Genomic DNA, 72,089 nt, shown 5'->3' on the forward strand with positions numbered 1-72,089 from the left:
AACACAAAAACACAAGATGGGGGTATTAGCTGGTGTCTGCTACTGACCACCAAATCACACTAGGGAACAGGATGACCACTTCCTTACATACTTATCTATGATATGTAGGGGAAAAAGTTGCATGATCATGGGGACTTCTATTTGAATGAGATATACTGAACGTCTCATGCAGTAAAACATCCTTGACATTTCTAAACATAATAGATGACAATTTCCTAACTCAAAAGGTGTTGCAAACATCATGGGGGAATTCTATGTTAGACTTTAGCCTAATAGATAAAGAAAAGCTGATCACAGAACTAAAAATTAATGGTAGCTTAGGTAAAAGCAATCATGACTTGGTCAAATTTATAAAGTGCAAGCAGAATAAAATCCAGACCAATAATATATATGTGTGCTTTAAAAGTATCAGTTTCACAAAGCTGAAAATAATTATGAGTCAAATCAGCTGGGAGGAAGAATTTAATTAGAAAAATGTGAATAATAATTTGGAATCATTTAAGAACACTTTACTAAATACCCAAAAAACCACAATCAAGGAAGAAGGCTGTGGTGGTTAAAAAGCCAACCTGGTTTAGAGGGTAAGTGAAGGCAGCTGTAAAAAATAAAAATTATATATAACAAAGGGGTAGTTGATAGTCATGAATATAAATCAGAAGTTAAGAATTGTAGAAAAGGGATAGGAGGAAGCCAAGGGATATAAGATAAAATCTATGCCCAGCAGAGTTAAGGACAATAAGGAGTTTTTAAAATGTATTAGGAATTAAAAGAATCCTGACAATGGCATTGGTTCATGTGACATTCCCTTCTGGTGTTATCTGGACACCAGATCTGCTAGGTCACTCCAATCCTTGACTCTGGGAGCCAGTCTTACCCTGCTGTGCTGTGAGAACCCCCACTCCTGGCCTGTTCATGCACAGCCTCTGGCATGTAAGCTGTTACCAGCTGCTTGCAAGCGAATGACACTAGCCAATATCTCCGGTCCCAGACACAGCCCTAGGAACCTCCGTCTTGCACTGCTCAGTTATACCCGCTGGATGCTGCAAGCTTATATGAGTTTGTCAATTTAACAAAGAAGTTGATATGTAGCAGGCTTGTTATCCCAAGGCGAGTCTCTGACATGCTTCAAACCAAACACACCGCTTTGGGTAGAATAAACAAACAAATGTATTAACTATAAGGGACATTGTACATAGTATTTCTGCACAAACCCAAAGGTGTTGGTGGAGGGAACCTAAAAACAGCACAGTATGGAGATCCAGTTAATGGAGTCTGAGCAGGTTTCTGTCGTGTAAGAAGTCAGGAGTGGACTGTGGAAAAACAGATGTTCTAGTCTCATCACAGGATGATGACATTTTTTATAGTCCACAAGTATCTCGGGAGTATGTGACTGAGGAGTTTGCTGGACTATTGATTTTCAATAAGTCTTAGAGTGCTGGGCAAGTTCCAGAAGACTGGAAGAAAACTAATGTGCCAATTTTAAAAAAGGGTAAATGGGATGATCCAGATAATTATAGGCCAGTCAGCCTGACATCGATCCCAGGCAAGATAATGGAGCAGCTGATATGGGACTCAATTAATAAAGAATTAAAGGAGGGTAATATAATTTATGCCAATCAACCTGGGTTTATGGAAAATAGGTACTGTCAGACTAGCTTGATATCTTTTTTGATGAGATAAGTTTGGTTGATAAAGATAATGGGGTTTTTGTAATGTTCTTAGACTTCTGTAAGGCATTTGACTTGGTACTGCATGGCATTTTCATTTAAAAAAGATCAAATCAGTATGGCAAGCTTTAAATAAATTAAAACTGGCTAACTGTTTACTCAAAATGTAATTGTAAATGGGGAATCATCATTAAGTGGGTATGTTTCTACCAGGTCCCCTCAGGGACTGATTCTTAGCCCTATACTATTTAACATTTGTTATCAATGAATCTGGAAGAAAACATAAAATCATCACGGATAAAGTTTGCGGATGACACAAAAATTGGGGGAATAGTAAATAATGAAGAGGACAGGTCACTGATTGAGAGCAATGTAGAGCACTTGATATAAACTAGGCACAAGCAAACAATATGCATTTTAATATGGCTAAAAGTATACATCTAGGAACAAATAATGTAGGTCATACTTATACGATAGGAACCTCTATCCTGGGAAGCAGTGACTCTGAAAAAGATTTTTGGAGTAGTGGGGGACAATCAGCTGAACATGAGCTCCCAGTGCGATGCTGGGGCCAAAAGAGCTAATGCAAACCCAGGATCCATAAACAGGGGAATCTCAAGTAGGAGTTGAGAGGTTATTTTATCTCTGTTTGCGGCACTGCTGCTGGAATACTGTGTCCAGTTCTGGCGCTCACAGTTCAAGAAGGATGTTGATAAGTTGGAGAGGGTTCAGAGAAGAACCACGAGAATGATTAAAGGGTTAGAAAACGTGCCTTATAGTGATAGACAAAAGGAGCTCAATCTATTTAGCTTAACAAAGAGAAGGTTAAGGGGTTACTTGATTACTGTTTATAAGTACTTACATGTGGAAAAATATTTAATAATGGGCTTTTTAAGCTAGCAGAGAAAGGTATAACATAATCCAATGGCTGGAAGTTGAACCTAGACAAATTCAGACTGGAAATGCAGCATAAGTTTTTAATGGTGAGAATAATTAACCATTCGAACAATTTACCAGGTGTCATGGTCAGGGCCAGCCTTAGGATTTATGGGGCCCTATGCAGTATTATTAAACTGGTGCCCCTATGCTCCACCAAAGGTGGTCCCCAGCCAGCGCTGCTGACCCCAGTGTGTCGAGGGGGAACAGCCACCACCTCTGGCCACGGACCTCCAGAATCCCCCCACATTGCTGACACACACCGAGCTTCGTACACAGCAGATGCTGTGGCAGTGGCTCAAGGCAGGCTTCACACTGTCACATGGGGGCTGCATCTTGCTAGACCCCACGGCCCTCCTGCAGTGCCTAGCCATGCCTGGCTCACCACGAGCATTTTGACAGGAAATACCAAGCAGTAATAACAACAACAATAATACAAGTGTGTATGTGTGTGTGAGAGAGAGCGAGAGCCTGTGTGTGTGTGTGTGTATGTGACTGTGTTGGGGGACTGTGTGACAGAGTGTTTGTTGGGGAGTGTGAGACTGTGTGTACGCGACAATCTGTAGTGGGGAACTGTGACTTATGGGAGGCAGAGTGTATGTGGATGTGAGAGTCTGTGTGTGAGAGAGACAGTATGTGTGAGTGTTAGGGAAGTGTGAGATACAGTGAGTGCACTGTCACTTTAAGTCCCCCTTCCCTTCCCCGCTTGCCCCATCTCTTCCCCTCTCTCCTCCTCTCCCTCCCTCCCCCCCACTCATGTGGAAGTTTCTCTCCTCATATCCCGGCCCGGCCCCCACCGGAGACAGAGTGTCACAGGCAGGCAGGATCCTTCGCAGCCATGTATATTGTGTATCCCCTAAGGATGGCCCCGGTCATGGTTTTTTGAGAAGATCTGCTCCAGGAATTATTTTGGGGAAGTTCTATGGCCTGTGTTATACAGGTCAGACTAGATGATCACAATAGTCCCTTCTGGCCTTGGAATCTATGAATGTTTTCAGTTTGCTTTTTTAAAACCTAGGAAATTACACACACAGACTATGTTAAAAGAACATTAATGTAGCAAAGTCAAGCACTTAAAAGTTAGGGAATACCAGATTTAAGGTTGTGCAACTGTCATTTAGCCGCATTGTGTGTATGAGTCTTTAATTCCATGATCACATAGTGTTTTTTCTACAGCACCCCTGTCTCATTCAGTGCACAGGATGGACGGCACTCACTGAATAATCAGCTAATCAATATTTTATTTTATCATCATTAATGTGGCCCCAGACCTTATTTACTGCACAGTATTTGGACCCTGCTCTGAACGCAGAATTATTAATTTCCTCGTGGGTTTTTCTGTGGTGCTCATCACTACAATATCCGAATGCTTCATAAACATGGATTTATTTTCACAACATGCTGTGAGATGAGGGAGTGCGCTTATCTTCATTTTACAGATGGGGAACTGAGGCACAAAGACATTCAGGTCAAAAGTGTTTGCTAATTTTAGGTGCCCAATTTGAACTCCTGGGGTCTGATTTTTCAGAGCATTTAATGGCACTTCATATGTCCAAAGCACGGCAGCCATTGACTTTAGTTGCAGCTGTGAATGCTCAGCACTTCCGCGAACCAGACCGCACCCAAAAAATGAGGAATACACAATTAGTGACCATCTGGGAGAAGTTTGGTTTAAGTGACTTGCCCAGCATCACGCAGGAACTCTGTGGCAAAGGCAGGGATGGATTCAAGTTCACCAGAACAGCATTCAACTGCCTTAGCCATGAGACTGTCCTTTCTTTTCCTGCAGGCCCCTGCCTCAATCTTTTAAACATATTTTTAATGTAATCTAAGATTAGAGCAGTAAGGCGTCTGGGTGGAAGACAAAGGGAGTTCCCCATGTTGCAACTTTACTGCACTGTTCCCCCTTTTTCACCTTTGGATAGTTTTCTTTTGATTTTATAACATAGTTCTCGTTGCATGTAATAAGCTGAGGAACTGTTGGGTTTTTTTCCCCTTCTACTTTCCTCTCTTTCTGGGCTCAGAGCAACTCCATTTTCTAGTTAAGCTATTCCTCGTCCACCCATTCCTGCTCTATCGATGAGACATGAGAAGTCCAGGTATTGGAGACTGATGGTTCTGGAAACAGCAAGTACTGATGGGCCAAATTTCATTTTTGTGCAAAAGATTCCCATTAACATCAGTGGGAATTGCACATGTTTTGAGAATTTGTTTTGGGTTGAGAGGGGAGCTATAGTAGAAGGAGAAGAAAGCAGGCATGGAGGAGATGGAGCGTCTTCTTTATTCTGTGGGAAGCTAAGAATGAAAATCCACTGTATTTTTGGAAGTAGTTAGTGATAATGCTCTTTCTTTTGTAGAGCACCTTCTGGAGGATCATAAAGTGCTTAACAAACTGATTTACAAACTCTGGCCCCAATCATAGACTTTAAGGCCAGAAGGAACCATCATGATCATCTAGTCTAACCTCCTGCACATCACAGGCCACAGACCTTCACCCACTCCTGTAACAGACCGCTGGCTGAGTTACTGAAGTGCTTAAATGATTATTTAAAGGACTTCAAGTTACAGAGAATCCATCATTTACTCTAGTTTAATCCAGCAAGTGACCTGTGCTCCATGGTTCAGAGGAAGGTGAAAATCCCCCCAAGGTCTCTGCCAGTCTGACCCCAAATATGGTGATCAGTTGAACCATGAGTACATGGGCAAGACCCAACAGCTGGACACCTGGGAAAGAATTCTCTGTAGTAACTCAGAGTCCTCCCCATGTAGTATCCGATCGCTAGCCATTGGGGATTTTTTTGCCATTAGCAGTTGCGGATGGACCACATGCCATTGTAGACAGTCTCATTATATCATCCTCTCCATAAACTTATCAAGCTCAGTCTTGAAGCCAGTTAGGTTTGTTGCTCCCCACTGCTCCCCTTGGAAGATTGTTCCAGAACTTCACTTCTCTGATGGTTAGAAACCTTTGTATATTTCAAGCCTAAACTTGTTGATGGCTAGTTTCTATCCTTTTGTTCATGTGTCCACATTGACCCTTAACTTAAATAACTCCTCTCCCTCCCAGGCATTTAACCCTCTGATGTGTTTAGAGAGAGCAATCATATCTCCCATGGGCCTGTGTTTGGTTAGGCTAAACAAACCAAGCTCCTTGAGTCTTCTTTCGTAAAATAGGTTTTTCATTCCTCTGATCATCCTAGTAGCCCTTCTCTGCACCTGTTTCAGTTTGAATTTATCTTTCTTAAAAATGGGAGACCAGAATTGCACAAAGTATTCCAGTTAAGGTCTCACTAATGCCTTGTATAATGGTAATAACACTTCCCTATCTCTACTGGAAATACCTCGCCTGATGTATCCTAGGATTGCATTAGCCTTTTTCATGGCTGCATCACATTGGCGGCTCATAGTCATGCTGTGATCAAAAAATACATCCAAGTCTTTTTCCTCCTCTGTCACTTCTAATCCTGCAAACACTTAAGCTTGTGGGTAGTTTATCCACCTGGAGTCACTAGTACTACTTACATGAGTAAAGTTACCCATGTGCTTAAGTGTTTACATGATTGAGGCCTATATAACATACAGTATAGAAAGGGGTCACTTCATCTACCACTGAAATGCAGTCAGCTCTGAGGTAGAACAGGGCAGATGGCATGTAGCAGCACTACACAACTGCAGACAGGAAGCAAAAAAAGAAAAATATATTGCAGCCTTTCAGATTTCTACGTTCCCTCAGTGAGGTTTTTTTTTTAACTACAAGCACAATATCATTGTTTTTATTATTTTTATGGGAAGTGCTTCTACATCAGGGGTCGGCAACCTTCATCACGCGGCCCATCAGGGTAATCCGCTGGCAGGCCGCGAGACATTTTGTTTATATTTATTCCCAGCCAATGGGAGCTGTGGGAAGCAACGCAGGCCGCAGGGAGCTCTCATCAAACTAGCCGAGAGAGCAGGGGTGCTGTGTTCCCCTTAATTTGATCCTTCCATGTGAGTCTTAGGTAGATTTAGGGGATTCCTGGCCACTGTCTGAACTAGTAATTAGAGCTGAGTAAATAATTTGCAACTAATAATTTGTTAAATGTAGCTACTTTTCTGCAAGTAGAATATCTGCAAGCACATCACGAGTCCCTCAAAAGTATTTGCTATTCCAGTTTAATCAACAGCTGTCTTTTAAAATAGGTTATTGTTGGATTTATTGCAGATATTCAAAATTTGAGCTATGGTGTTTAGTTGTGATTGGTCAGATAAGTCACATAGTGGTGTTTCTGTTTCCTGAATGGATGAACACCTCTAGTGTGAATATTTGCATATATGAATTTAAAATTTGGCTTCAGTGAATGCTCACATGTGTTTGAAATTCCCTTTTCATGCAAGTTTTTGACAGTCAAATCCTATTTCTCAAACATTCCTGGGTAGAAAAGAAAGGGGTGTGCATGAGGTCAAATCAAATTAATCTAAAAATGTGAACAAATATTCGTTGGAGAAAAAAGATATATTTTTACATCAATTTCCCAGATCTACTAATGAGAGATGTAAATTCATTTTACCTGTTTCCTTTCACCCCATTCACCATGGAGATGCTGAAACTATGGTGTTTAGAGGAAAGTTTAAACACAACCAGTCATTGAAATTCCCATGGACTCACAAAGAACTTCAATCATCGTGGCAGTACAAGTTGTCAGATAGTTAAGGCTAAGCAGGGCCGGCTCTAACTTTTTTGCTGCCCTAAGCAGCAAAAAAAAGCACCGCCCCGCCAAGCCCCCCCCCCCCGAGTGCCGCATCGCTGGAACCCCCACCCCCCCCGAGCGCCGTGCCCTGCGCTGCCCCCCCGCTGAGCGCCGCGCCGCCAGAGCCCCCCCGAGCGCTGTGCCCCGCACCGCCAGAACGCCCCCCCCGCCACACTGCACGCCCCCCCCCGCCACACCACACCGCGCTGCCCCCCGCCACCCCAAAATTGGCCGCCCCTTACCAGGAGCCGCCCCAAGCATGTGCTTGGTTGCCTGGTGCCTGGAGCCAGCCCTGAGGCTAAGATATTACCTTAGAAAACTCCAACCACTATGACCTGCTGCATCCAATGCCTGCTTGAAGCCCAGCAAGAACATAGGAGTCACCTTTCTGGATCAGGGCAGTGGCCCACTGTGATGTTTCACTCCATATTATTTATGAAAATAGGCTTATGATATGAATATGACATAACTGAGATGTACTTTATGCAAGATAGGTCTTGTAAGATATCATTGGAAAGGTTATCATTTACTGAATGTGATTATCCAATTTGTATGCCAGTGTCATTTCTGTATCTGAAGTTAGGAATATTGACTATGTATCTGTATTTCAACTATGCTACTCTGAGTGACGCCCACTGCTAACACTTCGGGTACAACAACAGAAAAGCCAGACAGGGCTGATGGCCCATCAGTGAGCACAATGGACTGTGGAAAGGCTTGGCCTTCCTGCCAACCCATGCTGCCACTGACTCATGGACACTGTAATACTACAGAGTCAGGTGGTCTTGTCACCTGATACTGAACATTACCTGGGACTTCTTGTAACTTTCCACTGGAAGGGGGTCAAGTTTGGGAAGCAAAGGATTTCCACCTTATGTAAATCCTGTTTAAGGGTGGGGAGGAAGACAAGCGGACTCCTCCTCTCCATGGCCTGTCTGCCCAAGAAGAAAGACTGCTAAAGCCACCTGAAGGGAAGGCAGGGAGAGTGTCCAAACTGAGACAGGGGTCTAGTCTGAAAAGGAATATAACTGGAACTCTGAACCACAGAAACTTTGCAATCTGCCTAAAATAACATTTAGGGTGAGAATTTACATTTTGTAACCTGTTTCTTAAGCATTTTGAGCTTAGCTTGTGTGTTTTGCTTTATTTGGTCAGTAATCTGCTGTGTTCTGTCTGTTATCTCTTATATTCACTTAAAATCCACCTTTTGTAGTTAATAAACTTATTTCTTGTTTATAATATAACCCAGTTTATGTAATTTCTAACTGGGGCGGGGGGCAAGATGTTGTGCATATCTCTTTCCACATTTAGGGAGGGGGCAAATTTCATAAAACCTTTGGGTTTGTACCCCTCAAAGGGAGTAGGCACCAGAATGTTGGGGAGAGCCACTAAGGACAAATCTTTCCAGAGCGGATCTCTGTCTCTCTGTGCAGCTGGGTGTGGCCCTGCCTGTATGCTTGGCTGGAAGAAGCTTGTGAGCCTAACCCAGCAAGGCCAGGAAAAGGGGACCCAGACTGGCAAAATAGGCTGACTCAGTGGCATCCCAGAATATCAGGTGACGGCCCAAAGGGCCCAAACCCATCACACCCACCTAATCTGATACCCTGTCTCCAACACTGGCCAGCACCAGGAACTTCAGAGAAAGGTGCAATTATGGAATGACCTAAAGTGGAAGCGTCTTCCTAATCGTAGGCTTCAGAGATACTGAGCACTCACAGCTCCCACTGACTTTAGCTGACATTGTGAGTTCTCAGCAACTTAGAAAATCCGGGCCTTAGTGGTTGGCTAATGCCTTGAAGCATGAGGTTTATTTTCCTTGTATGTGTCCTATGCAACTGTAATGTTCTCATCTAGATAGATGTCTGCTCCTTTTTTGATTCTACTAAACTCTTGGCAATGAGTTCCATGGGAAACAGTGTTTTGTTTCCAGTTTATCACTTTGAAATGTGTCGTCTTTCAATTTCATTGCCTAAGAACATAAGAACGGCCATACTGGGTCAGACCAAAGGTCCATCCAGCTCAGTATCCTGTCTACCGATAGTGGCCAGTGCCAGGTGCCCCAGAGGGAGTGAACCTAACAGGTAATGATCAAGTGATCTCTCTCCTGCCATCCATCTCCACCCTCAGACAAACAGAGGCTAGGGACACCATTCCTTACCCTAGACTCTTGTTCTCATATTATGAGAGGGGAAAGCGGAATTCTCAACTTGCCTTCTCCAGGCCATTCATTATTTTGTGTACCTCTCTTGGGTCCTCTCTCATTTGTCTCCCATTCTCTGCTGTTTGGATGGAGGCAGGGGAGCATCCTGGTATCACTGTCTTGTTTTGTTAGTTTTGGCATTAGAAACGTTTTAAATAGTTTTTAAATATAGATTTTCTTTTTATAGAATTAAGTACTTTTGCTTTACGAGCCTAACGGCACAGAGCTCAGAGTCAGCAATTCAGACCTCAAGCAGCTGAGCAGCAAAAGCCTGTAGAATGAGGTTGACTGCTGGATTGTTGAGACAGCCCCTTTATTTGACATGCTGTGTCAGAGAGGAGGAGATGCTGATTTGGTTGAAGTGCAACAGGAGAAGACATCACGGAGCTGGTACATTCTAATTAAATTAACCAGGAACTCTAGCTGATGCTCCAGGAAACTGAGTTATTGATAACAGAAAACTAGAATATGGAGAAGGCCCCAGTAAATTAGCACTGATGCAGAATGAAAATCTATATCCTATTGTTCTTTTATTCGGAATGCTTTGTAAAGTAAATGACAACTGTACTTTGATTTATGCTATGAGGAAGACAAAGATTGAGTGCCAACTCCAATGCTGAATTTTGTAAGTATTATCGACTTAGCTCCCACCCTTAATGCCATCTGCCCATCCTTCCAATCCAATACAATGTGCAAGAAATCTGCCTGAAAAGACAGCTCTTGCTCCCCTGCTCACTGGCAGTTAGAACTAAATACTCCCTTTGTGATATGATTTGACAGGCAGTCTTGACAATGGATTTCAAGCATCATAAGCATATGAACTGTCAGCAAATGCAAACATCCATCCATCACACCTCCTCCATCTGTGATATCCTGGAGACAGCCAGAGAGGTGTGCAGAAGAGAATGGGAGCAGGAGAATATATGCTCAGTACTTGGCTTTAATGCATGTTTTCTAGGGAATGGTTGGGGTGTGATCTTGTCAAAGAGATGGGCATGAACCATGTCCTCAGGTGTGAACATCCCTGAATTTAGGAGGGTTGCACTCTTAGCACGTATCCATATCTTAATTTCCCAGCTCTACCCCATATTTATAATGAGTAGGATCAAATATCCTTGCGTGTTTGGGGATTCATTTGATTAGAGTGGGGCTTTTACACTTTGGACTCATTCCCTCTCATAAATTTAAGATTAGTCAGGCCTGGTTTAATGCTTGGATGGAAGATCTCCAGAGAAAACTGAGGGCATGGTGTGATAACTCAGTGGTCCAATTTTCAAAGAGGTGACTGTTCAAGTGCATGTGTGCACTTTTGCATTAGCCTGACTTAGGCACACAAAGCTCCTGCTGCATATGCATAATGGCAGTGTGCATGCATCGGACGGGCACACTCAGAAATGCCTGTGCACTGCTTTGAAAATGTGGAGCACTAGAACTCATCCTTCCTGCATGGTGCTGGGGGACACTGTGCTGAAGGTGCAGTCTTTCAGATGAGATGCCAAATCAAGGTTCTGACCACTTGTGGTCTTAAAGACACCGTAAAACTTTCCCCAAGAGTGGAGGTCCTAGTCCTGGTGTCCTCACCTAATTCCAGCTTGGGTAATTATGTTCTCCCTAAATTTTCCCTTCATTTTCAACAGGATACAATGATCCCCCTTATTTCTGCTTTCCAGCCTTCTAGGTCCCATGGGTTGGGAGGTGAAGTTGGGATGGCGGTAGGAGGGGAGACCCCTTGAGTTTGACAGATGGAGCAGGGGAGAAAAGAACCTTGTGGGCTGAGAGGTGGCAGCAAGGGAAGGAAAGAGCCTCTGAGTTCAGTTTGGGAAGGAGAGAAGTCAGCGGTTTGGACAGGGGAGAGAAGGGGAGTTTGTAGGTCGGACAGCCTAACTTCTGAGAGATGAGTGCCCCAAACTGCTCTTTGAAGACAGCGATGAGTGTGAGTGGTCAATTCCTCTCAGGATCAGGTGCCTAGAGGAGCCTCCTAAGGCCCTCTTCCTGATTGACTGATTTTGATGGAAGCACAATTGAACTCTTCAGGCTGCATTTTGCTACCCTTGATCCCTTTGAGAACGCCTTGCACAGCTACAACCAGTGCTGTTTGTTGCTAGCTGGCTTCCTGTGTTCCTTCCCTTCTCTGATAAACCAAAAGGTGTGGGGTGTTCCCTTGACTCCACCATCTGGTAAAACAATAGTTTTTCAACATTTATAGTTGACCATATATTTCCTCCCACCTCCACCCTTCAAACACACAGAATTCCAAGCAATGGCTCACGTTTGTTTTGGGGATCTCTGTGATAGTTGACTGGCAGAAGTTGGGATGGAAACCCATAGATGTTAGCAGCTCACTCTTTCATTCTTGGACACATAAGAGAAGAGACATGAACAAGAGGAGATGGAATCAGAACTTTATTAGGACAAACTAGGCACAGTTGTTTAAAATCTCTCATTCAGGAGAGCACACGTCTTTTCCTGATTCAAAAATACATGTACATAAATCGCTTACAAACTAAAATGTTTTCCTCCTGGTTCGTGTGCAGGCAATTGTACCAAACCACGCACTGCATCAGACTCAAGGAGTGACAATCACTTTCGACAGCAGGTATCAGAGGGAATAGATCAGTCCTGTTTTAAATCACTCCAAACCCAAACACACACAATTCAACGATTTATAAGCAGCTGTACATGTTCAAAAGGGCAAGGTAAATGAAAGGGAGTAGGTTGGACTAGGCTAGTTTATCCTCCAAAGATGGAAAGATAAACTTAATCCCCTTGTTTCAGTTCTGCAATGACCAAATGAATGGAGGTCAAGGTTGGGTTTGGGGACTAGGAACCATCCTAAGTGCTGCATGAACAGCCTTGTTTTGGGATCCTCATTTATCTCATTACCAGTGTTGTCATCTGATGAGGGCTCAGGGTGACCTGCATGGAGAAAAGAATCAGTGTGTTTGTCGATTTCTTAATGAATAGTTGCCTGTCATAAGAACTGGCAGTCTCAGCAGAGCGGCCAAGGACTGATTGAGTCATGGAGGCCGGACAGTACTCTCACTCTAGAATAAAGTTGGGGTTCATTGGCCGGGCAGGGTGGAGGAAGCTGGCACAACCACTGCCTGTGCTGTAACTCTTCTGAGGATGAACAGAGGACGTCACTCTCCAGGGCTGTCAGTCTAACACCCTTTCGAAAGAACTAAATGTATTTAAAACATTTGTAAAAGAGAAAAAAAAATCATGTCTTTCCGCACCATAGTCCCTCCTTTTTCCAGTGACATATTTGCATCCATGGGGAAATCTATTTTGGTTAAGTGGACATTTCTCTTGAAACTAGTCTAATAAGTATCTTGGGAAAATTCCTTAGGCCCCTTCAACAGGTAGCCTGGGTAATATCCCGGGGATGCCAGGGTCTATCTGCTGGCCTGACCCTGGGATGAAGGTATTTCCATAGCTGGACACTAAGGCACTTTATTTTTTTGAGGAAAACAGACAATTCTTAACTACTAGTCAAATCTTGAAGGAGCTACATACATAGTGTCAAAAATTCAAGTAGAATTCATTGCACATTTACATGGTATAGGTAAGGCAAGGTGGTATAATGTGTCTGGGCCCAGGCAGAGAAAAGGGAAGAGAGAGAGCAAAATATAAAGCATTTTATTCAAAGGCCTAGTGTTTTATTTCTGTTTTTCTCAGGAGAGAAAAGTTGTAACTTGATGTGCTTGCAAAGTGGAGGTTGCGCCATGTTAAAGTAATTCCAAAGCAACAGTGAGGTGGCTAGTGTATGGCTTGGTGAGTTCAATATTGCAACTCATGGCCAGCCTCATTTTTAAGGAGGAGATGCAATCTCTGGAGATTACAGGTCCTGCTAGCCAACGGTTCCATCTCTATCTGAATGACTAGGAATGGCAGGTCCTGTGGTCCCTGTAGGTGGCGCCTCTCCATTAAATATGAGGTTGGCTACCATCTGCTGTATTTTCTGCAATTTAAGTGGTGTGTTCAGGCTCCTGGCAAGTTGCCAGTCTGCTTTCTATTGGGAAAGTTTGCCCCTCCCTGTTCTAAGGTTTAAGAAGTGCTGTCTGAAGTAGGGCAGTGCCATTCACTAAAAAGGAGCAGAGGGCCATAAAACAGAGAGCAGAATGGCAGAAGTTCAAAGGCCACACTGCAGAAGTTTTGCTTAGCATTGAGGCTTTCCCTCCCTCCTTGCCCCACCTGGCAACAGGTCACACAGACAGGTCATCTGACCTAGCCTTACTGCTGGTACGGCTGGTCTTGCTGAGCCTGCGTTTCTCATTGAGATAGCCATTGGAGACCTGGTGGGGGGCAGAGTCATTGGGTGCCTCAGGACTCTGTGCATAGTTGATCTGGATAAATTGGCCTTCTCCAGCTGCATTCTCTTGACTGTGGACCCTCTCAGTGGCAAAGTTGTCCGTGTTCTGCTGAGAGGCCATTTTATTGCTGAAAGGGCTGATGAATTTCCCATTGGGATTGACCAAACACTGATTAAAATCTGGAGGGGGAGTGCAACTTTGAGCCATCTCCACTTGGGGTGCAGGCTCCAGTTTGCCAGCAGCCATAGTGGGGCTGGGTTTGTAAGATTTAGCACACTTCTGCTTGGCTTTTTTCCACCCCAGGTGGTACAGCTCAGCCAGGCTCAACAAGAGCGACAACACCGCCACGGACAGCATGAAGATGATGAAGACGTTCTTCTCGGTGGGCCGTGAGACATAGCAATTCACGGGATGAGGGCAGGGGTCCCGGTGACAGGTGTACAGGGTCTTCAGGAAGATCCCGTAGAGGATGTATTGTCCAACAATGAAGGCCACTTCCATAGTGATGCGGATCAAAATGCTGTAGACATAGGTGTTCAGCAAGCTACCCTTGAGTATTATTTTCCCACTTGATTCCTCCCCACAGGAGAGCTCTGCCTTCTCTGCCACCAGGTACTCCTGTTGGTGGTAAGAGTCGCCACTGCTTCTAATCCCCTTTGGCCTCATTTCTGCCTCCTTCATTTTTCTCTTCTCCTCTATGCGCACTGTGTGCATTGCATGCCCCATGTACACCAGGGATGGGGTGGAGACGAAGATGACCTGAAGGACCCAGTACCTGATGTGGGAGATGGGGAAAGCCTTATCATAGCAAACGTTCTCGCAGCCAGGCTGCCGGGTGTCACACATGAAGTCAGACTGCTCATCTCCCCAGGAGGACTCCGCCGCTGTGCCCAGCACCAGCATCCGGAAGATGAAAAGCACGGTCAGCCAGACTTTCCCCACCACGGTGGAATGCTTGTGGACCTCTTCAAGGAACTCTCCCAGGAAGGTCCAGTTATCCATCTCTGCTCAGTGGAGCCACAGCCTCTGTGGAGAAAGGATGGCGAGAGAGAGGTTCTGAGACAGATGAAGGGAACTCGTTCTTAAATCAGAAAATACTGCATTTGAAAGGCACTGAGTGTCCGTCAGGAATCTGCTGTGAATGTGTGTACCGAAACACCCTTCTGAAAGAAACCCTCCCTACCCGCACTTCAGTGCATTATAGCGTGTGAGTTCAGCATCTGGCTTTGAGCCTCACTGCTGAAGACAGGACACAAAATTAGATGGTTCATTGATCTGTTCTGGTTGTGGTAGCTTCTATAAAGTGTAAATTAGTATAAAGATTACAGAGGCCTGGTCTACACTACGACTTTAATTCGGATTTATCAGCTTTAATTCGAATTTACCCGTCCACACAACGACGCTATTTATTTCGATGTAAAGGGCCCTTTAAATCGATTTCTGTACTCCACCCCGACGAGCGGAGTAGCGCCAAAATCGATTTTAACATTTCGAATTAGGGATAGTGTGGCCGCAATTCGATGGTATTGGCCTCCGGGAGCTATCCCACAGTGCATCATTGTGACCGCTCTGGACAGCAATCTAAACTCGGATGCACTGGCCAGGTAGACAGGAAAAGCCCCGCGAACATTTGAATTTCATTTCCTGTTTGCCCAGCGTGGAGAGCACAGGTGACCACAGATAGCTCATCAGCACAGGTAACCATGCAGGCTGATAACTGAAAAAGAGCACCAGCATGGACCGTGAGGGAGGTACTGGATCTGATCGCTGTATGGGGAGAGGATTCAGTGCTTGCAGAACTTCGTTCTAAAAGACGAAATGCAAAAACTTTTGAAAAAATCTCCAAGGGCATGATGGAGAGAGGCCACAATAGGGACTCTGAGCAGTGCTGCGTGAAAGTCAAGGAGCTCAGACAAGCGTATCAAAAAACAAAGGAGGCAAACGGTCGCTCCGGGTCAGAGCCGTGGACATGCCGCTTCTACGCCGAGCTGCATGCAATTCTAGGGGGGGCTGCCACCACTACCCCACCTGTGATCGTGGATTCTGGGTCGGGGATAGTCTCATCAGCGACGCCTGAGGATTCTGCAGATGGGGGAGAGGAGGAGGATGAGGATGAGCTTGCAGAGAGCACACAGCACTCTGTTCTCCCCAACAGCCAGGATCTTTTTCTCACCCTGACTGAAGTACCCTCCCAAGCCTCCCAAGCCAGTACCCAAGACTCTGACCCCATGGAAGGGACCTCAGGTGAGTTTACCTTTTAAAATATAAAACTTGTTGTAAAAGCAAATGGTTTTTAATGATTACTTTGCCCTGAGGACTTGGGATGCATTCGCGGCCAGTACAGCTACTGGAAAAGTCTGTTAACGTGTCTGGGGATGGAGCAGAAATCTTCCAGGGACATCTCCATGAAGCTCTCCTGGAGGTACTCCGAAAGCCTTGCCAGAAGGTTTCTGGGCAGTGCATCCTTATTCCCTCCTCCATGGTAGGACACTTGACCACGCCATGCTTGCAGCAAGTAATCTGGTATCATTGCCTGACAAAGCCTGGCAGCGTATGGTCCCGGTGTTTGCTGGCATTCAAGCAACATCCGTTCTTTATCTTGTTGTGTAATCCTCAGGAGAGTGATATCACTCCTGGTAACCTGGTTGAAATACGGGAACTTAGTTAAGGGGACAGAGGTGGCCGTTCCTACTGGGCTGTTTGCCTGTGGCGGAAAATAAATCCTTCCCTGCAGTTAGCCAAGCGCAGATGGGAAATTGGCCCTGAGTTTTTCGCGTTTGGCTAGCAGGGATCTTCCCTGTTACCAGCCACACGGTGGGGGGGGGGGTACCGTGATCATCCCAGAGAATTCATGGCGGGAGGGGGGCGGCGGCGGGGGGGGTGGTTAGTTTGGTGCCTGCAGGGATCTTCCCTGATACCAGCCACGCGGTGGGGGGGAGGGGTACAGCGATCATCCCAGAGAATTCATGGCGAGAGGGGGGGTGGTTAGTTTGTTTTCTGCTGCTGCTGCTGAAGGTTAACAGGAAAACCGCAGCACTCTACAGGCTATGCTTGGTATGTGGGAAAGGAGGGCGCAGAAGCTGTAAGACAATGGTTTACCATGGCCGCATGCAAGCCGAATTCTGTTGCCCAGACCTGTGATCTCTAGCAGCAAAGCCACAGGCACTCAGCATTAAGAGGCAAAATGCGACCTTGCACAGAAATCACATGTGCTATGTAATGTGAATAGTGTTGGTCACCGTGAAAGAGTATAAGCATTGTTCTGCAAAATGTAGCTTTTTAAACAATTCTCTCTTTTTTCCCCTCCCTACAGCAGCTGCAAATTCCTCAAGCCTCCCTCCTCCATCCTGAAGGTTATCACAGATAAGGCGTCGTAAGAAGAGAACGCGAGACGAGATGTTTTCTGAAATTATGGAATCCAGCCGCAGTGACAGAGCTCATCTGAATGAGTGGAAGGAAACAGTTTCAAAGTATAGGAAAGAAGCCAGTGAACGTGAGGACAGGAGGGACCAACGTGAGGACATGAGGGACCAACGTGAGGACAGGAGGGACCAACGTGAGGAGAGGAGGGACCAACGTGAGGAGAGGAGAGACGCTCGAGATGAGAGGTGGCGGCAGGAAGACCAGAGGAGGCAGGATGCAACGCTGGGGCTGCTGCGTGAGCAAACAGACATGCTCCGGCGTCTGGTGGAGCTTCAGGAACGGCTGCTGGAAAACAGACTGCCGCTTCAGCCCCTGTTCCACCCTCCCCCCTCCCCATGTTCCGTATCCTCCTCACCCAGACGTGTAAGAACACGGGGGGGGGGAGGCTCCGTACACCTTCCCATTCCACCCCAGTAGACAGCCCAAGCAAAAGGCTGTCATTTTTTTAACATTTTCTTTGTGGCTTTTTCCTTCCCAGCAATCCTCCTCCCAAATACCACCCGGGTTCCCTCCCTCTTTTGCTAATCTATTAATAAAGAATAAATGATTTTTAAATGATAGTGACTTTATTTGGTTTGAAAGAAAGCTGGGGGAAGGGGGAGGGTGGGTTCCTTACAGAAAATGAGTCAATAAAGGGGGAGGGTTTTCATGAAGGAGAAACAAACAGATATTTCACACTGTAGCCTGGCCAGTCATGAAACTGGTTTTCAAAGCTTCTCTGATGCACAGCGCTTCCTGGTGTGCTCTTCTAATCGCCCTGGTATCTGGCTGCACGTAATCAGCAGCCAGGCGATTTGCCTCAGCCTCCCACCCCACCATAAAGGTCTCCCCCTTACTTTCACAGAGATTGTGGAGCACACAGCAAGCAGAAATAACAATGGGGAGATTTCTTTGGCTGAGGTCAGAGCGAGTCAATAATGATCGCCAGCGACCTTTTAAATGGCCAAATGCACATTCTACCACCATTCTGCACTTGCTTAGCCTGTAGTTAAACAGCTCCTGACTCCTGTCCAGGCTGCCTGTGTACGGCTTCATGAGCCATGGCATTAAGGGGTAGGCGGGGTCCCCAAGAATAACTATTGGCATTTCAACATCCCCAACGGTTATTTTCTGGTCCGGAAAGTAAGTCCCTTGCTGCAGCCCTTTAAACAGAGTAGTGTTCCTGAAAACGCGAGCGTCATGAACCCTTCCCGCCCAGCCCGCGTTGATGTTAGTGAAACGTCCCTTGTTATCCACAAGTGCTTGCAGCACCATTGAAAAGTACCCCTTGCGGTTTATGTACTCGGTGGCTTGGTGCTCCGGTGCCAAGATAGGGATATGGGTTCCGTCTATCGCCCCACCACAGTTAGGGAATCCCATTGCAGCAAAACCATCCACTATAGCCTGCACATTTCCCAGAGTCACTAACTTTCGTAGCAGCACCTGAGTGATTGCTTTGGCTACTTGCATCACAGCAGCCCCCACCGTAGATTTGCCCACTCCAAATTGATTCCCGACTGACCGGTAGCTGTCTGGCGTTGCAAGCTTCCACAGGGCTATCGCCACGCGCTTCTCAACTGTGAGGGCTGCTCTCATCTTGGTATTCTGGCGTTTCAGGGCAGGGGACAGCAAGTCACAAAGTTCCATGAAAGTGCCCTTACGCATGCGAAAGTTCCGCAGCCACTGGGAATCGTCCCAGACCTGCAACACTATGCGGTCCCACCAGTCTGTGCTTGTTTCCCTTGCCCAGAATCGGCGTTCCATGGATAGACTCTGCCCCATTAACAACATGATCTCCAAAGCACCGGGGCCTGTGGTTTCACAGAATTCTGTATCCGTGTCCGTGTCCATGTCCATGTCAATGTCCTCATCATGCTTGTCGCTGCGTTGCCGCCGCCGCTGCCTCCTCGCCTCGTTTTTCTGGTCCTGGCTGAGCATAAACTCCACGAGAACGCGCGAGGTGTTTACAATGTTCATGACTGCTGTCTTGAGCTCAGCGGGCTCCATGCTTGCCGTGGTATGGAGTCTGCAGTGTTCACTCACCCAGGAAAAAAGGCGCGAAAATGGTTGTCTGCCGTCCGTTGCTTTCATGCAGGGAGGGAGGAGGGAGGGAGGAGGTGAGGCTGTACCCAGAACCACCTGCGACAATGTTTTTTGTCCCATCAGGCACTGGGATCTTAACCCACAATCCCAATGGGCGCGGGAGACTGCGGGAACTATGGGATAGCTATGGGATAGCTACCCACAGTGCAACGGTGCAGAAATCGACACTAGCCCCGGTACTTGGACGCACACCACCGAATTAATGTGCTTAGTGTGGCCGCATACATTTCGACTTTATACAACCTGTTTTTCAAATCCGAATTATATAAATTCGGATTAATCCCGTAGTGTAGACATACCCAGAGTGTTAACTGGGCTGCTAAACTATTTGAGATGTACCAGACTTTATTCTTGGTTCAGGAAATATTTACTCTGTGGTCTGAGCTTAAATTTATCCTCTGTGGAATCTGCATCTAAGGTGGTTCTCCTTCTGCTGTATGGATAGCAGAACTGTTCTCCTGGGGCTCCCCAAATGGACTGATACTTTGAGAGGTGAGATTTGAATCCAAAGCTAGGACTGAGCAATATTCTTGCACTTCCTCTTGCATATGCTGGCCCTCTGCTCTAGCCTATTTAAAATGGATGCATCAGTGGCACAGACATGCTAGATGTTTGAAATGCATGCAGCATCTTCTTATTCTGCTGGGTTTCATTTCAGAATTGAGTGCCACCCTTAAAATAAATGTGTAGGGAACCCTCCTACCCCCCAACCAAGCTCTATGATTTCATTTTGTTGTTGCTGTGTGTTGTTAATTCTAACAGTTTCAGTCATAAATCATAAACATTTTCTGGGCCAGCAATGATCATGGGTCCTCTTCCAACCTTGTAATCCAAATTCTGATCTTTGATGCTTGCTTCAGAACACCCCTTTGTCTGATACAGGAATGCTGTAAAATCTTAGCATCAGGCCTTGCTATTTTTAAGTTTGTAAGTCAAAATTCACCATTCAGGTGAAAAGAAACCTCCCTCTGAGATGTACCATGGGACTAAAATTATCTATAAAGACCATTAGTTAGTTATAGAGATCAGATGAGAGGCATGGAAAGATGATCTTGTACTGAAAGCTCAGGGTTAGGAATTGAGAGATCTGGTTTCTGTTCTATCCCAGACCCTGCTAGACTCCCTCTTGTCAAGTCACTTAATCTCTCTGTGCCTCAAATCTCCATCTGTAATGTGGAAATAATGGGCTTAATTCAGCCTTACTGTAACTCTGGAGTAAGAGAGATACAAGAGAGATTAATTTGGTCCAATTATACTTATCTACCTTACAGGGGCATCATGTGGCAAACATCTGTAGAAGAAGTTGTGATCCAAGGGCAGATGTGCTATAGGAGTGTACAGTGTTTTGATGTAGATAATATGCCCACTAAAACTCCCTTTTCAAAGACAAAGTATCTTATGACCTCTTAACAAATGGAAAATGTAATAACTACAATGGCAAGATAACAAAAATCACCACAAGAGGAAAATACTGACTCCACAAAGGTCCAGAAATGTAAGTCTTTCCTAATCATCCTTTGTCTTGTCTACAAGTGCTAATGACGCTCCCTGAGCCAAGATTGTTTAGCTTCTGTGGAGAGTGGAGTTTCAGACTTTATTAAATTGTGAAAATTTACTGCAGCAATATGGTTGAGATTTTACATGCACAAAAGTTGAAGTATACAAGGATATGATTGTTATAGGAACAATAAGTTACCCCCATGTTAAATAGTGTGGGGAGTAAATGTAGCACTGCACATGGTGCTTTATACTACAATATATATGTACAGTGTCCTCCAGTTACAGCTCATCGTGAGCTTAATCCTCAAAACTGGCTTTGGCTGCTCTGTGCTGCTGCAGGCTGCACTTAAGGGACAGCCAAGAATTCCCCCTGACAGAAGAGAGTTGCTAGGTGGTTGTTCACTTCCCCCACTCCATGCAGGGAATGTTTCCGGATGGGGAGGGGGCATGCCACAAATGGGACTGGGAAGAGTGAGTGGATGGGGCTCTGGCTGATCCTGGATGGCACACCTGCTTTCATACTAGACCACTTCAGTTGCCAAAACGTAGAGCCACCCTGAGGCTGTTCTAAATTATACTAGATGCTATTTCACCCTCCAGCCATCTCAGAATTTGGGGAGCAGTAAAGTGGCTTAGTCACCTATTCACGTCCCACAGGTGCACTGGGTGTAAATTTGGTGCCACCGAGGATCTGTACCACTGTCTGAATTTTCTGACTTTAGTTCATATACAGTTTCAATGTTGTGGGAAAACACTATAAGCAGACAAAGGATTAAATGTAGGCTGATATGTTGGTGATATGAGTTATTTATAAATAGTTACTATGAAATGATGGATCATGTTTCTTGGATGTTGCTTGGTAACTCCATAATGGGAATGATGTGGTATCTACCCTGTTATCTCCTGATAACTCTGTAAATAGTCTGTGTTACCAGTGAGTCCAATGTGCCATGGCATAGTTGTATATATGAAATATTTTTTCCACAGGGCACAGTGAACCGAGATTTCGCTGTACACTTTTATCTCATCTTATGCATGTGCATGTCCTTTACTTGCATGTGTTCCTCCAGGATTCTGCCTTTGCTAGGGAGCCTCCCATAATTTGAAGTAGATGGGTGGTTGATACTGCCAATACGATTATATCCTATCAACACTGGTTAATGCTAGTTGACTTTTCTCCGTATACCCTGTTTGCTAAGGCAAAAATTTCCAGTGCCCTCTTTTGCAGTAAAGTTTTAAATCCAAATAGTTGCCACACTGGTCTTCTGTGGACTTGAATCATGGATTTAGCTCAACTTCTCATCAGTTCTAATGGTTTCTGTCACACACTGGAATTGTCTATAGTGTTCCGATGTTTCCAAAGTACTAAAACTTGTTGCTCAAGTTATAGGACTCTGCAGTTCTAGACATGAATTAAATATAAAAATCTAAATTAATGCAAGATTAAGGTGAAAAAATAACGTGTGAAAAGTTCAGAAATAATGGAAAGGGTTATTGGAGTAACATTAATTTACCCACATTACACATTCATAATATTTCCCATGACTAACTGAACCGTTTAAATACATACCTAACTTTATATACTATGGGTTGAATCTTCACTAGAAAGAAAGGTGTGTTTTTAACTCAAGTAGCTAACATGAGGTAAAATTCTGCTGAAGACTACTCCTGGGGGAATTCTGTGCCCTGTGGGGAGGAGGCGCAGAATTCATACTTTCTGCAAATTTCTTGGCTCCCCCCCGCAGAAAAATGGGGGAGCAAAGAAATCTGTGGGGAACACATGCCCCTTCTGTGGCAGCCTGGGTGCCTCTGCTGGGAGCAGCCGGCAGCAGAGAGATCACCGCTGGGGGGAGGAGGGAGGCTGGGCGTGCGTCCGTGGAGAGACATTAAGGGGGTGGGTCTGGATGCCAGTCTGCGTGTCAATGAGTGAGAGTAAGGTGACCAGATGTCTCGATTTTATAGGGACAGACCAGATATTTGAGGCTTTTTCTTATGTAGAAGCCTATTACCCCCCACCCCCGTCCCAATTTTTCACACTTGCTGTCTGGTCATCCTAAAAGAGAGACTCCCTCTGTCCCTCTCGTCCCTGTTGCTGCATCCTGGGCTTGGAGGCGTAGTGTGAAGCAGGCTCTGTCCCTGAGGCACAGCAGAAATGTACCAGCTGAACAGGCAGGCTCCTGATGTTCCCATTGTTAGTTAATTAAGGCTCCGGTACCTTGTCAGAGTGGTGTAAAGGAGCCTTATTGTGTAGGACCCTAATGGAATCCTCAGCTGGGAAAGTCTATGGGCTTTCTCCTTTTTTCCCTGTGCCAGAGGGGCACAGTGGGGTTAGATCACAGCTCAGGATCTATTTTACTTATCCATTACAAAAAAAAAAAAAAAAATGCCGAACAATGATTAGCAAATCTGTATGACTTTCTTGTGTGAAAGTCTGAACAATTTAAAGCGACATTCTACTTTACAGAACACCAAACACCAAAATAAAAGTAATGTAATTTAAATGAAAATCCAGGATTATAACTGGACTGCAGGGTCTTGGTTGCGAAGTATTGGTAACTTAACTTTCATGTGTTTAGGAAATGTTGAACAGTTATTGTGATTGCTTTTCTGCATGGTAGTTTAAATAAATTACCCAAATAAGCGAAACTGGTGTGATTATATTGCACTATTTTGACAAATAAAATATGCAGAATTTTACATTTTTGGCGCAGAATTCCCCCACGAGTAGAAGACGCCAGTTTGGAGTTTTCATAGGAATGAGCTGATTGAGGCAAACTCTAGGCTCCTTCATAGTCTTTAACTCCACCTGCTAACATGAAAATGCCATACTGCCTCGTCTTCACTAGGATTTTACCTCATGGTAGTTAACTAAGTTAAAAACATACCTTTTATTTGTAGTGAAAACAAGGCCTGTGTGCAATGTGGCAAGTTGATAATATTATGAGAACCTTATCTTTTCCATTGCCACACATTTGTGTCTTTAAATTCAATAACCTTAAAATTAATATGAGTAGTTAATTTTTTTGTGCATTTTTAATAGTCTTAACAGTGAAGTGAAAGTTGTAGCTGCTGTTCTGCTGTCTGTGATGTCACAGAAGTAGGACTTTATTAGGCTCTGCTAAAATCTTAGCAGATGCCTGTTGAGCATACTCAGAAGAGTTTATTTTCAATCACTGACAATTTTATTTGCTTGTTAATTCATCCACCCTGCAACTTAGATTCTTCCTCACTGCGGACCAGTCCCATTATAAGACTGGAGGGTTTTGTTTAGCTGGTTTTTAGTTATTAGTGAGCTAGTAAGCCATTCATATAGCTTCAGCCAGGGTTCTCAAACATTTTGAAGTCATGACTTTGTTACAACAGAGAAAAGTTTCAGGACTCCCTCCCCTCCCACCATCATCCCATAAAGTGAAGAAAGCTTGTCACAGTCCTCTGAAACCTGTTTCTGACCTCCCCAGATTGAGAATATCTGATCTAAGCTTTCTCCCCAGGCTTGGTTGTTCCTAGGGGTTTTCCCTGCAGTAAAACTCCATCCTTGCCCCTAGCTCCTTCTGCTTCTGAGAAAGAAAGAAAGAAAGATAGTGTGTGTGTGTGTGTGTGTGTCTAAGCCCTTTTATACTCCTAAACTGGAGCTAATTGGAGTCCCCCATGATCTGATCCCAGTGTGACTCAGCAAATATACTTCTGCATATCTTTGCAGGGTTCCATCACCTGATATCCAGATGACTCAACGAAAGAGCTCTGCATATGCATACAGAGTTTTAGAATCTGCTGCCCTGTTACAGTCCCTTAGGCTGCTAACTTTATACTGGATCAACAAATGAGCTGTGTGCACTCATGAGATCTTGGCAACAGTGGAAGTTCAGCAGAGAAAGTGTATGTGACAAAGACCAGCTGTGTACAAAATGATGGCCATCCCAGTTTTAATCACCTGGAACAATATTAATGTTAGGGGAAACCAAATATCAAAGAGCCAGACTACCCATGGAATCCAACCAACTTTATGCCTTGCGACAGAAGAATTCTCAGATAAAAATGCTTCAGCAAAAGCAGCACGTGTTAGAACATCAAGCTGGCCTGAGTACAAAGCACTCATATCGGCTGTCATTTGTGTTACCTTCTTCTGGAGGAGGTAAGTGTTCAAGTTCCTAGTTTCCCTTTATTGATAGCACATGGTTTGAATGACAGACAGGCAGTATTTATGCACCATTACTTCTTGCTCTGGATGACACACTGACCTTGACAGACAGGTGATGGCTTCAGGGAAAGGTTAAGAAATTCACGCTGATGAGGTAGGTGGGTGTGGCTGTTATAGCCACATGAGTTTCTGCACTTCGCAATTTCCTTCTTCCCCTAAGCCTTCCCTCCTCTTCTGCTCTGGAGATGCCAAAAATTCACCAGCTCCCCTTTTTGGAGGATTGGCTGGAATATCAGCGGCAGTGATATAAATAGCTGAGCTCAACACTTTGCACTAACTTTTCCCACAAAAAGGTGACAGGAGGACGCTGGCCCTGCAGGATGTTTCTAAAATTAGTGGAGAGACTGATTATAGCAATGCATCAGCTCCATCTGGGCTCACTTCTCCCCTTTACATGGCATGGGACCCTGATTTGGACACATTGACCATGCACATTCAAAGAAACTCTCAGGCAAATATTCATTTGTCTGCCAAAGGTCTGTTAACTGGAGAGAGAGAGAAAGAAAAGAAAATAGTGGCTTGATCTCTCATGTATCTGACATCTGGTTGAAGTGGGGCTGAGGTGTGGTAGGGAAGTGGGAGATGTCAGGGAACTGGAAGATCAGACACCAGGTAAGAATTGGCAGAGTAGAGCGCCTCCCCCTCCCAACATGCATCCTACACTGGGGAGAAAGGTGTATTTGGTGGAGGAGCCAACACTGCTGGCTTTACCCCAGTGAAGAGAGCCAGTCCCTCAAAGGGGGGATTTTCAGTTGTCCAGTTACAGCCAGACTCTCTGGCTCCTTTGCACGGCCTGAGCAGGACAAAAGGAGCTGCATCGGAAGTGAGAATCTGGCCCTCACGTCCTGCAGAGGTGCTAACCACATGCCGGCCATTCACATACAGACAGTGCTTTTAGGTGTCCAGATCCCATCACAGACAGACAGAGCTCAGATAATAACACTTTTCCATAATACCTCTCATCTGTGTATCTCAAAGCACTATGTAATTAAGCCTCATAACACCCTGTGAAGAAGGAAGGTGCCATTATCTTCATTATGGAGATGGGGGAATTGCGGTGGAGAGAGACTAAGGCCCAGAAGTGCCTCACTCCCATTGAAATCATTGGAGTTAGACACCTAAATACTTTTGAGGATCTGGGCCAAAGTGGCTTGTTCAAGGCCGCACATTGAATCGGAGGCAGACCTGGTGACGGAGCCCTGACTCCCAAACCTATGTACTCTAGACTGCTACAGACTGCACAGAGAGCTCTGCTTTGACAGATTCATTGGTTGTTTCATATGCAGATACAGCGAACAAGCAGTGACTAGTCAGGCGATGTTTTCCCGATCGTGTGTGTGTGTGTGAGAGTGTGAGAGAGAGAGATCAGCCTGGTCTTCCTTACTAAGGCATGCAATGAAACAGACTGGTTTCCAGGCTTTGTGCCAATGGTCAAGTCTGTGCATAGATCTGGACCAGCCTGGTTCCCAATCACTCTTGATTAATAGAGTGGACTTGCATGTTCACTCAGGTTCTTCTCCAGTCCCTTTGGCCAAGCTTGTGTGTAGATCAAATGTCCCTCCACTCCCTAGTCCCCATTCTCAGTTCAGTGAGATGTTTGTGAGGATCACACTGATACCCGGATCCTCAGCTCTTCCTTGAGGAAGTGTCCTTTCCTTCCACACTCCAAATGTGCAAAATCTCAGAATTCACAAAAAAGGGGAGTTAGAAGATAAGGCATTTGAATTAGTTCTCACCCCCTGAACACACACGGTCCTCACTGAACACCTTCAGGTGGATACATCTGGGATATGTCATACATGCAAGGCAGCCTGATGCAGAACATTTTAATCTGAAGATTTGGTGGAAGTTTTAAACTTTTCCAGTTGCTGAGTTAAATGGCTCTGAGTATTATTGTTTGGTCTGTGGAACCTGATGCTTTCTGTTCTTGATCAGTGTAGAATCATGCATTACCATAGCCAAACTCAGCCCTGGTGTAGTCAAGCTGAATTCAGTGGAGTAACATCAAGAATGAATTTGGCTCATAATATTTTAAAACCTTGATTTAAAAGAAAATTCAATGACTGTATTAATAAGGCCTGCTATTGGCAGGTGCTTAGCACCTTCAAAGTCCCTTGGGATGCTTTCAACATGTGCAGGAGTGGACCTTTAATGGGCAAAAGGAATGCAGTAGATACAATAAAACTGAACTTTAGTAAGCTAAGTAAAGCATGTGTTACAGCATTGTGCAAGCTTTTACTTGAAAACTCAGTTCATTTTGATATAAGCAGAGTGGCTATATGGACTGATAACTAGCTGAAGGACAATAAACAAAGGGGAACGAGAACTGATTGCAGGAGAGGTGGAGGTGTCCAGTGCAACTCCTGTTGCTTCTTCCTCTACAAAATATCTGAAATTCTCACCTCCACCTCAGTCCCACTCAGAACAAAGTCTGGATACAATTTGTGGGTGATTTATTTTGTGTATACACACACACACACACACACACACACACACAGAGTTAAAGACACCTTAATAAGGTTGCCAAGTCCACCACTCAACAATCAGGAAATGCCAGTATTAAGGTTACTTGTGCATTCTTCATTCAGCCCTCTTGTGTATATGCATTATAATACAGCCTGTAATTACATGATCACATATTATGATTCCACAGGACCCCTGCTTCCTTCAGTGCTCGGATGGATGGTGCTCACTGAATGAGCAGCTATTCAATATTTTATTTTATCCTCCTTGTTCAGTGTAAGATCATATGCCTTATTTTACTGCACATTATTCAAACCATGCTCTGAAGCCAGAATTATTATTTCCTTGTGGGCTTTTCTATGGTGCTCATCACTATAGTTTTGAGTACTTCAGAAACACTAATTTATCTTCACAACATCTCTGTGAGGTGAAGGGGTAGTATTATCCCCATTTTACAGACAGGAAATGGAGCTACAGAGAGATTAAGGCCAAAAGACCCCTTAATTTTGGACACCCAATTTGAGACACCTAGGACCTGCTTTTTCAGAGTACTGTGGAAGCAGAGAAAAGAACTGACAGAAGGGAACTGCAATGCATGATGGTTGTTAGCAAGAGTCAGGCTTCGTTAGCAAGAGACAGTCTTTGTTAGCAAGAGTCAAGCTAGCTGTGACCCTGATAACCCTGATAACGCGAGATTTGTAGAAGCGAGGATTGTGTGAGGATTGTGTAAGAATTGTGTGAGACGGGTGAGAAAGAGCTGTGTAAGAAGTCATTGTGACCTCAGTATAGATAAGGTGTAGAAGACCTTGTGTAGATAAGGTATAGAAACTAATTGTATGTAGGCAAGAGTCAAAACAAGTAAGAAAATAAGATATCAAGATGGCCTATGTATAAACAAAATGCAGCTGTCCCTCATTATTTCTGTAATGAAAGGTATAAATGCTTGCTGTAATTAGTTACCAGGGAGAGAGACCTACTTGCTCTCTCCTCTGCACATGTGAGAGTTAATAATAAAGCCTCTGACTTGCTGTACCTAAACAAAATAGTGAGAACTCAGTTTTTCTCCGACAATTTGGGGGCTCGTCCGGGATGGCAACGCCCACTGAGGCAACGGCAGCTGCTACGGATCGTTCCCCTTCGAACCCCATGGCGCCACAATAGAGGTAAGAGACCTTTTGAAATCTCTATTGGGGTGTCGGAGGAGGACTGTCCGTGGGGCCGTCTGCCCCTGTTGGGCTCACGCCATCCGAACTTATTGACTGTGCAGCAAGGTCAGATGCTGAGCGGCATAATAGGGGAATTGTTTGCCGCCCCCTGTAAGCATATGCTAGGTGCATAGGGTTTGCACCTGTATTGAGGAGTTGTTACTGCCTCAAGAGGGGTTTTTACCGCCTCAAGTGATGCATCAAGGTACTTGGGAATAGTACCTGGAGGTACTCAGGAGTAGTACCTGGTAGAAGGCCTTGGTATGTTGGTGTGTGTGTGTGTGTGTGTGTGTGTGTGTACACAGTGTGAATTGAGTGTTACCGGAAGACGCCCAGAGTACTCTGCGAAGTCTTTTGGCTCGTGACCAGAACTACTCTAACGCAAGCCCGGTAACTAGAGGATCTTTAGGAGATCCGACCCATGTAGGTTGACTCGGCCTGGCATCGTCCGGCGAGGAGGCTACCTGGGTCTAGGAGTGTGTGCACCCATCTTCCCTCCCCTTTTCCTCTCCGTGTGAGCCACTGACAGTCTGACCATCTCACTGGATGCAACAGAGTAAGCGGCGCTTTCTCTCTGAGATTAGCCGACGCTCTTTGCTGAAGGGAGGTGTAGGGGGTCATGGCTATCCTCGTTAGTCACTCCTGTGTGAATACCCTGTAGGGAGAGATCCTTAGTTTATGAGCTGCTAGCGCGGACAGGGTATCCTTCCCCCTTTGAGTGTGTGATTGGAAAATGGGTGGGGGACAGTCTAAGTCTTCCCTCTCACCCCCTAAGGGTACCCCAGCTTATTTCATGTACGTACATTATGGCCCGAAAACCTGCAGGTATTTAGATAATTGGAATCTTTACACGCGTGCAAATCCATCTAAACAATGTCCACTAGAAGGTACCTTTGATTTAGACAAACTTAAATACCTTAAAGAAACTCTGGCTTCACCAAAAGCCTCTGATACACAGTGGGAGCAATTTGTCTGTTGGTGGGAGGAAGCAACAAAGAGACTCCACGAGTCTCGAGTGCGGAGTCTAAAAGACTCCCAGGAAAAGTTAAAAGCTCAAGTGCAACATTTACAGCTTAAATGCAAGGCATCCAGCTGTCTACCCCCTAGAGCGATTCCTTCTGCTCCTGTGTATCCTAATCCCGTTCAAGCAATTCCTTCTGCTCCCCTTTATCCCCAATTAGTTAGATCTGACAGTGAGGAGGAAACTGCTGAGGATATTTTAGATTTCTTCAGTAACATTCAGCAGCAGCAGCAGCCCGTGCTGCCTCCTCCCCCTGCACAGCCTGGGTCTGCTAACGAATCTCACCCGGCAGTGCCAGTTTCACCACTGCATGTATCAGCTGCACACATTGTTCTCTCTTCCCCTGGGAGAGAAGCCTCCTCTTCACCACAAAGAGGTGATTCTGAGCCTGCCAGTAGCTCCCCTGATTCTAATCCCTCTGAGGAAAGTACCCGTTATCTTACTAGAAGTGTGGCACATGCACTCCAGGTTCCTTTAAGAGGCCTGGAACTATTTCTCAAATGCGTACTTTTCTTGGCATGACTGGGTACTGTAGACAATGGATTTTAGGCTATGCAACAATGATTAAACCCTTACAGGATCTGACTAAGTCAGGTACCCCTGAGCCTCTTCCTTGGTCTCCAGAGGCTGAACAAGCTTTTGTTGCTATCAAGCAAAGTCTGTCCAGTGCACCAGCCCTGGGACTTCCTGATTATGCTAAACCATTCACTCTTTTCTGTCATGAGTGTAATGGGTTTGCTTTGGCTGTATTAACGCAAAAGCACGGAGACGAACACCGTCCCATTGCTTATTACAGTACTGCCCTAGATGCTGTGGCAGCTGGATTTCTCCCTTGCCTGCGTGCTGTAGCTGCAGCAGCTCTTGCTGTTCAGGTATCTGAATCTATTGTCTTAGGATCTCCTTTGATTGTTGCTGTCCCTCATGCTGTGGCTGCTCTCTTGTTAAAATCTAAGACACAGCATCTATCCACTTCTCGTCTTACAAAATATGAGCTTGTCTTGTTGTCTTCATCCCATATTACTTTGGCTCGTTGCCCTGTTCTAAATCCTGCCTCCTTGTTGCCTGGGCCCAAAGACGGAGACCCACATGACTGTGTGTCTGTGACATCGGTTCTCTCTCGTCCAAGAGATGATTTACTAGATGTGCCTTTGCAAAATCCTGATCTTATTTACTTTGTAGATGGTTCGTGCTTGCGAGATTCTAAGGGCAAATTGGTTGCTGGTTATGCTGTGTGTTCTGCACATGCTGTTATTGAAAGTGCTTTCCTTCCTTCTGTGTTTTCTGCTCAAGTGGCCGAACTTGTGGCTTTAACTCGAGCCTGCATTCTCGCTCAGGATCAAGCAGTTACAATCTATACAGACTCTCGTTATGCTTTTGGAGTGGTACATGATTATGGGTTGCTCTGGAAGTATAGAGGTTTTCTTACATCCACTGGTTCTCCTATTAAGAACAGTCTGTATGTCTCTGCTCTTTTAGATGCTCTTTTATTGCCCAAAGCTATAGCTGTCGTGAAATGTACAGCTCACCAGACCCCTCGTGATGAAGTTACCCGTGGAAATGCTTTGGCAGACTCTGCAGCCAAAGCAGCGGCCCTTTCTGCACCTCAGGCTGAATATACTTGTGCTTTGATTGAACAGCCTCCACTAGCCTCCCTTGAGGATCTGGCCAAGATCCAGGAAGCTGCATCGGCAGCTGAGAAACGTTTTTGGAGTGCTAATGGCTGTATTCTACACCCTGATCATCTTTGGCGTGCCCCAGCTGGTCGCCTGGTTGCACCGAAGATGCTAATGCCCTATCTTGCTCGTGTATACCACGGAATGGCTCACGTGAGCAAAGGGGGGATGGTTGCTGCAGTTAACCGAGATTGGTGTGCGTTCGGGTTCCCAGTCATTGCACATCACTACTGTCAACAATGTGTGATTTGTCAGCAGCATAACATTGGTAAAGCTGTTAAAGTTAGGCAGGCAGCTCACCCTCCCCCTTGGGGACCTTTTGTAAATATTCAGATTGATTTTATTCAACTGTCTAAATGTTGTGGCTATGAATATGTATTGGTTTTGGTGGATGTATTTTCAAATTGGGTTGAAGCTTTTCCCTGCAGGAAAGCAGATGCCAGGACTGTTGTGAAACTTCTGCTTAAAGATTTTGTACCACGATTTGGCATCCCTGTGAGTATCAACAGTGACCGTGGAACTCATTTTACTGGACAGATTGTAAAGGATTTATGCGCAGCTTTGCAGACTCAACACAACCTTCACTGTCCCCACCATCCGCAGTCTGCTGGGACAGTGGAACGCCAGAATGGAATTCTGAAAAATAAACTGGCCAAGATTTGTGCTGAAACAAACTTGAAGTGGCCAGATGCCCTTCCTCTGGCACTAATGAGTATGAGGGCCACTCCCAATCGAAAGACTGGACTCAGCCCTCATGAGATTCTGACAGGGCGCCCGATGAGACTACCAACTGCGCCCCCACTGACCCTAGCTCAGATGGACATTCATTTAATGGATGACACAATGCTTAAGTATTGTCAGGCACTAATGAAATGTGTTAAGTCTTTCTATACACAGGTGAAAGAAGCACTACCCAAGGATCCTGTGCAGCCCTGCCACTCGCTGGAACCAGGAGACTGGGTCTACATAAAGGTCCATCAGCGAAAGACTGCCTTGGCTCCACGCTGGAAAGGCCCTTTCCAAGTCCTGTTAACCACTAACACTGCTGTGAAGTGCCAAGGACTGCCCACCTGGACCCATGCTTCGCACTGCAAAAAGACCCCTCCGCCTGGAGAGGATTCTCCAGCTGCTGATCAGCCTATTTCTCCTGCTAACTCTGCTGTGCCTCCTGGACAGCAGGGAAAGAGGACAAGGTGAAGTGCTAGTAACCTCTCCCTTGTCCACTGACAGATCTACTGTGCCTTTGAATTCTTTTACAGGAATCACACCAGTACAGGGTGAAGTGCTAGTAACCTCTCCCCGGTATTATGGTGAATCACAACTGTTTTTGAAGAAGAAAAGAAGAAACACTCGCTCTGCTGAAACCACCAAAGTCCAGAACTTTCTAACTACAAAAGACATTAAGAACTGGCCCTGGTGGAAGAAACGAAGTATTGTTTATTGGCAAGGAGGGAACTGTGGGGAACGTTCCTGGGAATGTGGGGTCCAGTGGTGGGGTGGATTCTTTCCAGGATCAGGGCTTTGTGCTTATGGACAGGTACCTTCAGGATGCACTGCCCTCCCTAATTGGCTTTCAGATGATGAATATCAAAAACGCCTTGCCACTACAAAGACTACACCTACCACTAGTCCCTTGACCCTTGCCACCACCACTGTAACTTATCCAGATACAAACAGTACTACACATTCCAATGAAACTCATTGGCCAAGACTTTCACATCTCAGTGATTTACTGAAATTTTGCTCAGAGAAATTATTCTTTAAAGTTCAAGATAATGTATATGAGCAAACAATTGAATGGAAAACAAATGGATCTGTAGAGATAAAAATACATGATATCACTACTAGTGAACCCCAAGAATTAATAACTGCAATTGATGGGTTCTATAGTGAAATAGATATGATGATTGTTCCTGGAATTTGTACTGTGTTAAATGAAAGAGGCCCTTATTGTTATTTGATCACCCAATTAGTGAACAATCGAACAAGCACTCAAAGAGTTTGTTCTGCCACTGGAAATTTTACCTGCATAGAAATGATTCCAGTGACTGATAATGTGACTTGTACCTTACTGCAATACACTCCATCTTATACCATTAATGTTAATGCCTCCCGGAAATACATAAAGGTGTTTGACCAACAGATGTGGTATAGTACTACACCAAAGAGAGATGTAGTAGGATATCGATGGACTGTGATTAACACCACACTGGGAACTGTTAAATTTTCATTGCCCTTATCCAGTTTCCAGATTACCTCTACATACCCGAACTGTTCACAAGGGGCTGCCATTAGATTAGCACAACAGAGGGCTTGGGTTATTTCTTCTAGAAAGAGAAGAGACTTGACCGGATCCCTGTGGGATGGGGCCAATAGTGCAGCAGCAGTTTGGAATATTTTTAAGAATCAGGAACATGATGAGAAATTGGGCCAACTAGAGAAGGCCATAGGCCTTGTTTCTGGAGCACAACTAACCCAGGTACAGGCTGGAGTTGGTGAGTTACATGTTATCTCCGCCCTTAGTTCTATGACCCAGAAGTTACTGACAGAGATGGTATTGAATATCACTGAGGCTGGGAAGGCATTGCAGTGGGATCTAGCATGCTCAGAGATTCAGGATTTCTTGAATGACCAGCTAATGGCCATTCGGAATGATCTAGAGCACCAGGCTTGGCCCACTGCCCTTACAGACACGTCAGGAGTGCCATCTGACCTGTGGCCATGGAGACATACTTGGAAACTTTCTGGGTGGAAGTGTGGACGTTCTCAGTGCTCCTTCCAAGCATATGGACCGGTACAGGGGGTGTGGGCTCCCACATACCGTATCCTGCCAGGTCCATGGGGAGGATGCATATGGGATTGGGTAATTCATCGAGACATCTGGGAAATTAGACCACCTGGTATGCCCAATCGATTTTTAGTTAGTGCTCCTAGGATTACACCTGACATTTGGATGGGGTTAGGTAACCTGTGGATATTCTGGCCATTAGAACCCCCACAGCTTCAGTGTACACGTAAACTGAAGCCAGGAGAAGTTGTCACTGTCTATGACTACGTTTGCTGGGAGGGTAGGGGACAAGGAACTACCCTGACAGGACACTTACTCTTCCAAGCTAATGATAGCTGTATGTATGTTAATGACACCATATCACAAGACATACATTTTAATCTCACTACCACTGCAGGCAATCATATCATTTACTGGCCTGCAGATAGAGTTTTTCAAGTAGCCCTTAGGTTCCAGATACCCTTTAATTGGACTAGCTTACTATCTGATAGATTTCAAAACTTGCTTTCATTGTTACCTGAGATTCAGAAAATCTCTGAGGTACAAGGGCAAATTCACATGCTTCAAAATGTATATCAAGTAGAAAAGTATGCCTTTCACACTGCTTATAGAGTATCTACCTTATGTACTAAATATGATGTATTGTGCTTTATGACAAAGGCTGTACAACAACCCCATTATAGTATTGCTATGGGAATGTTATTGCTTGTATTGTTATTAGTTAGTTTAGGATTATGTTATTGTTGTTGTAAAAGACGTAATAATAGTAATACCTTTCATGTTCATGCTAATCATGCATTATCATTGCATCCAATCAAAACCCCTAAGGTTGAAGCATCTAATTTAGAATCTGAAGTCCAGGACTTGATGCAAATAGAGATTTGAGAATGTTTGTTGTACTAGAAGTACAAAAGGGGGGGGTTGTGGAAGCAGAGAAAAGAACTGACAGAAGGGAACTGCAATGCATGATGGTTGTTAGCAAGAGTCAGGCTTCGTTAGCAAGAGACAGTCTTTGTTAGCAAGAGTCAAGCTAGCTGTGACCCTGATAACCCTGATAACGCGAGATTTGTAGAAGCGAGGATTGTGTGAGGATTGTGTGAGACGGGTGAGAAAGAGCTGTGTAAGAAGTCATTGTGACCTCAGTATAGATAAGGTGTAGAAGACCTTGTGTAGATAAGGTATAGAAACTAATTGTATGTAGGCAAGAGTCAAAACAAGTAAGAAAATAAGATATCAAGATGGCCTATGTATAAACAAAATGCAGCTGGCCCTCATTATTTCTGTAATGAAAGGTATAAATGCTTGCTGTAATTAGTTACCAGGGAGAGAGACCTACTTGCTCTCTCCTCTGCACATGTGAGAGTTAATAATAAAGCCTCTGACTTGCTGTACCTAAACAAAATAGTGAGAACTCAGTTTTTCTCCGACAGTACCTAGCACTACACGGCACTTCAGAGGTTCAAAGCATAGGAGTTGACTTCTGCTCTCACTGGTGGGTGCTCGACCCCACTCTACTCCTGGCCCCCACCCCACCCCTTTCCCCAAGTCCCTCCGCCGCCCCGCCTAGGGTTACCATTCGTCCGGATTCCCCTGGACATGTCCGGATTTTTGAACTAAAAATAGCGTCCGGGGGGAATTTATTAATGTCCGGACTTCCCTCTCTCTCCCCCCCATGCAGAGCACGCGCAGCTAACAGGGCAGCCGGATGGTGCCACTTACATGGGGCTCCGACAGCGAGAGAGAGTCCCTCCTCCACTTCCCCCTCCTTCCCCTGCAGCATAGCTCACTCACTCCCTGCATTCACCTCCGGCAATCTGGAGCTCCTCCCCTGCTGCTGCCCAGCATGCTGGGAGAATGGCTCAGGCCGTTCCTGAGCAAGCTCCCAGAGAGACCTTAGGCGAACCGAAGGCCAACGACAAGGGAGCCAGGGGGTCGGAGAAGGGGCAGGGAGGTTCTGGAGGGGGCAGTCAAGAGACGGGGGGGTTGGGAGTTCGGGGGGGGGGCTTTCTGGGAGGTGTGTGGATAGGGGTTTTGGGCAGTCAGGGTACGGGTAGGGGGTAGGGTCCTGGGGGGCAGTTTGGGGGGGGTCTTAGGAGGGGGCAGTTAGGGGATAAGGAACAGGGAGGCTTAGGTAGGGGGTGGGGTTCTGGAGGGCAGTTAGGAGCAGGGGTCCCAGGAGGGGGCAGTCAGGGGACAAGGAGCGGGGGGGGGTTGGGAGTTCTGGGGGGGGGCTGTCAGGGGGCAGGGGTGAGGAGAGGGATCGGAGCAGTCAGGGGACAGGGAGCAGAGGGGTTTAGATGGGTCGGGAGTTCGGGGGGGGGCTGTCAGGGGGTGGGGAGTGGTTGGATGGGGTGTGGGAGTCCCAGGGGTCTGTCTGGGGGTGGGGGTGTGGATAAGGGTTGGAGCAGTCAGGGCACAGGTAGGGGGTAGGGTCCTAGGTGGCCAGTTAGGATTGGGGGGAGGGTCTCAGGAGGGGGCAGTCAGGGGACAAGGAGCAGGGAGGCTTAGGTAGGGGGTGAAGTCTTGGGGGGGCAGTTAGGGGCAGGGGTCCCAGGAGGGGGCAGTCAGGGGACAAGGAGCGGGGGGGAGGGTTGGGGGTTCTGAGGGGGGCGGGAAGTGGGGGGGCAGGGGAGGGGCTAGGGCAGGACAGGGGCGTGGCTAGGGCGTGGCTAGGGCGGGGCTCCTCCCGTCCTCTTTTTTGCTTGCTGAAATATGGTAACCCTAGCCCTGCCTCTTCCCACCCCTGCTCTGCCTCCATCCTGCCCCCATTCCACCTCTGCAAGCCTTCGCCCCGTCCTGCATCTTCCTCGCCTCCTCCCTTGAGCACGCTGTGTCCCTGCTCCTCCCTCTCCCTCCCAGAGCGCCGCCGGACAGCTGTTTGGCAGCGGGCAGAAGTGCTGGGAGGGAGGGGAAGGAGCAGGAACACAGCACGCTCAAGAGAGGAGGCAGGGAAGAGGCGGGGGGGAGCTTGGCTGCTGGTTAGTGTGGAGCACCTGCTAATTTTTCTGGGACTCCAGCCCCAGAGCACCCATGCAGTTGGCGCCTATGGTTCAAAGCACAGTTCCCATTGACTTCAGTTGTGTGTTCTCAGCACCTCTGTAAGTCAGGAATGAGGGCCTCAAGTTGGGAAAAATTTCAACCAGTTCAGCTCTCAAGGCATGTCAGTAATAGCACAGGCAATGCTGCCATACAAAGAGGGACAGAAGCACTGGTGTAGCAAAGCTCTCTCTAGTTCCTCCATTAGAAGAGGTTGACCCCTTATTCCTTTACAGATACAACAGGCAGTTTTTTATATCTATATACCCATTACTTATTGTATGGCTATAAGTATTTCTTTGTTTCAGGAAATTTCTGGAGTGTGGAGTTTTGTTCACAAGGATCTCTCTGTTTTCTGTCAATAGCCAGAACTTTGATTTCTTTTCCTCTTTGTACATTCTGATCCCAAAGATCGAAGTTTGCCAGGTGTCTCCTGAGGGCCATTTCTAATTTTAAGACTTTGTCCTCGTGCCTCACACAACAACACCCGAGGCACGTTTAGATTTCCAGAAAGCCTTTGACAAGGTCCCTCACCAAAGGCTTTTACATAAATTAAATTGTCATGGGATAAGAGGGAAGATCCTTTCAAGGATTGAGAACTGGTTTAAAGACAGGGAACAAAGGGTAGGAATAAATGGTAAATGTTCAGAATGGAGAGGGGTAACTAGGGGTGTTCCCCAAGGGTCAGTCTTAGGACCAGTCCTATTCAACTTATTCATAAATGATCTGGTGAAAGGGGTAAACAGTGAGGTGGCAAAGTTTGCAGATGATACTAAACTGCTCAAGATAAGACCAAAGCAGGCTGTGAAGAACTTCAAAAAGATCTCACAAACTAACTGATTGGGCAACAAAATGGCAAATTAAATTTAATGTGGATAAATGTAAAGTAATGCACATTGAAAAAAATAACCCCAACTATACATACAATATTATGGGTGCTAATTTAGCTACAACTAATCAGGCAAGACATCTTGGAGTCATTGTGGATAGTTCTCTGAAGATGTCCATGCAGTGTGCCACAGCAGTCAAAAAAGCAAACAGGATGTTAGGAATCATTAAAAAAGGGATAGAGAATAAGACGGAGAATATCTTATTGCCCTTATATAAATCGATGGTATGCCCACATCTTGAATACTGCGTACAGATGTGGTCTCCTCATCTCCAAAAAGATATACTGGCATTAGAAAAAGTTCAGAAAAAGGCAACTAAAATGATTAGGGGTTTGGAACGGGTCCCATATGAGGAGAGATTAAAGAGGCTAGGACTTTTCAGCTTGGAAAAGAGGAGACTAAGGGGGGATATGATAGAGGTATATAAAATCATGAGTGATGTGCAGAAAGTGAATAAGGAAAAGTTATTTACTTGTTCCCGTAATATAAGAATTAGGGGCCACCAAATGAAATTAATGGGCAGCAGGTTTAAAACAAATACAAGGAAGTTCTTCTTCACACAGCACACAGTCAACCTGTGCAACTTCTTGCCTGAGGCGGTTGTGAAGGCTAGGACTATAACAGGGTTTAAAAGAGAACTGGATAAATTCATGGAGGTTAAGTCCATTAATGGCTATTAGCCAGGATGGGTAAGGAATGATGTCCCTAGCCTCTGTTTGTCTGAGAGTGGAGATGGATGGCAGGAGAGAGATCTCCTGATCATTACCTGTTAGATTCACTCCCTCTGGGGCACCTGGCATTGGCCACTGTCGGTAGCCTGGATACTGGGCTGGATGGACCTTTGGTCTGACCCAGTATGGCCATTCTTATGTGCCACATATCCTCTGGAATGCTCCGTGCCAACCATGCCGGACTGCTGAATTACTGATTCCTGCTAGTCTATTTTCAATACACTGAGATAAGTCAGAAAATGAGGCCAAATCAGAGCAGAATGTGTGAAATCTCTGTAAAGGTCAAAAAGGAAAAAGGGTTGGGGTAGGAAGTCCTGCATTTTCTGGTAAGCTGCAAATTCCTTCTAGCAAAGCTCTGGAATTCCAGAACCCAAAGTATTGGGAGAAAATATAACGTAGGGAGGAAAAAAATAGCTGATGCTTATAGTTGCAGAAATGTTTAGCATAGTTCCCAAGTGAACAGAGCTTCAGCGAGTCGGACCAGTATTTTGAACTCTGAACCCTCAGGAATTCTCTCAAACCAGCAGAATCAAAAGATGGGAAAAGAAGTGTTTGCTCTCTCCTCTGGGGTGAGTTTCAGAAAAAGAGGAAATACATAGTTGCTTGGCTTATACTGAAAATGTAGCAACTGTGTCCAGGGATTGTAGAATAACTGTTTCTCTCTCTCACACACACACACTCTCTCTCTCTCTCTCCCTGCCTCCCTCCCTCTCTTTATTCACAGTTTTAGGACAGCATAGGCAGCAGCAATACAAACCTCCTACACATGCTACCCAACCAATGTACTTCACCCTAACCTGTAGAAACCCCATTGCTTAGTGGTGGTAAGACAGGAGCTCAGTAGTGGTGGCCCATTCAGTCTAAGGGCATCTCGTCTGAGTTTTGCCAATAGGCTGTTGATTTAGTCCTTTACAATGTGGTTATATATACTCTATCAACTGGACTGCGACAACTACTCAATTTAGCTAGGCAATTGAACTGCCCTCAGAATGTCACAAAATCCTCCAAAGATTTTGCTATTGCTCTATTGATTTAACGTGGAAGGTGCTCAGCTACTGTAGCTAGCTAGCTAGGTAGAGTGAGATTATATAGAGTCACTACAAACCTTTGACTGATTTGGACCGAGCAATTAGGAGATGAAAGGCTCTGTCTCCCATGACAAGCCCTGTCACTAGCTCTCCCACAGTGGGAAGGATAAAGGCAACAATTTCCAGCTGGTTATGTATTGAACTCTGTTACTATAGTACCACAAATAGTCAATATTAAAAGGTAAACACAATGCAAAAATTAAAAAACAAGTGGTAGTTGGGGAAAAATAGGTTCAAGAAAAGCTATTAAGGAGAATGGAAAGTGCTGAGTGTTTGTCTCTGTAGGGCTTTAAAGTTATCAGTTTTTAACTGGGTTTGCTGGGATTAGGATGTGAACCAAGAGGAAGTTCAAAGAACAAAGGGCTCACAACCCTGAGTCTCAGTTACTGCACATCGCACACAATACATGTGATAAGGAGACTTTACAGAGGTGGCACTGTACATTTCCATTGCTCTCCCTAGGAATGTCATGCAGCATTCTCAGGCTCTATGTAACAGTAGAGCTGGGATGTGACACCCTCAAGGAAATGAAACTGGAACATTTTAAAAACCATTCAGCATGCATTAGAAGGAAGCTGCTCCCAATCTACTGTGTGAAGCATTTATACACTGGACCCTTGCAATAGCAAGAAGTTCCCCACACCCTCCTGCCTTAGGACAGTTTCACTAAAAGCTGAGGTTAACTTTAACCAGTGCTGCAGTCTGCACATTTCACTGTAATGAGGCTATTTGGGGCTTTCATTTCACCTCATTGAGAGTTATCCCAGCTCACTACTGATAGGTTCCTCTGTAACTTCTGTAGTTGCTTGTAATGAAAGGAGTTAAATTTTTAGAACGGCCATAATTGTCCTTAGTACTAGTCTGGATGTTATAGAAATAAATGGAAAAAAGAATGTGTGTCCAAGTTCTTATTCTTTTTATGGCTACCCTTATCTTCACCCCCACACACACCATTTCCCCTTAAGCCTAGCAATGTGACTTCCTCCTGATACCTCTGCAGCTCTATTCTTTTTTCTAAATGACATTTTTACCTACCTGATGTTCAATATCTCCTCTCTGGTCTCCTCCTTCTTCCTGGGGCTCCTTCTTCTTCTTTTATATTCTTCTTTTCAGTTGTTTGTTCTATACTCCTTTAATCTTTCTCTCTCCTCCCCTTCTTCTCCACCACTTTCTCTGTCTATCTGTCTGTCTGTCATTTAATTCCCCCCACCACCACTTTCTGCCTTTCCCCCTCTTTCTCTCCACCTACTCCCTTTCTCTGTCTCTCTCTCACCACTGTCCCTCTCTGTCTCCTCCCCACTGCCCCCTCCCCACTGCCCCCCCCTTTTCTCTGTTCTTCGCACTTCCTCTCTCTCAAATCCAATTATCCATCTTTTTTGCTTCTTTAAAAAATATCAATTTCATGTGTTTTCTGCCATTCTTGGGCTTTCTCTGTCACCCTGGTCTGTTCCTCACCGCAGAGGCGTTGCACTGACTGCTGGCTTTACACTGTCCGTCCAATTGCCAATACACATAGTTCATGCACCTCCTCTCTTAGATAACAAGCCCTGGTTTCAAACCTTCCTTTAAATTAAAAGAGATGGGGCTGCCGCCTCACTTATCCCAACCACAGCTAAGGAAGTTCCTATGGGACCAAAACTAAAGAGGGTGCTGGGTGGTGTTTTCGGACTCTTTTATTAAAACCCAACCAATCAAGCTAAGTTCCTGTGGTGCAGGGGGGGTCTCTTATTTAGCCAAGAATGCCTTGCACACAAGAAAAACAAAATAAACATTCTAAATATAAATACATGCACAGCTCCAAAAGTTAAAATAAACCCCAAATACAGCATGCTTCATTTGGAGCACAGGAACATAGGAAATTCCATACCAGCTCAGACCACAGGCGGAGCACTCCAGAATCCCATCTTGGACTATGGCAGAGGATGGGGCAAGAAACCCCTTTATGGACAAATATGGAATGACCAGCCCACAGGGGACATGTCTTCCTAACGCCTTCACATAGAGGTTGCCTTATGTCCTAAAGCATGAGAGTTTATATCCCTTCTAAAAATGTTTTCATCCTAGCTAATGTTGGCTGTGCTCATTACCCATACTCATGTCTACTCCCATCGTTCATTTCTATTTAATGCTTGCCTTCAGTGGTGAAAACAGATGCTGAGATTCCAGCCAATCTGAGCTATGGCTGCTGGCAGAAAACAAAGCTGATGAAAGTGTGATGTGGGCTTTGGCAAAAGAAAACTATATTCTGCACAATGGTTTCACCAAACACTTTCTCTGGTAGCCTTCCTTCCCTGCAGTGACTTCATATGTAGTCAGAAGTAGTTCTTTCCCATCCACATTATACATTCGCAGTGATCCTTACCTGCTTACATCAGCTAAAACAGATCAAGTCATTTGAGAACCGAATGTTGTTCTTGTGAACTGAGTGGAGGTCCAAGAACCAGGAACTCCTAAACTCTAATCACAGCTCTGCCACTGATTTGCTGTGTGGTCTTGAGCAGCAAACTTAACTCTTGGTACTATATGTCCTCTTTATAGAAAAATCTTATGTAACAGAAAAGGATAACTTTTCTATAGGTTTTGTTGTTGAACCTTCATATGTTATTAAATAGACAATTATATACCTGCTATGGAATTCAGTTGTATAGACAAAAATAAACAAACAAAAATATGTGGAAAGGAGAACAATATTAAATTCTTTAGGTTGTTTAGAGTAATTTCTATAGAGCCTTATTCAATTTCCACAGAGCCCTATTAGCTCCATGAATTTTGATAGGATTTGTCCATAAAGGCACATCTATAAAACTATGATAATAATACCGACTTAACTGACCATGGTGGTTTTAGGATTGACTTGTTAATACTTGTTTGCTAGAGAGGTGCATACTGTTGTTATTGTTGGGTATGCTATGGCTGTAATGAAACTGCCCCTGCCCCCGCCTCTGCCCCTGCCCCTGGTGGTACTTTGCTGTACACACGGAATGATATGATCTGCTTTTCCTGGCTTAGTTCTTTATTTTTTTCACCCTAAGACTGAACCAGGAGGATGCACTCTTCATTGGGTTGATCTGTAAACCCAGATAAGATCTGGTTCAGCTAAATGAATATAGGGGGTTTCTGTGAGGCTATATATATGTGTGTGTGCGTGTCTGGGTTGTTCTGCTGCATGGATTGGAAGCATGATCCCTGAGAGCCAGATGAGCCATTTTTTTGTAGTCATATTTATTCTTTTAGTATAAAATCTTAAATGTTTTGAATATAGTAAGATGTTTTCCACCCAAATCTCTCCCTGGCCCGAAGTATTAATCCAAGACAGGCACAGCAAAAAAAGGTGAGGCACAAGAATGTCAGATTCATTTGAGTTCAGAAACAAAGTTTTAAAGAGTAAAAATCAGGGCAGATTTCCATCTCTGTAAGTCAGAAGCGAACATCTTTCCTGAAGTAAATGGTTAGTTGCAAGCCTTGTGTTAGCAATAACAAAGCATTGCATTGCTCCGTCTTCTGCTGCTGGTACTACTGACTACCTTTCACCTCCTTAGCATCTCAGAGAATCTCAAAGCATTTTGCAAACATGAATTTAATTAAGCCTCACAGCAGTCCTGCGAAGGTGAGAATTGTCTCCATTTTACAAATGGGGAAACTAAGTCATGGAGGGGCTAAGTAATTTTCCCAAGGCTTCAGCAAGTCATTTGCAGAGCCAAAAGCTAAACCCAGGAGTCCTGACTGGCTGCCTATCCCTGACTCTAGCCACCAGACACCGTTTTCTGTCTTATAAATATACACACTCTGGTTAAATCAGTAACCATCTCACACAAGCAGGTTATTTTAATATAATAATAAGGAAACCGTAAACTGTTACCTCTTTCTGCTGATTCTGGTTAGGTGGCTGGAACAACACACAATGCAGGGGGGTGACGGTAACTATTAGCTTTGGCACAGACTCTAGGGCAGGCTGGAACCCATCTCTCTGCTAGTGTCCAGTGCTCAGTTGGGCTCCTTGTCTGAGGGAGGACCCTTTAAATGGGGCAAACAAACCCCAGATGGCTCCTGGAACAGCCTCTTGTAGTCTGACACTAGCTGAGTGGCTGGAGATTCCCTAAAGCTTGAAGGATATAAGCTGGGGGTTCCCAGCTCCTGCACTCTGCCTGACATGCACTGGCAGCTGTCTGCCTATTGCTCTTTTAAAGAGTTGTCCTGGATCGGGATATAAATGTGATCTTACGCAGGCTGTATTGTAAGCAGCAACTTGGCCCAAGTTCAACTCTTCCTCTGGCTCCCAGCTACTCTATTTTTAATGAAGGATTTGGGGTTATCAGAAAGGAAGTCAAATTGTTTTAGGAAAACAATAGCAAAGCAACTAAAAGTTTATTAGCTTCCTCCCCGGGGTCTGGAACCAACTTGTCAAACTACTAAAAAGATGGCAGGACTATTTATTTAAAGGGCTAATGACAAGCCTCACAATTTCATTCCTGTTTGTCTTTGTGAAAACAAAGGAAAGTAAAAAAATAATATCAAAAGGGAGCAGACATTTCTAATCTGTGAAAGGTGCAAGTAGGAGTTTAGGGTGGGCAACTCAGGACAGCTGCTATGGCTATGGTGGGATTTTCATAGGTCCACCCACACTTTTCCAAGGCACCAGAAAAAAATCTCCTTGCTGATGGAAATCTTCCATGCTAAGTCTTAGGTCAGCCTTTGCCTTTAAGTAAAAGTTTGAGGGGAACATTTCTTCAGACATTTTGAGCTATTCAAAGGAGAAAAAAAAAATGCAGCAGGCCAAAGGCAGGGCCAAGAATAGACCTCTGGTCTCCACAGTCACAGTTCAGTGCATTACCATTGATCTATTAAAATATTTACATTGCTCCAAACCAGCTGCAATCAGCTTCTCCATGTGGTTATACTGGCATATTGGCGACATGACTCCATTAAAGTCACTAGAGTCATGCTGGTATAAGAGAGTAGAGAGCCCCACTGCTACATTTGCAAGCATAAAACATTCAGGTTGGCTAGCCCTCTCCGAGCACTTTCACTGTTTGCACCGACAAGAGAAAGAATAAAAAAGGGAACCAGGTTCTAAGCATTTGCAAATTCCCTTTAACACAAAGCAGTAACATTTGCTTACGGTGCTAACTACTTAATTGTGGCCTTATCCTGCTCTCTTTGAACATGATGGTGAAACTCATCACTTGCTTCAATGTTGCAGGAATGGGTGCCTGAGAGACTGATCCTGAAAGGCGCTGAGCCGGCACAGCTTCAAAATTCTCACACTCCCAACCTCTGAGCAGCTCCAAAAGCAGGGATTTAACATTCCTCTGCTCTTTAAAGTCTCGGACAATATTCAGTCCTGGATCAGTGATAGGTTTAAGGTGTGATCTGGTGTCTTTTGTCATAATCCACGAGGACTAGAGTTACCTGCTACGTCTCATAAGAGAGCTGTGTGATTGCATGTTCTCTGGAAGATCCCAAGATACTGGCTCTCAAAACTGCAAGAGCCTGATATACAGAAAAGGTATCTTCCTAGAGGTTTAAAAAATACGTTTACAATGTCTGTCACTCTGAGCTCTGTACAGCTTTTAAAGCCATGGTTCAGCACAACATTCCCATTCAGCAAAGGCCTTAAGCACATGCTTAACTTTGAAGACATATTTAAATCCCATTTTGTTCATTGAGACTTCAGCATGTGCATATAGGCAAGCACCTGCCTAAATGCATTGCTGAAGCAGGCCCTCACACAGCCTGCTTTATTGGCAGGGGGTTATGGCAGTTATTAGCTATACAAAAATATTTCTAAAGTATCATTTTTCTAAAATGTGTCACAGGCAAAACACATGATGGTGTTTGTTAGAGTAAATGTTTTAGGTGCACTTGTTTGGAGTGACCTGTGTAACTTATTCATGGCTTAGTAACTTACAGGTAATGTAGTCATCCCAAGCTTACAGCTCTAAAATCTGTATACTGGTGCCACACCACCATGTATTCTCTCCATATTAATCACATTGGCTCTGATCCTGCAAAAACTTGGGCATGTGAGTAACTTTATGTATGGGAACAGTCCTACTGTCTTGGATGGTGCTACTCATGTGGGTAAAGTTACCAGTGTGCATAAATGTTAATTCCATGGTATGTCAATTGTGTATATACTGTGCTAGTGCCCGCAACAAAGAGATAGCAGGCCACCACGTAGGATGATACTCCATGTCTGGCATCATGAAGGCAGATGTGATAACTTGGAAATTGCTGAGCTGACAGATACTGCCAGGTAAAAATACTCTGGGACCTCTATCTGCAGAGTGCTGCCATCCGGGGGAGACTAATGCTGGCACCTGCTTCATGAGGCCACCTGCTTCTCTGCTAGCTGTGGCACTGGAGGGCTTCCTGGTTCCAGAGCATAAGCCTTGGAGGGAGGACGGTGCCAGAAGTGTACGAAAACAATGCCAGTGGAGAAAACTTTGGATGGGAACAGGTAAGAGGGCGTGATGGGGAGAGTGAAGAGGGGAAGACACACAAGAATGAGAGGTGAATTGCCTCGCTTAAAAAAAAAAAGATTTTTGCTGTGGGAAAAGAGGACATGGGGCCTGCTCCACAACCATGACGATTAACCCTATTAGGGAGGTAGAGGACCCAGGATCCAATCCTACCCTAAACACAGTGCTCTCGCCATAAGGACTGAAAGCTGGGGAGCCTTCCCTGACAGAAATCTCTTGGGGAAAAGTGATGAAAGAAGAACAGGCAGACTGCTGAAATGGCTGTTATGGCAGTAATAGCACTTAAAACAATTGTCCTGAAGCACAAGGAGTTCCTTTGACAGGGCATATTGCCCAAAGCCTGATTGCTATCTTTAGAAGCATTCTTAAAATGTTTCAAGACATGACCCAGTAGGTAAAATTAAGAGCTGTTTAACTGCACAGATTAGTAAGAAAATATTCTTATTGTCCACTCTTTTTATTAGTGATTTTAGTGCTGGGGACAGCCTCAGAGACTGAAGTCTTCTCTGAACAAAGTAATTATAGTATGGGCAAGTGGAGGTGCAAGCTTCATGCTGCCTAGCCAACGTGTCTCAACCCTGAGTGACTGCCTCTAGGAATAAGAAGGTGTTTAGCTGTTCATGAGACTATTCATCTTTGGCCTGTCTCACTGACAGAGAGTGCTGATTGTAGTGGTCTTTTTGGCAATGTGGACTAGGAACTGGACTAAGACCTCATACCCTTTTCATAGAGGTTATTCAGGTTATTAGATAACACAGACCTGCCTTCCCTGATAAGCTTTGATCACTACCAACTGGGGCTGGATTCAAAGCACTAATCTAGAGGTGGAAACCTCTCTGTTCCATTAGCCATCCCTGGAGACCTCTGGTGACAAGGATTCTGACCAATTGGTCAATCTAGTCTTATACAGGTAAAGCATGTGCTGTGGGTATATTGTTGAGAACTGCAGAGCATGCAATAGAGCAGGGAATGGAAGGAGACAGGAAGACACCCCTGCCCAAAGACACACACACACACAAAGTATAAGGCTGAAGCTATTTTGTTAGGATAACTCCAACAGCTTGCACCATGCTCTTAACAGCTCATGCACTAGACTATGCTCCAGCAATACTGCCATTCTCAGATCACACCAGTATGGTGGACTTAAAAGGGACTCATCATTACAAAATCTGCTGAATTACCCTCTCATCCCAAGAGATGCATTCCTACCATGTCAGACTTAAGGTTCTCTAGCCACAGGCACTGACTTTTGTTTTTCCCGGTGGGTGTTCCACCCCCACTCTGCCCTGAGGCACTGCTCCTCTAGGCCTCTTCCCCAGGCCCCACCCTTGCTCCACCTCTTTTTGCCCCCACTCTGCCCTCTCCCAAGTCCTCCCCACCTGCCAGGTGCTCACTTCTTTCTGCCCCCCTTTCCTGAGTGCCTCCTGCCAGCTGCTCACGCATCCGCAGCCAGCCCTGGGGCCTGCCAAACAGCTGATCCACAGCCAGCACTGGGGCCGCAGGAACCATGGTGGCTGGTGGGTGCTGAGCACCTCTTATGTTTTTTCTATGGGTGCTTGAGCCCCGGAGCACCTACGGAGTCGGTGCCTATGCTCCTGGCAATGAGGTAGGGTGAGGGAAGCCTGCACTTCTGCTGCTCATGCACACCGTGGACTTCACCTTCCAGGGCTATCAGTCTGGCACCTTGCACCAGCACCAAAATTCACTGGAAAAAGGTGACAAGAAAAAGACAACACTGCACTGAACTTTTGTAAAGCTCAGTAAAGTTTTATGTCCAGTTCCGCTTTCTGAATGAGTGAAGGTTTTTTTGTTCTGTTTTGTGTGAACCTGCTCTTCCATCCTTACCTGTACTTCTGGGCACCTTGGCCTTTATAGTAAAAGACAACATTAGATTCATTTTTAATGGGTCTCCAACCAAGCATTGCAAATAAGAACCTGCAATGTGTTAAGGAAACAGGGAGAATGAAGCCCCTGGAGTTATGTAGAACTTTAATGGTTATGATTAAAGCACAGTGCAAAGCATGATTCATGAGGGACTGTTGGGTAGAATTTGAATGATATGTGGTGGGCAATTGACTAGCATGGGAAATCCCTATGTTATATAATGGGCAATATATGACTAGTTTGTTTGGAGAATAAAATAAAAAACTCAATAATAATAATGGGGGATTTCAAGTATCCCCTTTTGACTGGGTACATATCACCTCAGGAAGGGATGCTGAGATAAAGTTTCCTGACACCTTAAATCACTGCTTCTTGGAGCAGCTGGTCCTGGAACCCACAAGAGGAGAGGCAATTCTTGATTTAGTCCTAAGTGGAGCACAGGATCAGGTCCAAGAGGTGAATATAGCTGGACCACTTGGTAATAATGACCATAATATAATTAAATTTAACATCCTTGTGGCGGGAAAAACTCCACAGCAGCCCAACACTGTAGCATTTAATTTCAGAAAGAGGGACTACACAAAAATGAGGAGGTTAGTGAAACAGAAATTAAAAGGAGCACTCAAAGATGATAAGGCCATTGCAGAGAAACTAAATGAATTCTTTGCATTGGTCTTCACGGTTGAGGATGTGAGGGAGATTCCCAAACCTGAGCCATTCTTTTTGGGTGACAGATCTGAGGAACTGTCCCAAATTGAGGTGTCATTAGAGGAGGTTTTGGAACAAATTGATAAACTAAACAGTAATAAGTCTCTAGGACCTGATGGTATTCACCCAAGAGTTGTGAAGGAACTCAAATGTGAAATTGCAGGACTACTAACTATCACCTGTACCCTATCATTTAAATCAGCTTCTGTACCAAATGACTGAAGGATAGCTAATGTGATGCCAACTTTTAAAAAGGGCTCCAGAGGTGACCCTTGCTACTACAGGCCAGTAAGCCTCACTTCAGTACCGGGCAAATTGGTTGAAACTATCATAAAGAACAAAATTTTCAGACACATAGATGAACATAATTTGTTGGGAAATAGTCGACATGGTTTTTGTAAAGGGAAATCATGCCTCACCAATCTACTAGAATTCTTTGAGGGGGTCAACAAGCATGTGGACAAAGGAGATCCAGTAGATATAGTGTATTTAGATTTTCAGAAAGCCTTTGACAAGGTCCCTCACCAAAGGCTCTTAAGCAAAGTAAGGAGTCATGGGATAAGAGGGAAGATTCTCTCAGGGATTGGTAACTGGTTAACAGATAGGAAACAAAGGGTAGGAATAAATGGTCAGTTTTCAGAATGGAGAGAAGTAAATAGTGGTGTCCCCCAGGGATCTGTACTGGGGCCAGTCCTATTTAACATATTCATAAACGATCTGGAAAAAGGGTAAACAGTGAGGTGCAAAATTTGCAGATGATACGAAACTACTCAAAATAGTTAAGTCCCAGGCAGACTGCGAAGAGCTACGAAAGGATCTCACAAAACTGGGTGACTAGGCAACAAAATGGCAGATGAAATGTAATGTTGATAAATGCAAAGTAATGCACATTGGAAAACATAATCCTATCTATACATATACAATGATGGGGTCTAAATTAGCTGTTACCACTCAAGAAAGAGCTCTTGGAATCATTGTGGATAGTTCTCTGAAATCATCCACTCAATGTGCAGCGGCAGTTGAAAAAGCGAACAGAATATTGGGAATCATCAAGAAAGGGATAGATAAGAAGACAGAAAATGTCATATTGCCTCCATGGTACGCCCACACCTTGAATACTGCGTGCAGATGTGGTCACCCCATTGCGAAAAAGATATATTGGAATTGGAAAAGGTTCAGAAAAGAGCAACAAAAATTATTAGGGGTATAGAATGGCTTCCGTATGAGGAGAGATTAATAAGACTGGGACTTTTCAGCTTGGAAAAGAGGCGACTAAGGGGAGATATGATAGAGGTCTATAAAATCATGAGTGGTATAGAGAAAGTAAATAAGGAAGTGTTATTTACTCCTTCTCATAATACAAGAACAAGGGGCCACCAAATGAAATTAATAGGTAGCAGGTTTAAAACAAACACAAGAAAGTATTTTTTCACGCAACACACTGTCAACCTCTGGAAGTCCTTGCCAGAGAGTTGTGAAGGCCAAAACTATAACGGGGTTCAAAAGGGAGCTAGATAGATTAATGGAAGATAGGTCCATCAATGGCTATTAGCCAGGATGGGCAGGAATGGTGTCCCTAGCCTCTGTTTGCCAGAAGCTGGGGTTGAGTGACAGGGCATGTATCACTTGATGATAACCTGTCTGTTCATTCCCTTTGGGGCACCTGCCATTGGCCATTGTCAGAGGACAGGATACTGGGCTTGATGGACCTACGGCCGTTCTTATGTTCCTTGCCCCTTGCCTCTCAAGGCTTTGCATTGGAGTCACCTTCCTGGCCAAAAGAGAGCTGGATAGACTTTTTGTGCAGTTTCTCATTGTGTCTCTGCATGGCCTCAGGTGGTTGCTGCAGAATAATGATGGGAATCACTTCTTTCCCCTTGTGGGTGAATGTGCATCCTGCATCTGAAATCAGAAGGAGGGAATATGAGGTGGGATCCTGGGATATAGAACAGTGGTTCTCAAACTAGGGCTGCTGCTTGTTCAGGGAAAGTCCCTGGCGGGCCAGTTTGTTTACCTGCCGCATCCGCAGGTTTAGCCAATCACAGCTCCCGGTGGCCACAGTTCACCGCTCCAGGTCAATGGGGGCGGCAGTAAGTGGCAGTCAGTACGTCCCTCGGCCCGCGCCACTTCCTGCAGCTCCCATTGGCCTGGAGAGGTGAACCGTGGCCACTGGGAGCTGCGATTTGCCGAACATGCGGACATGGCAGATAAACAAACCGGCCCAGCCCGCCAGGGGCTTTCCCTGAACAAGCGGCGGTCCTAGTTTGAGAACCACTGATCTAGAACATCCAAGATAAAATGCACACAAACTTCATAACCCTCACTATGTGTTCCCCTTGAGGGAACACGTGCATCTAACTGATTGTGTGACTGTCACATGGTACCAAAGTGGGCTGGTACTGGTCCAAATATTTTCTGGGTCAAACCTCATATATGAATTAATACAGGAACTTCATGATAGCATTGGATTAGTTATTGATATTAGTTAAAGGGGAGCTTGCTTTGGGAGGAGTGGTTAAAAGTCATTAAAAGAAATTGATATGACTAAGAAATTATTTTATTTCAGCTAAACCTATCCAGGCAGTCCCCAAATATGGAATCAGTCCCCTTGAGAAAAACCTGTGGGAAAACATCAAAACATCAAACATATAAATTATGTTGTTAAAAAAACAAAAACAAGAGGAAGTGTCGACTGAGTGTGAGAAATCTGAGGTGATAAGAATGACCTTAACAAATCTTGAGGAAAGCTTGAGCGTGATTTGTGGTTTTGCGAGTGTGAGAAACCAAGAGGCACATGCTAATGGGATAGATGGTTCTCACATGTGATACCCATGTGGACTAAGATAGGGCTTCACATAATTAGCCCTTGTTGCGTCCTCTCCCCCTTCCCCTGATGAAGGAAAACAACTTCAGCTGGTTCTTCTAAGATCAAAGGGAACCCAAGACTGGTTTCCAAACAATGCACTCAGTATTTGGGAGTGTTGTCACCAAATCAGGGACACCACGGGATATGACCACAGAAAGGGCAATGGAAAATATAAACGGAAATGGTTCAAAGCCATGCAAAATTTTTCCAGAGGGTGGGGTGGATGAGAAAATGGGAATTCTGACCATTTGCACAGGTCAGTCCCTGTTAAGAACTAATTTCCAGTCTCAGGGAAGGTAACAACTTAACAGCACACAAAAGTAGAAGGAAGCTCTGAAATGTGCAGTATGGAATAATGTAGCATTACCTAACATCTGATAAAGGTTTCTTAAATAGCCTCAGCTGCATGATTCTGTGTTTCTGCCGTCAGTAATTTTATGGCAATAATAGTGAGTTCTGAGTTTATGTAGGAGAACAGATGGCTGCAGACTGGGGCTTTCTGGAAAGAAATCTAAAGGACCTTGAAATGTGCTGATAGGAAAATGCTGAGCAACCCGTTCCAATTATTGGGCTTAGATATCAGCATTTGTCTGCAGATCTCAGATTGTTTGGAACACATGAGAGATACTGTCCTGAGAGTTGTTGTTATGGCTATTAATGCCATTGGATACTCAAGGGATGAGAGATGGGTTCTCTCAGCAGGTTCAAAGATTCAGCTTAGCTCTAGCATGAAGAAGTTACAATGTTTTGCTAAACCATGGAAACAATAGGTGTCTCCTACCATCTAGACCCACAAGTGCCACCTTCTCCCTCTTCCACAAAAAATTGGGAGGGCCCTTCTTCCCATGCACATCAGCAAGGTCTGCGCAAATCTTTTCCCTTCCAATCCAGGACTTGGACCCTTCTTAAAGCCTGAACAAACCTTCCTATTTCTCCCTCTTCAGCTAGGTGTGACTCTTCTTCCTGCTCATGGAATCTGTCCCAAGGTGCTTAGTATAAAAAAAGATTATTTGAGAAAACATGCCCAATAGTAAGAAAATATGGGGGTTATTTTATGCCACTATGAATCAGATTTATAGTCCTGCAGCAAACTAAAATCAGTCAGTAAGGCAGACACCATGGTGATGGGCACCAGTATACAAACCTGAAGAGATAGATAGATAGATAGATAGATAGATAGATAGATAGATAGATAGATAGAGTAATTTTAAGGGAATTCCAAGCAGGTCAGTGATGGCATGTGCTGAATGGTACTGGGACTGCTGAATGAATGGCAAGCTGCACTTTGCTTAAGTAGATGGATACTGAGTTTTTATTTGCAGTTCAACACACTTTAGAGCAGGGGGAGTCAATAGGTGGACTGCCTGCCAAATCCAGACTGCCAGATGTTTTGGACCAGACTGTGAAACTCTGGAGATGGGGGGGGGGGAGTGCATGGGCAGTCAGTGCAGGGGAGGATGGGGGCTAGTGTGTGTAGAGAAGGGACTGGACACATGCTGGTAGGCCTGGGGGAGCTGGGGCTGTGGGGTAAGGTGGAGGAGCTTGGCACCAACACTGTGCCCTCACCTGCTGCTGCCACCATCACAGGCCACTACCGCGGTGACTGTGACTGAGGGGCAGCATCAGCAAAGGTGCCTGAATGCCTCCTCCACAGGGGCCACAGTGCGCTCAAGAGGCCAGAAGGCACATTGGCTGCTCAGTCCCACCTGCAGTTTAGCCCAACTGTGGCAACAGTGCTTTATGTGCCCCTGGTCAAAGATGGTCACAGCAGGGGCACCATTTAGGGAAGGCAGAGGGGCACCTGCCCCCTGGGTTTTCTGTCAGCCCTGTGCACCTGCCGGGGCTCACAGTCGGAGCACCACCTGCCTGAGTCCTGCCACGCCTGAGGCTGACAGTGGGAGTCCCAGCTGTCTGGAGCTGACATAAAACTCGGGGTGGGACCCTCCACCCTTTCTAATGGTTCACCTGCTCCCATGGGAGCCCCACCGAGCTGACAGCCGGAGTCCTGCCATGCATGTGTGGCTGACAGTGGGAGCCCCGGCTGGCGTGCAGGGTTGACAGGCCGAGCCCCACCACATGCTGCCCCTCAGGAGTCAGGAAGGAGAAGAAAGAGTTCAGTAGCTTGGGGCAGCTCTGTTCTTCCCTTCCCTCTACTCCTGTGACACGGGAAGGGCTCTTGTGTCTCTCCCCTTCTCCTCGCTTCCTGCGCCCCCTCTCCCTGCCTTGTGAGTGGGGGATGCAGAGCCCCAGAGTGAAGGTAGTCCTGCCTCCAGCACTTCTGATGTTTAATGGCACTCTGTTTAAACATGGCAGCAAAAAAAAAAAAAAGAGGGGTGACACCAAAAACGATTAATTTAAAAAAGAGCAGACTGACGCTTACTGTTTATTTTGCCACAACATCCAAAGGGTTGACCAGTATGTTTAATTTGTACAGAGACCATGGCCATTGTTAAGTGGTAACATCAAACGGCACTACGAAATGAAGCACATGGAATTTGATCACAAATATCCACTGGGCTCCCATTTAAGATCAGACAAGATCGCTTCATTAAAGAATGCATATTTTCAGAGCACAAATATTATTTCAAAAGCTACTTGTGGTCTGGAAAAGGCAATTGAAGCTTCATTGAGATGTGTGTGGGTAATGGCAAAACACAGGAAACCTTTTACAGATGCAGACATTATTAAGCATGTATGGTTATTACAGCTGAAACCCTTTTTGCAGAAAAGAAAGACATTGTTGATGCCTTCATACAACTGCCAGTCTCAAACACAACAGCTATTAGGCGCACTGAGATGATGGTGCAAGATGTTTTCAAGCAGTTGTGTGAGAAATGTATGCATAGGCGGTGGGTATCGCAGGCCAGGGGAGGGTGAGCCTCCCCAAACAGCCCTGTGTGGCCCCACCCACGCTCCACCCCCAAAGCCCCTCCTGCTTCCCATGTTACTCTTCCTCTGTGGCGGGGCTGGGTTGAGGTGGGGGCTGGCCTGTGGCCTGGGACTCTGGGCAGCTGAGATCGCGCCGTCCACTTGGCACTCCTGGGCTGGGAGTGCTAGGGGCTGTGCCGCCTTCCTGCCTGGCGCGTCAGGGCTGGGGGCCATGCCACCTGCCCGCCTAGCGCTCTGGGGTTGGGGGCACTTGGGCAGCCTGGGGCTGGGGTGGGTGGGCCCACAGCTGTGGTGGAAGGGCTCTGGGCTTCAATGGGGGGGGCGCCTCAGGCAGAAAGGGTGGGGCTAGTGGATAACCTCTCCAAGCCTGCGGTTCATGTGCCGCCCATGGCTGTATGCCTGTTTTTTTTGATGGAGAGAAATTTGCAGAGGATTTGTTGTTCCTTATACCACATAACAATCGCTCGACAAATGAGGATTTGTTTAATACTGTTCAAACTGTTTTGTCTAATGAAGGTTTTGACATGACTCAGATTGTATCAATTACAGCAGATGGTGGTCCTGCCATGATGGGTAATCTAGGGTTACCATACGTCCGGATTTTCCCGGACATGTCCGGCTTTTGGGGGCTCAAATCCCCGTCCGGGGGGAAATCCCCAAAAGCCGGGCATGTCCGGGAAAATCGGGAGGGAGGGCTCGGCCGGGGCCTCTTTGGCTGGGGCCGGTGCTGGGCCGGGCCGGGGTCGCAGTGCCGGGCCGGGCTGGGCGCGGGGCCGGGCGGGGAGCAGGGGGCCGGGCCGCCGGGGTGCGCCGGGCCGCGGGGCTGGTCCGGGAGCTGGTCCGGGGCCGCGGAGCCGCGGGGGTGCGCCAGGCCGGGAGCCGGTCCGGGGTTGCGGAGCCGCGGGGGTGCGCCGGGCCGGGAGCCGCGGGGGTGCGCCGGTCCGGGGGGCCGGTCCGGGAGCCGGTCCGGGGTCGCGGGGCCGGGGGGGTGCGCGGGGCCGCGGGGGTGCGCTGAGCCGGGGGGCTGTTCCGGGAGCCGGTCCGGGGCCGCGGGGCCGGGGGTGGTGCGCCGGGCCGCGGGGGTGCGCGGGGCCGCGGGGGTGCGCTGAGCCGGGGGGCCGGTCCGGGAGCCGGTCCGGGGCCGCGGGGCCGGGGGGTGCGCCGGGCCGCGGGGGTGCGCTGAGCCGGGGGACCGGTCCGGGAGCCAGTCCGGGGTCGCGGAGCCGCGGGGGTGCGCCGGGCCGGGGGGCCGGTCCGGGAGCCGGTCCAGGGTCGCGGAGCCGCGGGGGTGCGCCGGGCCGGGGGGTGCGCCGGGCTGGGAGCCGTGGGGGTGCGCTGAGCCGGGGGGCCGGTCCGGGAGCCGGTCCGGGGTCGCGGGGCCGGGGGGTGCGCCGGCCGGCAGTGCTGGGTGGGCCGGGGGTGGTCGGCCGAGGCCGGCACCCCAGGGCCCGAGCCGACCCAGGCTGGAGCCGCCGGGGGGGCCAGCCTGGGCCGCACCTCCTCCCCCCATCCCCCCCCCCTTACCTGCTTCAGGCTTCCCGCGAATTAAATGTTCGCGGGAAGCAGGGGAGGGGGCGGAGACTTTGGGGAGGGGGCGGAGTTGGGGCGGGGCATGGGCGGGGCCGGGGCCCCGTGGAGTGTCCTCCATTTGGAGGCACAAAATATGGTAACCCTAGGTAATCACCAAAGGCTTGTGAAACGTCTGCAAGATCTGAACTCGAATTTGATTTCCTGTCACTGTGTAATCCACCAAACCACACTTTAGCATACTCATCGCTAAGCTTTGCACAATGTAATATCAAAGGTGATTAAACTTGTCAACTTCCTTCAGTCCAAGTCATCACTGCAACACAGACAGTTCAAAAAATTTATTTCAGAAGTATCTGCCGATTACAATGACCTGTTTGTTCATAATGACATCCTTTGGCTGAGCAGAAGGCAAGTACTAAGAAGGCTGTGGGAAATTAGAGTTCATGTGGAAGAATATGTACATAACATTCCAGGAAAAAAGGCAGACAAGCTACACATATTTTCGAGGGATGCCACAAGCATGAACATCCTGGCCTTCTTTGTTGATTTAACAGGCCACTAAATGATTTCAACTCAAAGCTACAGGGGCAAAATCACAATGTAGTGAATCTCCACAGCAGTGTCACTTCACTTCAGAACAAATTGAGTCTCTTCAAAAGTGATTTGGAAACTGGGGAGATGCTGCATTTCCTGATGCTGCTAAGCTGCTGGGACAATGCAGATGTGAATCTGATGGCATCATCTCTGGACAGGATTCTTCAAATCTTGCTGCAGAGGTTTCAAGAATTTGAAGGTGTTAAAGACATCTTTCTGTTTGTAAGGAACCCATTCATGGTACAAGCAAATGGCACTTGGTGTGATCAAGCAAAAGCATCCTTTCCAGATGTTGAAAAAACAAAACTACAGCTGGTGCTTACTGATTTATAAGCAGATGAAGTACTTAAGGTACAACACACTGAAACTATACCTGAAACTTTCTGGACAACCTTGTGCTGGACTCCAAGTATCCACACTTGAGGAAAGTGGCATTTAACATTTTGACTCAATATATGTGTGTGAGTTGGCATTCTCAACAATGAACAACATTAAATCACAGGATTATTATTATTTTTTTTAAATAATGGAGATATCCCATCTCCTAGAACTGGAAGGGACCTTGAAAGGTCATCAAGTCCAGCCCCCTGCCTTCACTAGCAGGACCAAGTACTGATTTTGCCCCAGGTTCCCCAAGTGGCCCTCTCAAGGATTGAACTCACAACCCTGGGTTTAGCAGGCCAATGCTCAAACCACTCGAGCTATCCCTCCCCCCCATTATCAGTTAGAATGAAGCAAATAACAGTGCAATTGCCTGTCTTGCCTTGACTGAACTCACTCCAAACTTCAAGGCCCTTGTCCAGCAGAGAACCTGTTACTTTTCCCACTGATGGTGAGTAGTATAATTATACATTATTCACGCATATTATAAATTTGTATTGTATTGTAAAATTACATTTTCAGTAGTGATACTACAGTTTTAACAGATTTCACGTAATTATTCATGATTCTTTTGCTTAATACACATGCAGGTGGGTGTGCATTTGTTATTGGAAAAACCTGAATCATAAAAGATGAAGAGTTTGTGTGCACTGTTATTTTCTTTCAAATTCTGATACTAATATTAAATAAACCAAGAAAGGCTTGAAAGTTGCTAATATTTGCATCTATTTGACATTTTATCCATGTACTTTCCCAAAGGAATTTATTGCAACTTTATTGGAGGTTATTTTTAGGTTATACAATGATTTTATTTGATTTTTCATTTAATGTACTAAAAATATAAGCAGTAGGCCCTGGTTATATTATTAATGTACAGCATTGTATGTGTTCATTGAACAGGGGCACTTACAGTTTGAAAAATGTTTCTCTGGAGTCTGGACCTTGACTATACCTTGACCAAGAAATTTGGACCTTGACAAAAAATAATTGACTACTCCTGCTTTAGAGTTTGGTTCATATGACCCAGGGACCTCTTGGTGTCAAGTGGCAGATGGTGCAGGGGTGCAGGGGAGTACAGGGATCCCCTGGGTCTGATCTCTACATGATAGTTCATCAAAGAGTGTCATGTAAGGTCTCTACTGAAAACCTGTGTCACAGTGATCATCATAATCATTGTGAAATGTATGTGTGGCTGTTATGTAAGGCGATACGTATATGTACTGACAATTATGCTCTTAAAATCTGTGAGTTTATCACCAGAAGGTAAACAAGTTTCTTTCAGGCAGGAGAGACTTATCTACTTGTCTGGCTATCTGTAGATTGAATGTTGTATACGTCACAATAAATACCTATTTACAGTCTCAGAAAAATCATAATCAAGTAAGCAAAATGCTAATCAAGAGATTATGAAGTCTACAGGGGTGATTCTCAACAGGAAAAAACAAGCACCAGGGGTTACGTTGTTTACAAGACTGTGGATTGTTTGAATTATATCTGGGAGTGCAGAGATACACCAAGATATCCTTCACCTAGGAAAAAGGCTGCCTGATTGCTTGTCTTATGAATGTAGGATCATAGCTGGTTTGGCTGTTTAATGCTGGGAGAAACACTTGGGGTGAGCTAATCTTTATGAGACAGGGGAATGTCGTGTTAATTAAGTTTAGGCTCTATGATTTTATTTTATATGTTACCATTTGTTTTCATTTATTCTACTTTCTTCTTCGCAAATCTCCATTCTTTGTTAAAAAAAATTTACTTGTTTTTACTATAAACATATCTAAATGCTGTACGTGGAACTGAGCGGTGATCCTGAGGTGTAACTGGTAAGCTAAGGTGTACTATTCCTTTGGGAATTGCGTATCTGTGAATACTGCGAGTATTCAGTGGACCAGGGATTGGACACTTCAAGGGGACGATAGGAGGGCTCGGGGGTTGGAGTGTGCCTATTGCTTACCAGCAGAGGGGTAGCGAAGCCTGGGCAGACTGAGAGGGGAGTGCTTATGTTGCCCATGGCTGGTGAAGTTGGGGAGCTGACCCCAGGCAGACACAGACAAGGCTTCGTCATGCTAAGGGCAGGTGGTAGCGAGGTGCTTCACAACCCTGGGTACTCCCGGGAAGCGTCACAGTTCAGCTGTGAGAAAGGGATGAATTTGGAGGTGGTTCGTACATTTGGATCATTCAGCCCGAGTCATAGACAGACATATGTAAAGATTTCTCCCTCTACCTCTTCGTTTCTTTCTCCTTCTGCTATTATTTACCATTTAACTCACTGAAATGGATGGATAATGGCCATCACAGCCACTGCAATTTTTCGAGCTGTCATGTAGTAGGTGGTGAAATAAAGGAGCACAATTATGGAGGGACTCTCACACATACTCAGGTTTTACATTGCAATCAGGGAGAACAAGGACATTGCAGAAAAGATACATAACTCTTTTGCCTTAAGCCACCATTGCACCCCTCCAGTCTTCGGGACTGCTTGGGGCCATTTCATCCCTGGCATAACTTAGTGCAGCTTCAGGACTGCTCTAAATTACAATTGACTGCAAGAGCCCAAGGTGCTGTTCTGCTGCCGGGCTTGCCAAAGTATAGCCGTGCTCCAGGTACGCCTTGACATCCCTGGCACTCCTCTCTGATGCTGGGGCAAGAAGTGGATGAAGTAGGGCCACCCAGGCCAGCTCTACACTATGAGCGCATTCCCAGGGGGATCCCCAGGTAACTGTTGAAGATGGTTTTAAAGATGGTCTCAGAGAGGTGCAAACCCATCTGGAGGACAGGCAGGTGGGTAAGCAGGCAGATGGGGTGGGGGGAATGAGGACTCTGGATCAGGCCCCTACTCTTTTTAGTGCCAGAAGCCAAGCTGAGGCATTGTCACCCAAAGTGTCAGAAGGGGTGGTGCTGGAACAAACTGATAAATTAGAGAGCAGAATGTCACTGGGAACAGATGGCCCAGACTGAAGGGTTCAGAAGGAACTTCAGAATGAAGTGCCCCAACAGCTCACAAAAATAGCCAATCTCTGATTCAAACCAACTAATCTACTGGAGAACTGGAGGAAGAAATGTTTCTTCTGTTTTTTAAAAAAGGCACTAGAAACTACAGACTAGAACCAGGATATTTGTGGAAGCAACAATTAAATACAGAGTTATAAAACACCTGGATGAACATGGCTTGTGGCCTGAGGAGACTCCCATTCACTTCAATGGACACTGGATCAGGTCCATAACAGGGAAAGATCAGCACAGCTTCTGTAAAGATAAATAAATTGTGACTCTTCAATCTACTCAAATTGTTCAAACATGTTAGTAAAATAGTAGAGAAAGGAGGCCTGGGGGAAACAATATATTTGGCTTTTCAAAAAGCCTTGGGCAAAGACCCTCCCAAGAGATTATTAAGAAAAACCAAGTAGTCACAGGCTGAGAGGGGAAGTTCTTTTATGGATCAGAAACTAAATGATAGAAAATAAAGACCAGGAACAGTTTTTTAAATTTTCAACATGGAAAGAGATTAACAGTGGGGTGCCCCAAAGATCCCTTGTAAGAGCAACAATATTTAATATATTATTTTATTAGTGATCTGGACAAGGGGATGAACCCTGAGGTGGCCAGATACGGAGATGACACAAAATTTTATTTTTTAACTAGGGTTTTTACTGCCATCCATCACTGTAGTATCTGAGCAACTTCCATGTAAAATCAACAGCAATAGCTAAGTCCTAGTGAGGTCTCTTGCACTTCTTCCTTTCCAGGGTGGAGTTTGGGGGAGTTTGCTTTTTTTAGATTTTACTTACTTTTTTTAAGGTTGATATGTTTCAGGGTAACTTTTTTTGCTTGGTTGGAATTTTTGGGGGAGAAGTTGGTATCAATACGGTGAGTGACACTTATGGTGGAAAGACTTTCTCGGACAGGAAGGTCTTCACCTGATCTCCTCTGGAAAATTGTTTCGTAGCCAGCTCTCCCTGACAGAAAATGCTTTGTCCCCAGCTGTCATGTACGTTGTCCTGGGCTTTGAGATCTGCATTGTCCCAGAGGAACGCAGCTGTAGTGGCAGTTCACAGACTGAAATTTGGTCTTTAATGTAACAGGGGATTGAACAGACTGGGAGCCAGTGAAGGGATGTGGGATAGAAATGATATGCTCACGGCAGCCAAAACCATGGAGAAGGCAGACAGCAACATTCTATACCAGCTGGAGTCTGTGTACTGTTTAGGTTAGTCTAGGCCAGGGAAGAGTGTCAGGAACTCCAGAGGAACCTAATAAAACTAGGCGATTCAATAGCATAGTGGCAGATAAAATTCATTGTAGACAAATGCAAGGTAATGAACATTAGGAGGAATAGTTTGAAGTAGTGGCTCTCAACCTTTCCAGACTACTGTGCCCCTTTCAGGAGTCTGATTTGTCTTGCGTACCCCCAAGTTTCACCTCACTTAAAAACTACTTGCTTACAAAATCAGACATAAAAATACAAAAGTGTCACGGCAATTGTTACTGAAAAGTTGCTCACTTTCTCATTTTTACCATAGAATTATAAAATAAATAAATTGGAATATAAATATTGTACTTACATTTCAGTGTACAGTATATAGGGCAGTATAAACAAGTCATTGTCTGTATGAAATTTTAGTTTGTACTGACTTTGCTAATGCTTTTTATGTAGCCTCTTGTAAAAGTAGGCAAATACGTAGATGAGCTGATGTACCCACTGGAAGACCTCTGCGTACCTCGAGGGGTACATGTATTCCTGGTTGAAAACCACTGGATTGAAGTACTCATGCACTTCTGGGTTCTAAGTTAATTGGGGCTCATCATGAAAAACACCTCATGGACATTACTGGAAACAGCTCCATGAAAATATATGCTACAAATATATGCTTCTGTCAAACAGAAGTCATGGGCTTGATGCAGAAATTTATGGGTGACAGTCTTGGCCTGGGTAATACAGGAGGTCAGACTATGTCTTAACATCTATGAAGTTATGAACATCTACTCATTGTGCACCAGTAGTCTAAAAAGCAAACTATGGTGTGGGAACTTTCAAAGAGCAAGTTTTGATGTAGTACATACAGTTAGAGTAGAAGTGAAACCAGTAACTATATCCCAGATAGAGAGGGTGTGTTGGGGGATCTTTCAGAGCCCAAGCCTGCTCCCATTGACTTCCACAGGTTCTAGACCTCTGTGACTGAATGTTCAACGCACTTTTTGCTTAGTTGTTTCCTGAAAATTGGAGAAGAACCATGGATGAGCCCTGATGGGTTAAAACTGGGAATGGAAAGAAATGCTAGGAAGAAATTAAACTGAAGAATGACAGCTCTCTAAAGGGAGATTAGCACCATTAGCAGATTGTAAAAAAGTGAATAAACATAAACACATGCACAGAAAGATGTCTGCAACATTGTGGAGAATGTTTCTTGACACCAGAATAATATGCTAAACAGAGAATACCCTATGATTACGCTACCAACACAACAATGCATTGTGGGGTTTCATTTTGGATTTCTTTCAAGTGAATTTGAATGTTCAAGTTTGTCCACTCACTGCCTACTGGATTTTTTTCGTCTCTTTTGATTTTTTTTAAAGATAGAAACAAGCAAAGTCCCCTAAAGATGGAAACAACAGACCCAAGGGATGATATTTGGGAATCTAATGTGAGTGGAGAACAAGCAGTAGTACATACACAGTGACTAGTTTCACCTCTCTAAAGGCAATCAGGCAGAATTTGGTTGGTCAGAACCCTGTCAAACATGCATGTAGCATCTCCGTCCTTTACTAGATTAAATCAGTCTTGCTCAAATGTTTAAGATTCTGTCACCCTCTAGTGGATGGAGGTTTACAGAGAGGATAAAACTCTGATCCCTGGTCTACACTACAAACTGAGCGATGCAGTTATACCAACCTAACTCCTAGTGTAGACACTGCTATGTCGATGGGAGGGTTCCAACAGTTCCAGCCCACTTCAGCTAATTTCTCCTCCCCTGAAAGGACAGTGTGACAGAGTGTGAGTAGCCTAAGGCTGACTCACCACTCCGGGCACTTGGCAGGTGTCCCCACATGGGCCAAACTGAGGAGATAATTGGATAAGGACTAGAGGGTTAACCAATTAACAAATTAACAAGGTGATTTAGTGCCTCAGCTGAGGACAATTAAAAGAGAGACAGGAAGAGGGAGAAGGAAAGGCCAGAGGGAAGTTCCAGAGAAGCCTAGGATCTCAGGGAGGTGAGATCGCTTCCCCCCATTGCCTTATGCTTACGGAGAAGGTAAAAGCCTTATGGGAATGGGGGGAGACAAGGACTTGTATATCATGCTTTATATAATAAAGCACTTGGTGTTGAACTTGCTGTGGGAGTGTATGAGGGCTGTTAGCAGAGAGGAATCCAGGGTGAGGGAGGCCTGCCCTGTGAAAGACAATTCTTACTTTCTTTGATACCATCTACAGGAGAGTAAAGTAAGGGAAGGGGCTCATTCCTTCTAAAAACTTTCTCTAGCTAAAGGGAGCAGGGGATGCTGTTAAAATTATTCAATACTTCATATTTCAAATGCTTTAACTGTTCCCCCCCCTTCTTTTGTGAATCTCCAATAAAAGGTTAAAAGGACTTCTGATGGTGTGCTGGCAATGGTACTAAGCAGGCTAAGGTGTCTGTATACCAATTCCTGAACTTCGTGTAGCACAGCTTAATGTTGGACTGTGACTTGGTTGTGTTAACATCCTTGGTTCATTTGTTCCATCTAAATTAATACATTGAGACCCACTGTTTAGGAAACACTAAATGAGCCTGGCCTGAACACCTCTAAGCTCGTATATGCTTGAATAGAGACCAGACTGGAGAAAACAACCCAGGCACTAGGCCAGACAAGCTCAGACTCTCAGTTGGGCTGCCCCAGGGACCCAAACAAGAACCACTGTTGCTTACTTTGAACTGTAATTTTTTAAGTCTCTGTACCGAGGATATCTGCAGACTTTCCCTTTTCTGCCAGCCCTAGTAAAATGCCCCTTTTCCTTAGCCATGTGTCTGGGTGATTATAGGGACCCTCCAAGGCAGCATCTACGAGGCCTAGCTGCTGAAGCACCTACAGTGCTTGGCTCCAAGTCATGGTAGCTTGGCACGTTACTGGCAGCTTAGGGATTTGGTACACTGAGTAGCCTCTTTAATTACAGCAAGTATAGTTCAGGGTCAGGCAGTGTTGGATTGCTGATGAGCTAAATCAAGTAATATGTGTAGGAGGTGTGTGTTTGGGCATCCAATATACACTCCATTCTCCAAATAAGACACACTGTTATAATGCCTCTCTCTGCCTATCAGACACACCATCTGTAACAGAGACCTTTCTGCTCAGCGTGGTGATAAGAGGACTTTTTAACACCAGAGCTGCTGGGTTCCCACGGCTGGTGATGGTGTCACAAGGGCAGTGACTGTTTAAACAATAGCAGAGGAATAATGAATAGCCCCTCTACTCAATATCCTGCCTAGACGCTGAGTCAGATGGCAGCTTGGGCCCCTCTAGCTTTGGCATTGTTGCTGGGTGTTGATGCTAATTTTTATCTTGAAGGCACACAGGAGCTGCTGTCTCTGCCTGGTCCCCTGCTTCTGCTGTTTCTGTCCCTGCTCTAGCATCTACCAGTGAGGGATCGTGATGGCTTGTTAGTCAAGGCTTTGAACTGAGTGCAATTTGTTCCAGTTATAGCAAACTGGAACTGGTCTGAGCAGGATTCCCCAGGTACCACGTACTTACCACCCTCTTCTTTTCTTTTATATGCCCCCATGAAGAAAGAAACTGGGTCCTACACACCCGTATTTCCATGCATGCTGCTATGAAAGCAACTAGTCCTAAAATGGGGACTGCAGACATGGAATCCCCCGGGATTTCTCTAGGGCAGTGCTTCTCAAAGCCGGTCCGCCGCTTGTTCAGGGAAAGCCCCTGGCGGTCTGGGCCGGTTTGTTTACCTGCCGCGTCCGCAGGTTCGGCCGATCGTGGCTCCCACGGGCTACGGTTTGCCGCTCCAGGCCAATGGGGGTGGCGGGAAGCGGCGGCCAGCACGTCCCTCGGCCCGCGCCGCTTCCCGCAGCCCCCATTGGCCTGGGACGGCGAACCACAGCCAGTGGGGGCCGCGATCGGCCGAACCTGCGGACGCGGCAGGTAAACAAACTGGCCCGGACCGCCAGGGGCTTTCCCTGAACAAGCGGCGGACCGGCTTTGAGAAGCACTGCTCTATGGCTGTTTTCATGTGACTTTGGAGCCCCAACAGGGCATTAGAGCTACTTGGTTCCCAACAGACACTTGGAGAATTGACAAACAAAACTTCCTTAAACTCACTGAACACAATGCTTTGGCCTTGCTGCTGGATCTGGCTGAGCTGCACTCAACATAGCAACCAAAGGGGGGTGGGCCCAGGAGGCTTGACACACCACCTTTTATTATCCCTGATTCTGGGGCCAGACAAGGACTAGTTCAGACTCCAGTGTATGTTAGAGTAGCCTCAGGTCTGTTGTTGCCTATGCCTGACTGCTCATGGTCCCAGGAGGCCATTCTGGCAGCTTGGGACAGCCAGAGTGCGGCTGTGCTCTGGCCAGACACCCTTTTTCCCTCAGCCACAACTGTACGGGAGAAATGGCACAGAGCCACCCAGGGATTCTCCCTACTCTTGAAGAATCTCCGGGTAGCTGGTTAATCCATCTTTATGGCCCTTTCACTCTGCCTGAGTGCTGCAAAAAGGCTGTAGCAGAGGGGAGACTCTAGCCCTGAGTGTACAGCCAGCAGCAGCAGCTCCTGGAGCTGGGAATGGGAACTAGGATGGATTAAGGCTGGGTATTGGGATATAAGAACTGACCTAACCTAGGCTAGCAGCAGGTCTGGCGTAGCGGGATCACGTCTGTGCAAGAGGCTGAGGACCACTCTGAGGGGCCCTCTTCTGAAGAAAGACTTAGAAGAGCAACTGAGGAAACATGAGGAAACCACCCTGCTACATAAATCTTCTTTTCAAAATACTGCATCAAACTTTCCCAAGTTGTATGGCTATGCAGCTCTAACATAAAAAGAGGGAATAATTAGTATGGCAAAAGCGTATTTTGAGGAACATCAAGCATATTGAGTCCACACAAGCTGAGTTAACATTTCTGTGGTGGCTGAAATAGCTGAGCAATGAGCGGTGTCTCTGTACCCTTGTCTCAATAAAAGGCCCCTTTCATACAAGCATTGATACAGGGGCAGCGAGGGGCTGGCTTGTACTTCCCCTACTCAAGGGCTGCTGGGGGCCAGCTCAACTGCTGGTGCAGGCTGGGGTAGTTCTGAGCGGCGCTGCAGGAACCTCTATGAGCTGTGGAAGGGGAATAGAATCATTATAAGGTAGGACCATTCCTGTCAAGCTGCCTTCACTGTGATCTTTCCACCTGCATCTGCCATGCTATGCACACCCTGGAATGCTCCCTGGATTGGGGGATTCTGAGGTTGTGTGTGTGGTTTTTTAATATCAAAAACCCAAACCAACTACCCCCCCCCCGCCTTTTTTTAAATAGGGATCCAGGAAAAATGATTGAAGTTGCAATGTATAACTTGGTAGGGCCATCATTGTTGGTTAGGACTAGTGCATTTGCTAGGGTAGGGAGGACAAATTAAAAGCATAGGCTGATGAAAAATTATTTCAGATCATGCTTTAATGGCATTTGCTAAGAATTTTAGCAGACACTAAAAAAAGTCTCTTTTATGATCTAAGTACACATGCACCTTGCCTAGCTCCATCAGGGGACTTGAGCAGGGAGAGGGCTGCAGCTCTCAGGTGTTTGCTAAAAGAATTTCTTGTGATAAGAGATTGTAAAGGTCTGTCTCTCTCTCTCTCACACACACACACAACCCCAGGGTGCAGAATCTGCAGAGAATGAGCCTTTGAGAGAAGTTACCAGCAATGTGGGAAGTGTCTTTCAAATGTAAGAAACCAGATTTTATTGAAAAGGAAATGTAAACATATGATAAGATGCATACCCCTTTAAATCTTGAGCTTAACTTTGATAATAATGGGGTTTCTGCCTTGCTATAAGTGCTGGACGCTGCAAGATAGAGTCTGACTGAAACTCCACCCTTCAAAAGCCTTAGGCCAGAGCAGAGATGATATTAACTCCTTTGCATTGGATAGGGACGGGGGAGTCTGTTCTCTCCCTCACGTGGCTTCTGGCTCCCATGCCCACACTTTCACACTACACTACTCTCCCAGGAGTCTGGAGGGGTCAGGACAAGATCTGAGAACTCTGCCCCTGCGCTTGTATGAGTAGCATAATTGTGATGTGGGTTTGTATGTCTGCCCATGGATTATGAGGAAGCCACTCTTGCCCCAAGGCAGCAATTCAATTACCTTGTTTACAAGGACTGAAAAAGAGAAAGTATTGATGTCTGGGAGGCTGTTTGGCAGCTGATGGACAGAACATGCAGCCTAGAGAAGGGACATCTTTCTTTCTTAGAGTAAGTTCAGTGCTAGAGATAGAAGTCCTCTCTTCATTCACAAAACTGGTAAAATATGGGCTGCAGCAGTGCAAATTTCCTGGTACAGTGAGGCCAGAGAGCCTCCATCCTGAGCAGGAGGGATTCTGTCTGCAGGCAAGTGTTTCACTCTGTGTTCCCATCCCATTCAGTTCCTGGTCTCTCTGCTGAGACTGCTAACAAGAGCTCCGTTAGTGCCAGCTGTGATGGGACTGTTTGATGTGGACCCCGGCCCCTTAGGAATTTAACTGAGAACATCAGTTCATTCACAGAAACCCATGGGCAGGGGCTTGGATTGGGATCTAACCAGCTAGTGGAGGACCCTATCCAGGCTGGGGTTTGCATCCTGCACATTGCCACGTTCAAGCACCAGCCGAGAAATCCTGAGGTCCATTGGCAGTAGCTCTACCAGATGAACCAAATGGGAGTTTTCCCCTGGCTGAGCTAGCACGAAGATCTGTGCTAAGCTGGTTTTTTTTGTATATAATTAGATAAAACTGATCCCTGAGCTTACAGAAGGTAACTGTCCTGCTCTGCTCCTCACTGGTGAGGGCCTTGGCTGCGGGACTGTGTGCAATTCTGGGAAAGATGCTTTAGGAAAGATGTAGACAAATTTAGAAAGAGTCCAGAGGAGAGCAACAAAAATGGTCTGCTTTTCTAAACCTTTCATCTATGTGGAGAGGTTAAAATATTGAGTGTTGAAAAGAAGAGCAAAGGGGCAACCTGATAACAGTCTTAAAATATGTTAAGGGCTGTTACAAAAAGGAGTGTAATCAGTTGTTCTCCATGTCCACTGAAGGTAGGACAAGAAACAAGGGGTTTAGTATGCAGCATGGAAGATTTAGGTTACATATTAGGAAAAACTTTCTAACTATAATGGTAGTTAAGCTCTGGAATAGATTTCCAAGGGGGGCTGTGAAATCCCTATCACTGGAGGCTTTTAAGAACAGATTGGACATACACCTGTCAGGGATGATCTAGGTTTCTTTGGTCCTGCCTCAGTGCAAGGGGCTGGACTTGATGACCTCTTGAGGTCCCTTTCAGCCCTACATTTCTATGATTCTGGGGTTCACATTTTCTAAAACAAATCCATGGCCACTTAGGACTCTGCTGTAGTCACCACGCTGTACATCATGGCCACTCAAAACTACAGGGTTACAGTAGGGCTCGAACTCAGATCTTCCTGCTCCAAACATACAGACCTTATTACCTGGGATAAAGGAGACTCTTCATCAGCTGTTAAGGCCTATAACATGCAGGTCACCAGTTCAGAATCCATCCAGTAGGCAGAAAAAATCTTTCGCTCACACAAAAAAACCTAGTGGGTTGATTACAGTATCTTGCATCAAGCTCCTCTGAAAACAGGGTGCATACTGATCTGGATAAGTTGGGAAGGATCTTAAATCTCAACAGAGCCCTAGAATCTTGGAATTAAGGAATCAGGAGAGAGGTGGATCACATTATATCAGTCTTTGTGGGTGGAACAGTAGATGTACTGTAGCAGAGCTCTCCTGGCTACACATAGCTCATCTGGTAGGGCTGTCCCTCAGCATCTAACCAACAGTCCTCCCAAACGAGGGTTTGGAAAATAAAAGCAATCCTGCTACCTCCACATCAGAGTGCCTGAAAAATGAAAAGTGCCTTTTCCAGTCACTGGGGAACCTGACACAGTGAGGATTTTATAGGAAAGGATTCATTCCCCACAAGCCTAGAGCTCAGACTGCTGCTGTACTTCCATTGGAGATCATCAGCTGGTGAGACAAAGAGAGGAGTGTGTACAAAAGAGTGAAGTAAGAATTGCCAAAGAAGCAGCTGGCAAAAACAGCACTGGACTGCAGAGCGTCAGTGCACACATGACAGGCGGGGAAGTTCAAGCCCAACTTTGGTCCTTGTCAATGGCACCTCCTTGACTTTTAACACGTCCTTATCGCATCTTCACTCACCTCGTAGCAGCTCTGATAAAATACCATCCCTGGCATAATCTCCTGACTAACTCGGCTGAGAATGCTGCAGAGCATGAGAGGCTGAAAGAGCCGAAGCAGGCAGCTACCCCAGGCCTGCACTCATGGTAATAAAGAATAACTATAACCTGAGACAGTGATGAGGCAGAATAACTTTCCATTTGCTGCTCTGTTGATATAAAAGCATTAGAGGTCACTGTGAAGGTTTTACATTGGACTGCAAGTTTGATGAAGTTGGGGTATATATCGGAAATGGAAGTGTAAACTCTATGGAATGGTGGAGTTATTGACAGCTTTGTAGGCAATATGAAGGTGGAAAGTCTTCCCCTTCACTTCTTATTTCCATGCTTTTGAGGTTTTTGGTGGATGGGGGTGTGTCTTGTTACAACCTAAGCCATCATTCAGTGTAGCTTCTGTTTTTGAATATACAATTGTTACCCATTCTCTCTGGCCGAGTTCACACAGTTTAGGTCTTCCATGTGGGATACCACTTACAGTGACTCCCCTGGATGGGTCACCTGCAAGAATTTGAATCCAGGAGGATCTCTGGATGTAACATCATGAACCTCTACTGAATTAAGGGAGTGAGTCTACTAGATTAGATGCAGTGGCAGGTTCATACACCACTACTCATAGCCTAGCCTTGGAGGGGGGAAAAGATACACTTGGCCACTTGTTACATAACAGAGCTGGTTAAACTAAGCATTTCTTTTCTGTGGGAAATTATGACATTTAGGCCTGGTCTACACTAACCCCCCAAATTGAACTAAGGTACGCAACTTCAGCTACATGAATAACGTAGCTGAAGTCTACGTACCTTAGTTCGAACTTACCACGGTCCAGACGCAGCAGGCAGGCTCCCCCGTCAACTCCGCGTACTCCTCGCAGCGAGCAGGATTACCGGAGTCAACGGGGAGCACTTCTGGGTTTGATGTATCGCGTCCAGACAAGACGCGATAAATCGAACCCAGAAGTTCGATTGCCAACCACTGAACCAGCGCGTAAGTATAGACAAGCCCTTAGAAATGTTCTTTTGTCCCAAATTGGAATGAAAAATCAAATCTCCTCCAAACAAAATTTCTAAACAGTTTTGTGCTGGAAATATCAATAGGCTTTGTTTTGCTAAGGTTGAAGCACTTTGATTTGACTTTACTGTTTTGTCTTTTAGATATGAGAGAGTAGTCATGATAAAATTGAAACAAAATGCTTCAACCTTACTGAACCGAATTTTTTCACTATTTTTTCATTTCAAACGTAGACTAACTCAACATGTTCCTGCAAAATGTTCAGATTTTGTTGAATTGGCATTTTCTGAGAGGAAAACTGTTCTGTTGGAAATTTTCAACCAGCTCTAATAATAGTCTTGCTGTGTCTCTGCATCTCTTTTTCTCCTTGTGCCCTAACTCCACCCTTGCACTGTCACCCACTTATTATTTATTATTCTAAATAATTTATACAGCTTAAATGTACACATCACTTCACAGAACATAGCTGGGATAAGCCCCAGATGGTCTGAGCTCCTTGAGTGTGCTGTCTATTCTCACTGCTTTGGCTTTCCCTTGCCCTGTAATTCTCTCTTGGGTCCCTGGCACCCCAGCTCCATCTTTATCACCCCAAAACTGCTCCCCCTAGGGCTACCAAGTCTAAGAGCCTTTTCTCTAGTCTGAGCCTCTTTGAACTTTCTTCTGATTTCAACAATGCTGATCCCTCCCTTTCCCTTCACTCTGCTCCTTGGCCCTTAAACTTAGGGTCAGGTCCTGCCTATCTAATACACATCTCCATTGGTGACTGCTCTTCCAGCTCTCTCCATTCCCTGTCCTTGTACCTCTTCCCTTTTCTCCTTATACCATATCCCTGAATAACATGTCTGTTCTTATGACTTCAGCTACTGACTCTGTGCCAATGTCTTGCAGGTCTGCCTTTCCACCTTGACCTCTGCCCCTCTCTCCAGTCTTGCTTTTCCGGTTGTCTTTCCAGCATCTCCTCCTGGATGTTCTGCCAACATCTCAAGTTCAACATGGTAAAAATGAAACTTTCTCACAAATCCTTCCCTCCCCTTCACCATAAAATTTCCACTATTCTCTCTGATATTGATACCCAGGTTTGCAAACATGGTATTATAATCCAGCCCTGCCCCAATCCAGATGCTGCCAAATCCCATAAATCCTTCCTCTACATCATCTCAAAAATCTGACCTTTCCTTTCCGTCCCTCACGCTAAAAACCTAATCAGTTCTTTGGCTATCTATCTATTCAACTGTTGTAACCTCCTCCGCAGGGCCGGCTCCAGGCACCAGCTTACCAAGCAGGTGCTTGGGGTGGCCACTTCGGAGAGGGGCGGCACGTCCAGCTGTTCAGCGGCAATTTGGCGGACGGTTCCTCACTCCTGCTCG

General features: G+C 45.6%; 1 protein-coding gene across 6 annotated transcripts; it reads right to left on the minus strand.

Annotated features, from left to right (window-relative positions):
- Positions 1-11,918: 11,918 nt before the first annotated feature.
- On the minus strand, positions 11,919-44,104 carry GJA5 (gap junction protein alpha 5). Of its 6 annotated transcripts, none has more exons than XM_054046780.1 (4): positions 43,801-44,104; positions 16,098-16,484; positions 15,872-15,925; positions 11,919-14,869 (listed from the first exon to the last, which is right to left on the minus strand). In XM_054046780.1, exon 4 carries the CDS (start codon positions 14,843-14,845, stop codon positions 13,736-13,738), a length of 1,110 nt encoding a protein of 369 aa, XP_053902755.1. In that variant the 5' UTR covers positions 14,846-14,869; positions 15,872-15,925; positions 16,098-16,484; positions 43,801-44,104; the 3' UTR covers positions 11,919-13,735. The 6 variants fall into 6 exon arrangements, with proteins under 6 accessions (XP_053902755.1, XP_053902767.1, XP_053902747.1 ...); XM_054046792.1 differs by lacking the exon at positions 43,801-44,104 and adding an exon at positions 40,977-41,185; XM_054046772.1 differs by lacking the exon at positions 16,098-16,484.
- Positions 44,105-72,089: the final 27,985 nt, after the last annotated feature.

The sequence above is a fragment of the Malaclemys terrapin genome, chromosome 1 (assembly GCF_027887155.1).
Source record: "Malaclemys terrapin pileata isolate rMalTer1 chromosome 1, rMalTer1.hap1, whole genome shotgun sequence".
In the NCBI taxonomy this organism is placed as follows: Eukaryota; Metazoa; Chordata; order Testudines; family Emydidae; genus Malaclemys; species Malaclemys terrapin.

Coding starts and splice junctions, on each gene's coding strand:
- GJA5 (XM_054046758.1), bottom strand. CDS start 14,845: ATGGATAACTGGACCTTCCTGGGAGAGTTCCTTGAAGAGGTCCACAAG.